Source organism: Clinocottus analis, unplaced genomic scaffold, assembly GCF_023055335.1.
Source record: "Clinocottus analis isolate CAN_PGR_092001 unplaced genomic scaffold, fCliAna1.0.p SCAF_2, whole genome shotgun sequence".
Lineage (NCBI taxonomy): Eukaryota > Metazoa > Chordata > Actinopteri > Perciformes > Cottidae > Clinocottus > Clinocottus analis.
This window is the reverse complement of record NW_027175931.1, coordinates 20,973,005-21,045,093: the sequence shown is the minus strand read 5'-3', so window position 1 is coordinate 21,045,093 and position 72,089 is coordinate 20,973,005. Positions and strand designations below refer to the sequence as shown.

Sequence of the window (72,089 nt, the reverse complement as noted above, 5' to 3'; positions counted from 1 at the left end):
CAATATTCAAACACGCAGAAAACAGAGATTTTGGCACAGAATGGAACTTGGCGGACTATCAGGGTCTGACTAGAAGAAGGAGGTACGAAAGGGCAAACGGATCGAAACAAAACAGACGGAAAAAAGCATACACTAAAATTAATATATTTCAATTAATCTATTTGTTGTAGTATACTAAACAAAGAACCCATAGTAACATATGTCCCCTTTGGTTTTAAATGTAGACCTGACTGTGACGACCCTATCTGCCACTGGCTGTTGCCGTTGCAGGTGTGCAGGTGGGCGTGGCAGAAGGGGGTCGTCAGGAGAGTGGGGACACCTGGCGCTCGTTAGGGGCCGTGAGATAAAAGGCCCTCAGGTTAAGTGGTCTCCCTTTCTCCACCATGAGGCCCCAATGGGCTGGTGTCGGGAGCTCGACGCATACTGATTTTGCGAAGTTAAAATGAATCTTTTTTTTCTGTTAAACCGCTCCATGTTTCAGTGTCGCCCTTCTTTTTGTCGTGGCCGTGCGGCTCTGTTTGTGACTAGTGGGGGCTTGTCCGGACAAATTGTTTTTGTTTGGGTTTTTTTTTTCTTTGCAAAAAATATTGTTTTTAGTCTGAGACACTGTGTCCGTTGGATACGTTATTGAGCAGCAGTGGGTACAAGGTCCTCTCGTGTGCTATTTTGTTGGCAGTGTGCCTAGATGCGTGGCTGTTGGATCACATGTTTTGGTGAGGGGTTCTTTTGGGATTCTTTTGTGTGGTGTAAGGTTAAAGCTCCAATGTGAAACTTTTTTCCTTTTCTTTTTGTTTACACCCCATGAGCTGGTGGCTTCCTGTGGGGTTGGTCTGGGTCCTAGCGGCATGTGAGTTATGTTTTATTAGTTTGTTTGATCCAGTTGGACCACCGTCGTAGGGCTAGTGTCGGGAACTCTGCTTTTACTGATCTTGGGAAGTTAAAATAAACCTTTTTCCGTTAAACTGCTTTTTGTGTTTGTGTCCCACTTTTTTGTTATAGCATTGCGACCCAGTTTGTGAACAAGCAGCGGGATCCAAGAGGCACATCTTATGGGCTCAGGAAGGGATCAAATCTGTGCACAAATATGAGAGGTCAGAAAGGTGATTTACTTTGAATTTGTGATGTGCTGTAATTTGCTTCTTTAGTTTACAGATTTCCCCAGATCCTGCATTGTGTATTGCCACCTCGGTAAGAAGTGTCCCTTATTTTCAAGAGACTTACGACAACTTCCCGAGGAAACTTGTCAGTCACAATGTGTGACTATGAATACAGTGACTCCGCTGCAGATAGTCTCTATAAATACTAAGTCACAATATGAAACAAAGAGAAATGTTAAAACGGCGTGCTGAAGCACAATGCTTATTCACGATGCTTATTCACTTGTTTTTCCACTGGTTTTCTGCATCTGACAATGTGATAGTGCATCTAAAATTTTAAGCAAGCTTTTTGTAATCACACAAAGTGAATTAAATGAAGTAATAATTGTGCCAATAGCAACAGGAAGAGAGTGGTTTACTGAGTAAAAACCTAGTCTAAACACAGGGTGCCTGCACTGTCTTCGGCTCTGCTGTTAGTGGAGGAAGAGCTATTTCTCTGCAATAACATACTGTTGTCGTACTGGGTTTCCAAACTGTTGTAACAATGAAAAGCAGAAAATGCCCATAATTGTTTATTCTGATAACTTATGCTTGAATGCCACTCTGACTAGATGAAATGGTTAAAAATCTGGTGACACCTTTGACCGCACCACTAAAGTCACATTACATGCATTGGGTCAAACTTGAGCAGTCAGATGCAGAATTTCTCATTCATTCTTCATCCGGCCAGTAACCTACCCTTTACAGGTCTTCCACTCCATAGCTTTAAAATCAAAGACAGTACTGTCTTGATGATATCGTTTAAACCAAAAATGAAAATAACAAACCATTCCTCTGTCCAAGTATGATTTGAATCGTACTCACATTGCAGTCGAAATCACCAGGTTAGTGGCCTTCAGTGATTCAGAGTGTATAGAAGAAACTCTGCTACACTGAAACTATACTCCAAAAAAAAAAATTGAAAAAAAGTCTCCAAGTCAAATGGCAGAGCACAAGCTCCCTGTTGTTACTCCATGTACTTCCTGTCGAACAACAACCTTGAAAGCAGGTATCCACAACCGGCTTTACATCACATTATTTCAATCACAAAGTTTTGGTTCATGTGGGGAAATTATATATAAATCTTCTTTAATCAACCAGTTAATGTTTACAGTGAGACAGTTTGGTGGTGCCAAAAGTATGCTTACCCAAGCTGTTTATCATTACACCAGATTTTTTCACACTTTTTTTTTCAATTTTAGTGCTTTATGTTCTTTAATTATCGCTGGGCTTTTTTTTTTACTCGGGATGGATGCTTATCCAAGAATTCCGTTGGCCGGGGACAAAAATCTCCAAGTTGAGGGACAGTTTGTCTCTGGGGACCGACAGTTACTCACATGCATACGTATTAGCTATTTAAAGCCCTCAATCCAGCTAACAGTAGGTCTTTGGTAAACAATTGTAACTCCACAGAAGACCAGCAGATTGGACAGCTGCACTGCTGTAGCTGCAGCACCATCATGCAACTGATTTGTATAAATTGTTTTGCAATAGAATCGCGAGCATTTTAGAATAAAGTTTCTCAGAATTGAGAGCCAACTGCCTGGGGGATAAATGACTTCTTAGAAACATGCTTTGTAGTCCGGGCATCCTGTAGCGTCTCGAATCTGGAGAGCAGAGGATGTAAAGGTGTCTCGGATGCAGTCACCATTTTTTCCAAAGAACCTCAAACCTGCTCTGTGATGGTCTGAATAACTCACTGGCCACATTAATGAGCCCCGCTTGCCTGCTTCCACACAAAGTAGTGGTATTGTGTGACAACACTTTCAATGAGACATTTATGGACTACAGAGAATTTACTCTCATGCCGAAGCTATTACGACGTAAATAAATATGGCGCTTGCATTTCTCGTAAACGGAATCAACAAATCACACAAATGATTTATGAATAGTGTCTCCTAAATACAATGTATGTATTCAACTAATTTACAACACCAAACACAATTTCAGGGAAATGTTCTGCCAACCGGATTACTTATTCAAGTAACAAAGAACAAATGTTTAAGTTCTCTGGCAAGTTGCAAAAATGTGGACTATCAGTAAAAATGTAATGGCAACGGATTCCATTTGTTTTCTTTCGCACAGACGGGACTCTGGGTGCGAACCCGTCGTACTGCTCTTTGTATGCCCGTCATGAGCCGCAACCAGCTCACTGTCACCGTGATGCAGATCAGAAGTGTCACGCTTCATTCACTCAGGAAGAAAACATGGCTCTGAACAATATCGAGGCAACAACAATGTTCAACGTGATTGGGGATACAATTCAGTAGTAACGTGGTTGATTCCTACGAGTTAATTATGACGGGCTGAGTGGCAAAGTCTTGTTTGGAGCAGATAATCAGCTAGAAGCTCCATTGCGCTCTGCTGACACCGAGCCTGGAGAGCAGTCGCATGGTGCCTCTATAGTCACATTACCCTTCAACAAAAGGCCAGCATCCTGACTAATGCGGCTTTTGATACAACAATAGGTCTCGCATGAAAAATGTGTTTCACCCTCAGAGCTTTTCCTTTCCAGTTTTGGTCTCTCCTGCATTTTATAAATCGGAAACAGTAAGGATCAGTGATTACTAATCATAGTCCAATGTGCATTATTGTGCCTGACCTAAAGACACATGAAGCATGTGTAAATGCCATTAAGCTAATGGAAATCATTGATTTGTGTTGATTATACATCGAACAAAGCAGTGAGGGCATGTACAATACTGAGAATCTGTGAATCTTTCATTGAAACTATTGTGGACTCGGCTCGGAGGACAGTGTCCCTCAGAGCAGGTATCATAACCATAGGAACAGGATGGCGTTGGAGAGTTAAAGGTGACGGGATGTCAGTGTCACGGGGTGGAAATGTTTATGAGCGTGTGAATAAACAGCCACGGGAGGTGTGCAACCAAAAATAAGTTTGTCAACTGCGTTCATTCCGGCGCTTCTACAGCATCTCATATCCAGGCAGGCAATTAAAGGTCCTGTCAAAGAAGCAATAAGTGGCCTCTGTATAGGAAGGACTGAGCAATTAACTGGAACGCCACTGACACAGATGGAAAGCGGAAGAGTAATTCACCCATCAGTAGAACATTTTCTGAAAATGTTTTCAGTAAAATAGTTTTTGGCAGCTGGTAGACAGAGCTCCGGCCTGCAAGGTGAAGTGTGACATTAAAGTGATAATCCATCAAAAGAATTTTATCAATCACTAGATTTAAACAATCATGTTGGCGGTTTGTTTTCAATAGTGGCTCTGGACTGCTCAGCTTCATATATACATACATTCCAACACCAATGTTGTAGAAATGTATCGATGTACTTCTGCAGCACAATCTTCATTTCTCGTTTTTACCTGCTCAGTATCCAAATTTTCAACAAAATCTGTCAAATACTGCACCATTTGCAGATTTTCTTCCACGGCCCCTCGAGACGCGTAAGCAAATGTAGTCGCAAACAACAATCAGCTAAGTGCAGGAGCAACAAACAGTTTTTTTTTCCTCCATATTTCGACAGATGGAGTAAAATATGAACATGTGGAGCACGAGTAAATAAATGAATAGTGGATCAGTTGATGATGTAGGAGTGGTTTGATCGTTTCCTTTCAGCCATGTAAACAGTGTAACCACTAGAATCCATGCAACTGGTGTAAAATTCAAATTGGCCACAGCTTCTGTTCGTAATGGAGAACAGGAGCTTTTAAAATACACACGATACTAAAGGAATATAATTCCTGTCAGTTCTAGCAGGCTGAAATAAGCTTGGCAATAACTGACCTGGCATGACAGCCAAGGGTACAGACAGCGTTCCCATTGTGTAAACATCAGCCAGTTACTGACGGCACGAAAAGGTCGTTACTCCCACATGTCAGGAACAGGATGGAGATGTGCTGTGAAAGCTTTTCTTAATTTCATAGGTCAACCTTTCTTCTGTTCACATCTCTCCATTATACATCAGATTGTACTTAACTTTGATCGTGACGACGAAGGCTGTTGAGCAATGAGACTCTTTTGTTAGAAGTTCATTAAACAAGTCAGACCAAGTGACAATTAGCACAGTGAGATTATCCACTCCTATTTTCTCATGTCGGAGAATATCAGCGAGTTTGCTGACAGCTCGCAAAAAGGGGTGACTACTGTAAATTGCACATCTGAGCACGAGACGAATCCACTTTGTTTCCAACTTCATGGTTAGAAAACAAGCCATCCCCACCTTGCTTGTAGCAATTGTGGTTAAGTGTATGATTTATTTATGGTCAGAGCTCCAGAGCAGCCTTCATCTATCTGGGAAGACACAATAAGTTGTCCTTAGGGAAAACAAAATCAAAATAGTATAACTTGGTTATCAAACATGGTATCCAATTTGGACCAAGTAAGTTGATTGTTGTTGTACACTACTCTGTGGGACATTTCAAGCCAAAGAGGGCACACGACTCTCTTTATATTATATTATTGAAATGAGATGTTTCACTTTATACATAACTCAGAGTTTTGTCATGCATGTAAATGTAAACTGGTTCCAAGTCTGTCAATCTGAAGATAAACAAACTGCCCAGTATTTTGACTCCTTGTGTTTCTTAAGACCCTGAAAAGAAACGGTGCACTGAACGAGTTACTGAGATTCTTATGAGGCAGCAAACACTAAAAAAAGAGTGACGCTGTGGTTTTATCTGAAAGAGCTTTGTGTCCGATTCACCGTTCTGAAGAGCGGTGGTCCTTTCATGAACCTAATGACATGCCTGATGTCCAACCTCTAAAATTTCATCCAAGTTGTCCAACAAGAACCGCAGCTAAATAACTAAACACGTTTTCTTGATGGAGGATCCTGGTCTAAACGTCAAACTACAGTTTTTCCAAGATGCTCCTCAGAGTAGGAGGAAAACATCATTTTTTTCATTACTCCACAAATTGGACCCCTCGAGATACAGTTACGCGTCCTTCTGGATGTTCGCGTCCTTGCTACGCTTCAAAAATAACCTGAACTTAATAAGCATAGAAAATGCTAGTTGTGTCATTTTACAGACAGGAAGGGGGTTTGCGTGACAGCTTTCTGTCCCTTTTCGCTGGCTAGTATTATTCATGCACATTGTGTGATGTAATTTAGATGAAGAGGCAGATATAACAACCATTACTGTCTCATCTGGTGACTGGTCCCAAGATTGCTGCATTATATGTGCTTCATTTGTACGCACATAATTTGGGTGCAGATTGTGTTTCTGTTTACAGACACAATACAGCGGAATCTAATTTGCCTGATATCTTAAAAGATTTAAAAAAATAAACTAACCACAGCAAAGCGCATATCTTAATGAAATCCGTAATTCAAATCTTTGAGGCCTGTATGTGACAGACATGTTTGGATGTCAAACAAGTGCATGCACAAATTACTTTAAAATCTAAAAGGAAAAGGCAGCTGTGACATCACTGGAATTATTTGCCTTCAATGGCTCAAAAGATTGAAGCCAAAATGGAGAAGTGATATTATATTTGATAAACAAGATGGTTCACTGTCTCAACAATAAGTGTTGTAAAAACATCAGTGTCAACAGTGGGTTATTCCTTGTGGACACTTCCTGTGAATATAGCGCACAGGGAGAAGGACAAGGTGTCAGAGACTCCAGCTTTTGCACCACAACTCGCATGTCCGAACATGCCAAAGGCTACAATTTGTCTTGTTCCACGGAGTGCATTTCTCTTGTGTCAGAACAGGTCGTAATTAATCTCTTGTGTGCCGAGAGGAGGCCAACTATTGCAGACAGGCTCTGTAGTGTGGTGTTCCTGCAGATGTTCACAGCAAAGGTGCGAGATGGAGCTCCAGCCTCTACACATCAGTCAGCTGCTGACGCTGGTCGTGCCATCAGTGCAATCCCCCTGACCACATTTTGCTGACACACTCTTTTACTTCTCACTTTGACACGGCGATACCATTAATCATACAGGAAATTTAGAGAATGGCCGCTCTCCATGCTTGTTTGGAAAGTGAAGAAAGGGCATAGCTTTACACAAGATGCACATATTGAGTCAATAATGAGGGAAGAGGGGGATGACCATCATATTCCTACACATACTCAGACGTGAGTTTGGAGAGGTTCCAGCAAGAATACTCAGTCTTTACAACACACTGCGGAGAAGCAGAATTGGGAAATTATTGAACACTCTACTAGGATGCTCATCATTCAGAGCTCCCAGTAGACACCCTGAAAACAGAGGAAATCCCTTGAATGTTCTCAAGGCCGCAGACATTCTCACTCACAAAGCCACAGACGTCACCCGTTTCTCTTCACCTGCATCACTGCTTTAACATAAATAGCTTTTTTTTAATTTAATTGTGGCCCAGTAGACTAACTATAAGTACTCACAAAACAGTTAAATTCAAGCAGGTGTGCACATAACCCCCTGCCCCCCCCCCCTTCCCTCACTGACATCATCACATCATTAGTGTGGCTCATTCACTCGCAAACACAAGGAAGTTGGGACTTTGTTGAACTTGCCCACTGGCTTTGTATTCGTGTCCCCTCATCCATCAAACCACCTCGCCTGTGTGACTTCTGAATGTTTACTGCTGTTCACTCTCAAATGTACCGGGGCACTTACACCAGTACCGCAAACCAATGATAATCATTTGCACATGCCTCGAAGTAATGTTTTTTAAAAAGCTGATTTTTGCCATATGTCAATGATGTCGGTTATTGTTGCAGCACTTTGGATTGGGGATGAAGCCATAAGGTCCAGTCACAGAGTGATAAGGACACGTTTACTCACCAAATTCAGCACCGTCTCAACAATATCCCGGTTGTTAACCTCTCCAACCTGGATCAGTCCGATGACAACTGCAAATTTCATTTTGATATTCCGGATCGGGACCGATGGATTGGTGATCCCAGCCGGGTACATCATTGAACCCGAGCCGGACGTCATCGTTGTCTCACCGGCGGCAGCGGAGACGGCAGCCGCAAGTTGCCTCTGACCGGGAGGAGGGTGTCGGTCCGAGAGCGACATGGAGCCCGGCATTGTCACCGGTCTCTCGCTTGTCATTTCCACCCGAACCGGGCGGCTTCAGACTCTAGTTACACGCTTTCTCCCGGCGATAAATCCAATCACTGCTTTGAAGCATTTAAAAAAAAAAAAAAGAGAGGAATGAGAGAGGAAAATACTAGCGAAAACAAAAAACACAAACAACAAATCACTCTCTGGCAGGAAAATCCACTCCCGAGAGTTCCGGTGAGAGAGCCCGGTGTGTGTGGGGCCGGTTCACTGAGCAGACTGGCCAGCGACGTGTACACAAAGCTGCGGGCATGTGAGAGTGCCGCTCTCTTAAATGCGTGTCTCCTCCGCGCCCGTGCCGCTGCCACCGCCATGTTGCCGCCCCCTGCCTGCGGCTCCGCTCACCACGCGTGCGCCGCTGAGACGACGGAGCGGCGTCCACCTGGCAGGTGTCGCCGACAGGGTTACATGCTGTCCGAGTAAACAAAGCATATCTAGTTTTTATATCATGTGTATCCTGTTGCCATCCGCAGACATGGGTCACAAGTGTGTCTGTTAGTCAATTAAGCCAGTCGGCTGGCAGTTGAAACTAAAACGAGCAACAGTCCACACAAATGCTAATTTAGCTAGTGCACCAAAAACACTTGACAGGCGCTGCATTTCATATTGTTGACATGAATATGGCGGCAAACACAGTAAAGACATCGTGGAGGAATGTCTCCCCGAGTCGGGAAACACGTCGCTCTCCCTCTGTGTGTGTGTGTTGCTATCCAAGCTCGTCCTTGCGTTGTTGCCATATCCATGGCTTGCTCGTGTGCTTTTAGTGCATGTGAGTGCATGCTCATGATGCATGGCTGCCGAGGCAGAGCACACAGCCTCGGGCTTGCCCCCCAGGTTAACTCTGTTTGCTCTGTCAGCATTTTCGCGGTAGTGTCGCCGACAGCTATGAGCCGCGGGCTCGCCGTCCACGTGGGGAGGAGGATGGTTGAGCGGAAACCGACATGACAGCCGGAAGTTACCTGCTTTTGGTGACCTTTCACCTGTTGTTGCTCATACCTGGAAGAACTAACAGTATTGTATGAATGGTAAATAAATTGAAGTTAAAGTAATACAAAATTGTCTGGATGAAAAAAGAAGATATATTGACAAATTTGAAATTGTACCTAATAACATAAATTATGACTTTACTCCATTTTGATGTCCCAGTTGTGAGCTGGTACACATACATGGAGAGATGGACATTATTAGTTATGCTGATCAGTGTGTTAGAGTTATAAATGCTACACTTGAGGTGTCACATTTTAAAATAAAAGTTTTAAGATTATACTTTTTGATGGTAAATATGGGTTATTGCTTTATCAATAGGGTATTTAAAGGTTATTTCTGCATGCACTGAGCCATTTAGGATGTTTGAGTATTATTATCCTACACTTTTTAGACACATGCATGTGTTCTAGTTTCATGCCAGTTTGAGCTTCATATGTTTACAGTTTATTCATGAGTATGTGACGGACAAAGGTTGCTGGAGATATACATGCAAAGCAATGCAACAAATCCCATTTGAAATTAATTCCCTTGGTCAAGTTTTCTCCCAATGTTCAGGAGTTGGTAGCAGGATCTGCTTGATAACACATCACATTGAATTGGTGACAGACAGACAGACAGACAGATTCACACCTTAAATTATAAAATAAATAATTACACACAGAATTTAAGCATTTACCGGCGTTAATTAATTCCATATATATATATATATATATATATATATATATATATATATATATATATATATATATATATATATATATATATATATTGCACTTATCACAGACAAAGGTCACAAAGTGCTGTACAGGAGTCGATAAAAACATAAATTAAACCAAATTGAGCATAACAGAGGCCGAAAACATTACAACAGTTAAGAAATAAAATACACATTCAAAGGTGGTGCAATTAGTGAACATTTTGTCAATTATTATGGTTAGCATCCATCACTGCTGAACATGAATATTTCCATTTCTGTAATTAAATTAATACAATGTTGTTTTTTTCAACTGCATAATTTATTTGAATGGTGCAGTAAGCAAAACACCATTTGCATGAAGATGCATTGCATCAATACGTTGTATTGTTTAAAAACAAATGGACTGGCATTTTTACTGCCTTTTGTCTTGCCTTTGTGTGGCTTCTCCAATATCTCATGTGTGGCCAATTTAATATGTCCAAAGTCATGTGGGCAAATATTTACAGAATGCAATAAGAAATAATTATGACCAAAAAAAGCCATCAGGTTCCCATGGTTATATAAAAGAGACTGACACTGACAGCTTGGCAACAATCCTGCCATCGTTCTGACTGACAGCCAGAAGCTGAGCTTGCATTTCATGACGTCACTAAGCTGATCTGTGTCAGCAGGGCTTCAAAAGAGGTAGACATAATGAGAGGCTCCATACCAGCTGTATCATGTATATTACTGTGCACCTTTAAGACTTGATTTAATTTGTGGCAGTGCAATGCAGAGCGAATAATCATTTAGCTGGCTCACTTCTATGTAAATGAGAGACCATTTCATTTTGTTTATAGTTGGAACTATTGAAGTTATTGAATCAAGTTTATTTCTTACAGTCTGGATCTTAATTACTTTTCTCATATATATATATATATATATATATATATATATATATATATATATATATATATATATATATATATATATATATATATATACACACACACACACACTTTGTAGCTATATAAACACAGTTATTATTATCCTGCAATGTTTTTTTTTACAAATCTCACTGTGGTCTTCTATTCTAAATGTTTCTTTTTTCAGAATGTTATATCTTTGGATCAGCAAATAAATAATTTAGGAGGTCGATGGAGGGTTTGATTTTGCTTTTCACAGAATAAGAGCATATTTGGGAACTTAATAAGAAGGGCAGCTCCAGACTCAATAACCTCCAGCAATCTTCATGTTAATATTGTTTGGGTAAAGTCTGCCACATAAGCTTCTTACTGTATTCTGAGATGGTTTTAGTGAACTATACTTTCATCATGTCTGAACTACCACAACCTCAAATTTCACCGTAGTAAGATAGATACGTGATCATTTTTCACATTATCTAGCAAAATGTATTTTTATAAACAGAATGGCGATAAATGTATCGTGGCATCCTTTAGTTATTAAGACTGAAACAATTACTGTATTGCCCCATTAGTCCTTTTGACATGAATACTTCCCTTTAGTTATCTTTGCGGTGGATAGCTATCTTCCCACCTTAAATATCTGTTGAAAATAACTGAAAAAACTCACTAAAAAAAGTGCACTTCATTACAATATTGCCTGAGGAGGAAATAAAAAGATTAACATTTTGCTGATCAGAAAAGGACATCTAGTGGACAGAAATGACAATTAACCAGGTTTATGTGTTCAGCCCAAGTGTTTGCCTTTCCAAACAATTTGTAAGGAAAGGCTGGACTAAACTTATTAGTCTGCATTAGATTTAACCTTTGAATCACTGTTAGGTCTGCATTAAAAATGTGTTCTCCCATGTATGTATGTCCATCCTCCATGTGGACTGCAGCCATGTATTCTCTTTAAATGTCCAGTAGAGGGCCCCATCATCCCAGATCAGGGATAACTGTATGTGCAAACCAGTAGTCCTACAAATATACATGATTATGGAGTGTAAACATGTTGGCAAAAGCATTACTGACACTTTTTAATATCAATTGTCCCTGAAAGGATTAAGACTGTCACAGCCCAGCTCAGTGACTGCAACCAAACAGGGAGACAAGCAAGCTGGCTGCTCGGAAAAGCAGTTTATTTGCCACAAACATAAATGAAACAATGCAAAGTCGACGTCCTTGACCTCTTGAAATGTCCCGTTTTGTCTTTTCGATGTGGCAAACGAGATGAAGAATCAGTGCGTAGAAACGTGATACTTTCGATGGTTTTATTACAAAATGATGTCTCCTGCACTTAACGCCACAATCCAGTACCCTTAAGCAGGTATGATCAAGTCAAACCTTAAGTCATTCTTTTCACAACCATAGGAGGTCAAAGTTCAATAAAATTACACTCATTTCAAGATGGCAATACTCGAGCAAAGTAAAACCAGCTTACAATTTTGTACCATGTGTACTACAGAAGGGTTGACACAGTGAAATAATCAATATATAGTATATTAACATATGTACTATTTATCCCTTCACATATATACAATATATACATCTTGTTTGGATGTACATTATATTCACACACATATACAGTCTACATCATAATAATTATAGCTTTAAATCTGAAATGAATAACATATACATGCTTCCCAGAAGCGTTTAAGAACTTATATGTCCTAGACATTGTAGAGTAAAGTAACAGTAATACAATATTATTAAAGATAATAATTATCATAACATACACGTTTAGCAACATCATGGTAAATAGAATACTATGGCTAAGGACATAGGCAGGATGATTAATTTCCTGCTGAGTAATTATGCTCAGCACCTATAAGATGTCTTCTTTTGTCATTGTGCAAGTCGAGCAGCTCAAAATCATGTTCAGAGCATTTCTACTCTCGGAAAAACAGAGACGTTTTAAACTGTGCTTTAGTTCCGGGGACCTGTCGATGCTTTGTGTCTGCCTGTTAGCCATGACTCAAAGGCTCAATCTTGATCTCGAGGCTGAGGAGACACAATTGGCAAACTGTTTCAGATTTTGGTCTCTGGGCCGTCTGTGATTAGGGGCTGAAAGGAGTTGCGTATCCGGGCAGCTTCTGCGGCACAAAGGTGACCAAAGGCTTTGTTGTACCAGTCTGGAGTCCTTCCCCTGAAGGCAAAACAGGATATTCAATACACTATAGCCTGCAGGCATGTACAAGGAGCTTCCAATACTCATCTTAAAAATGCTTTTGATCACACATAAAATTGTTGTGATGTGTTATACAGAACAAGAAAAAAAAATGCAAAGTGTACAAATGTTTCACAAGATGTTTGTGGGACTTACTTCAAGTCAACTCTGCAGATGTGAGTTAGTCTGGACTTTCCTGAGCCGCAGGGCTCCAGCAGGAAGTTGGACTCCAGGACTATCGCTCGAACCCCACCAACAGGAGGACAATCCTCATGCTCTATTGACACAGAAACCAGGGAGCAGGCGCCTTTGGGCAAGTCGGTCCTCCACGTTCTTGAATAAACAGAAAGAGATTGAGTATGTCGCCTCATAAAAAAGATGTTTTGGTTACTTCCGAACAAGGGATGACACGTTGCTTTGTGTTTTCTTTGTATCACCACTCACCTGAGTACTACAAAGTCCCTGCTGGGATGAGGGGGCATGCGATTGAGGACATACTGAAACACCTCTGTCTGCTTGTCCAGTGTCTCACACACTTTCCACTGCAGCAAGTCCACATCCCACAGGTGGCGCTCTCGTAGCACACGGTTCAAAACCACAGACGGTGGGGCTTCCACCTCCACGGACACTCGCCAGCGTCTCAAAGGATTCCCATCTCCCACCTGGATGGACCAAAAAAACATCACGTTAACTTGTGGATGTAAAACCAAGACCTATTTTAGAGAATTCAAGCCTTTGTTTTTTTTGTATTTCATCAAGAAATATTGTGACTATTTTGATATACTATCACATATGAAAGAATCACAAACTAATGCGACGATCATAGCAGGAACACCAACCTTCTTGTAGTAGAGCTCTGTGTTATCAGAGCTGCTGCAGGACACCCAGTATTTGGACTTCTCCCGGGCCTCTTTGAGCTGGCTCTGAAGTCTCCCCTCCATGTGAGTTTGGTACGTTCCATCGCCATCCTCCAGATGCTTGCACAGCTCATCAATTGTGGGTGCATGCAAGTCAGCCTCCACGTATGAATTACGCGACTGAGTAACCATCTCATGAGGGATCTAATGGGGGTGCAAATGTGTGATGTAAAATTCACAGCAACTTCACACAGAAGGGAGGCATGGGGATATTGCATCCAGGCATGAAATTCTTGCACCATCTCAACAGGTTCTCGTACCTCAAAGAGACGGTTGCACTCTATGATCATATGAGCCAGGCCCTGTGTTGCTGCTAAGTTTTCATTCAGATCCTTCTGGTCTGGTCTGCCAGTGGCATACTTCTTCTGCATGGCCCTGAGGATGGTGGGGAGAGAACTTATTAGGCCAGCAGAGTTCCTGGGTCAATGTCTCCACAAAACGCAGTCTATAAACCCTTCCTCCACTCCACAGGAAACCCCTTTGATCCCTTTAGCAACAATTTCAACATGCTAAATTAGAGAGCTGTGTTTTGTTTGTCCACAGCATGATCTCGTAAAACACTGAGGTTTATACCACGTCTTTTCAAAAGTGGCCCAGAAAGAGAGTAATCTATTGCACCCCTGAGGGCTGAGAGAACTCTGTAACCCATTTTATGTCCATCTTTATGGAGTATTAGTGGAAGATAATCATGCAGGAGTTAATAGAAAGCATGCATGTCTTGCTCATTAGTTAGTGTCGGGCAATGTTGCTGCTCCAAAATCACAGACACTGAGCTAACTAGCACAAGAAGACATGAGAGAGGAAAAAAATACCTTGGCGAGAGATTGTCTTTCTTCAGTATGTTGAGGTGGAAGAGGGAGGGGGCCAGACACACAGCGATGTTCATGGGTGTCATCTGGTTCTCCTCCACAGAGGAAGTGACATCGCTGAGGAAACAGAGCAACGTCTGCAGAACCTCTCGGTTTTCATCTGACATCAGCATGATGGCTGCCTGGACAGCTTGCAACCTTTGGTCCTTTGGCACATCTGCACATACGAGTATATTTATTCTATTAATTCCACAGAAAAAGCAATCATGAACTGTGAAAGATCATATACTAGATTCAAAATCGCAGCCACATGCTCTCTATGTTAGTTCAGGTGCAATGTCACAGTGCCATCCCAGTTGAAACGAAAAACCAGTGAGACAATTGAATTAAAACGCCATGGGACAGAAGACGAGCAGAGAGCCATGTCCTTACATTGGTAGATATGGAGGAAGGTCTCCCCCAGCTTGCTGGTGAGCAGAGGCTCAGGTAGATCCCTGAAGAACTGCTTCACCATGTCAGCCACATCATAGGCAGACTGATCCTCATAGTTCACATTGTCTGGCGAATTCTCATTCATCTGCCTGAGAGCTTGAATTCGAGACTTCACCCCTGATTTACGAAAGAGACCCACCTGGAGGCAAAACAGAAGTGTTACATAATTAACGCGACAGCTGGCAGAACCAAGTACACCTGCACTGTGCGGCAGTTAAGCTCCCTGTGTCGTTATTACACAACGATTGTTTCTGCCTGCCGCCGGTGTGAGTCCCTTTTTTATCAAAACTTGACAGCACATTTTAAACACGAGATAAGCCCACCCATTAGTTACATCACATGTAAAACATGCAAGTCAAATGCGACCTGAGAGTCTGCGTACGGTGGCTGACCTGGTCAAGACACTGGCTCCTCAGGTAGCGCAGGGCCTGCTGCAGGCCGAGGGGCAGCGGCTGGCCAGAGCGCTGCACGTGCACTATCAGAGGGACTCCGAACACATTCTTATCCTTGTAGTCTGGTACCTTCATTCTCTTCATAAACTTTGGCACCGACCTACAGGAGGCATCGACATCTGTGACATCGTTGCTCGACAGGAATTCATTAAGGCCTGCTCATGCCATACTGGACAAACACAAAGCTTTTCACTGCAGTAGAAAATATGTAAATAATCATGAATCGCACCCCACGTGCACCGAGAACGTTAGAAATAGACTCACCAGGTCCAGCCATGCTTGTTGGACAGTGAGTACTTCTCCATGGTTGCAGTAAGCCGCAGCAGAGAAAACTTCTGCAACAAACTCAGCTGGCCCGCCGACTGGTTGGTGATCTGCAGCGATGCCACTGAGTGACTAAGGCGATTGGATATCTGAAAGCTGGGCCATCGTAACCTAATGCCATGAAAGATGAATGAGCATGGAAAATAAGAGAAATCTCATTTTTCTTTTGGTTCACAGAAAACTAAAAACTAGAGTTCAGCACTTTCAATACGATTCCACGAGGCTTACCGATTGGGTCTTGTGAGTGAAGCGCCTACTCCAGAGTCCCTCCTTTCCCTGAGGATTGTGGATTCTGTCTCCGCAAGTGACACTCTGTCTCTGTCCCCATAATGAGGTGTGGACTGGCTTTCTGTGACAGAGTTTCCCTCAAAGTCCAATGTGATCTGACTCGAGGACTGAAGGCCTGCTGTATGTTCTCTTTCGCCGTCCACCTGCGCCAACCCTTCGCTGACGGGCAACACATTCTTCGACCAGCGGTCCACTATCTGCTGTAGGCCATTGACGTGCAGCAAGATATCGTCCAGGTGAGGGAACAGGTCCTCCTTCTCCAGGTCTATCAGGTCCCCGGTGCTGGCGTACAGGTGCGAGCCTGGGACGTTATCGTACACACTGATGCGGCTGCCTCGGGAGCAGCACTGGGTCACAGGCCTGGATTCCTTCCGACATGAAATCAGCGGCGAGTCCAAGTGCATGCTGCCTGTGTGCCAGTTGATGGAAGCCCCATTGGTTGGGGACAGGCTCTCTATGGACAGTGCTTTGGGGAAGGTTCCTGGCTTGTGGTCTTTGGGAATGTGGACCACCAGGTCTTCATAAGAGCAGAATTCATTCCTGCGGTTTTGTTCTGCGACTTCATTCCCTCGGGTGCCTGAGAAGATGTCTATGTCCTCTAAATACATGCCGCTGCGCTTGTAGTCAGCCCGGTGGGGTTTACGCTCTTTCAGGCTCGGCGTGCTAACAGCGCTGCCACTGGAATGGCTGCTCCCCTCACTACCGGACTGGGACGGCAGAGCTTTGTTGGACGGTATTTCTGGAGCCCCGGCGTCTCCGTTTAGGATCTCAACACACTGCAGCGTCTTCAGTGCCTGAGCCTCCTGCTGAAGCACCGGAGAGCTGATGACCAAGGTCTTGCGGGCCCGTCCCAGAGTTCCCCGGGAGCGCAGCGTCTCCATGCGCTTCAGGAAGTCTTTGGCACGGATGCGGCTCGTCTTGCTGTGATTATCAGGTAGTGAGCTGTAGTGAGCAATTTCTTTGTGGATGTGAGGCATTGTGAGAGAAGTAGAGTCTGGCATGGCCGCAGAATCCGAGCCGGTGCGGTTGGAGCAGTCCGAGTCCTCCGTGCTGAGGCCCCTGTGGCCGCTGCCGCCGCTGCTCCCGCTGTGCAGAGACGAGATCTCCGGCTCCGAGAGGTCCGTCAGAACGCTCTCGCTGCTGGTGGTGGCTCTCAGAGGCGCGCCGTCCCCGGAGGGCTGACCCTCTCCGTGGTGTCCCAGCAGACAGTCAATGTCCTGTAACCTGGACCAACGCCGGCTGCTCCACTCAAAAGTCCATTTGTCACTGATCGCAAACAGGTCTTCTTCATCAGAGTCTTCACTCTGGGGAAAAACAAATTGTTACATTAATCCCTCTGGCTTACGTGATATCATTTTGGAGTTTTGTAGTAATGCATGTTATATCATAGTATATAGGTCTCCATTAAATCATATAAATACAATTAAATGAAAAAAGATCATGCATGCACAATGATAGAGATTCACATAAAATGACCTCACGGTTGTTGCATATTTTTCCAATTATCTCACAAAAGATAGTTTTTACATTTTTACTTCTTGTGTTGAGAGTAAAAAAAAATCATTCACAACAACAGCAGGCTTGTGAGGGAAGGCCAATATAGCATCACTAATCATCTCTTCTATCCCGCAAGGAACAGTTAAACAGGAAATGCGGGAAATAGCTAAAAAATGAATAACAATATACAATCGGCCAACAGTGATATAACACCAGACAGACAAATGATTCCTTTGACTTGAAAATTGTTCCATAAATAGACCACGCCAGGGGGAAAAAGTCATTCCTCTAAGCCAGCAGGCTACATTCCAAAGTGGGGACAGATAACAAGCAATCCCACTCAATAGACATGAATACAACAATGGTACAATCTCAAATATCATGAATCTAGGTTAAAAGGGAGTAAACCTAGATTCCTGCATTATATTTGCATTCGTGCAAGGAGTATGTGTGCATAACTAAAGGCAATCTTTGTCAGAAAATACCAGTTCTTACAAAGGCTTTGACATGTTCTGAGGGTTAAAAGCAAAACAAATCCTCAGGGGAGCGTACACGGTGTTGTATTTCAGAGTCATCTCAGCACAAATAGTAAGCATGACACCCACTCTCTTGGCTGAATTCTTTTTCCTACCTTCTGAATCATTGTTTTTATCAACATGTATTTTTGCATATAGCTTATAGTGCCGCACTTACAAAAATCCACCCTCAAAGTAAAAGACTACAAGAGCATTAAAAGCATGCAGTGTCAACACTTACTTTCTTCTTCGGAAGGTTCACGTCAAGTTTCATAGAGGCACACTTGTTCAAGGTGTTGAGGCGCCTGAAAGAAATGATAATTAACCTAAATCATCCGGCACCGTTTGAAAACAACCTGATGGAGAGCTTCACGTGGTTGAAAGAGGAATACAAAGCATGTGAGGACTAAAATTAAATAAATCAGAGAATTACAACAAAACAACTTAAAATGGGAATAAAAAATAAGGAAGACATAACCATAAACAGATAAGACAGGTGGGGAATGGCCCGAGGATGAAAGCTGTTCTGAACAAACACCAGAATAGCTTCCTAATGACCACTTCAGGACTAAATCCCATTCTGTTTGCCATCTCAGTGTTAACCAGATCAGCATCGGGTCTGGAAGAACAACCAGACCCAGAGGAAAATTCAGTTTGTCCGTTCCACAATATCCTAAACCTAATGAACACCGGTAATGGGAGGTTGCTCTGTTATCTTTCTCTCAGCATTGGATTTAAGTGATTGTGGCTTGAACAGTGCTTTGGAGTAGTTTAAAGACGGGCAAATTCAAGATAAACCAATGGACAGCCTAGTTTTCGGAAGATCTTAATCTAAAGATGTACCCGTCTTCGATGCCGTTTGGCATTTGACCTGTTACCTAATCTTTTGATCCATTCCTGATTTTGAAGGGTGCTTTTTTATTTTACTTTCGTCAAACAAGACAGACACAAACAAGACATGCAGTTTGAATTCTGAACTCAGTTGTCAGGGGAAGCAGTGTCATGTTTTCAGTTTATGGAATAAACCTGCAGCCTACGCCTTGGCGCGTGTACTCGGTGGTTGGAGGTTTTGCGGGTGTGCAAACTGGGATATATAAAGGAACAGAACTAAAAACTGTCAATGAACCACCCAAAGTATGGGGGGAAAAGATGACGGCATGACAAAATACACTCCAGCTCACTGTGACTTGGCCTGAGACAACCAGTAACTCTTGTGGTATGAGAATAGCAAGCTTTTACCAGCGCCAGATATTGCAAACAGATTGATGGTATTGTTCTGTGACAGTAAATTGCCTCAGAAGGAGGCTGTGACTACCCCCAGTGCTGTAGACAACAGGGCTTAGCCACACACATAGTTACTGTAGGTAGTGGGACCCATGGGAAGGCAGGATTTCCAAGTTGGGGGCCCTTGAATCTGCAGCTTCAAGAGCTTTGAATGCGGTTGCTAAAATAGGAGGCTGCTTTGCCGGGAATCAGAGAGAGCACTCACATACATGAGATATCTTCCAGTTTCCGTTCAAAGACACCCACAGTATGTTGGGTGGCATTTATTTTCGCGCACACTAGACTGAAGTGGCGTAACTGACAACAAAGCCGTCCTTATGTTTCCATAGAGATGCCGGGAAGACGCGGGCAAAATCACATTGGAGGTGGAACTGTTTCCAATTGTCTTCTATTTATCCCGTGGCTAGTTTGGAATTTAGATGAGTTGCTTTAGGCTTGTTTAGAGTCACAGTATATTGAGCCGTGCGAGGCGACGCTCCCGCTCCTCCCGCCTCCCTCTCGGGATGGTTGTCGTGGTTACTGTGGTAAGTGAAGTGCCGTTTTCATCTCGGCTTAAAAAAAGTACACGAGCTGTCTTGCCCTACAAGGGGGCGGTGCAGAACCACCAGTTGTTCAATTAGTGCACTTTTATATTCCTAATACTGTCTGGCAAAGTGTGAAAAAACACCTGTTTTTAATATTTTCTCTAATGCCGTTATGTCAGAGAGAAAGCTTTCACAGAAGAAGATTTAATGCTCCTGCAATTCCTGTTAATGGGTGTTTTATTAAATCAGGATGTCAGTCTTATATTTCTGGTGTCTGGATTTAATATGCTAATTAAACGTAACAGCAACATGTGGGGAATCTTTAATTCCTCACAAGACTCTTAATAGCCAAGATGTGAAAATATCCTAACACGATGAGGTGTGTTTTTACTCTCCAAACCACCAAGGGATTCTCACAAAGTTCCACTTCCTCGGGGCGAGGAAATGATTCGTGGCATTGACTCACAGATATCAAACATGTCAATTAAACATGTGGTTACCTGCACAGAGGTTCCACAAGATCTTTGTCCAGAAAGTCATGGTCTCTTTTCACAGGAGTGATGTCAATGGGGAACTGGGAATCTGACGAAGAAGAAGAAGAAGAAGAAGAAGAAGAAGAAGAAGAAGAAGAAGACATTACAGAAGCTGTCATCCATGGTTTGAATGAATGGAAATCAAGATCTGGAAACTGCATTCTTTCCAGAAGTGCATTGGAGGCTGGGAGACCATCAGACTGTTGTATGTGATGCTAATGAGCAGAGACAGAATTTGCCCAAATAACAGCACCCAGGCTTGTGCAGGCATTACGTCTTTCTCTGGGTATGGGCCTCCTCTTACATAACTTAAGAGACCAAATCCAGACCCTCTGAATCTAACATTCCACCGCGTTCATGTGAAGTCGTTAACTTTTTATGAAAAGCAGAAGCAGCAGTGGGCGCTCAACAAGGCTCGGCCTGTTCTTTAAGGGGGCAGACGTTCAGATGCACTGGAGGCTTCGGAACATGATTACATCCTAATAACAGATTTCATCATTAATGTTCTTTCGAAAAACATGATCCCATGTTATCTGCTCTGCACTCCGTCAGCCATTATCAGCGCACATTGCTCGAGCTCCGTTACAACAATCTTCAAACTGTCGGCAAACAAATATATTGCTCCGAAGCACATGAAAAGTCTGGCCTTGACACAAAGATCTGAGGGAGGAGAGCTACTTTGAGCTCAGATAAAACCCCATTTCTTCCCATGACTTCAGTCTTTAGAACATGTTTATGTTGTAACCGTAGCTTGGCCGAGATTAGACTTTAAAAGCAGCTGATATTCCGCTTGTTTTGTGGTGTCTGGGGATCAGACTGGAGCCCCAGCGCCGAGGCATCCTGAGGACAGTAGTGTAAATGAATACATGCTTGTTATGCAGCCAATGAATACATGGTTTTGTGCAAAGTGTTGGGGACTGAGGGTGAATAACAGGATGACTGTGGATCACAATTCACTCGTTATCTTACATTGAAGCTGTGACAATGTTTCGTTTCACAACAGATGAAAAAAAAAAGAAATAAAAAAGGCATTTTGGGTTTATCAGAGAGCCCTTTTATTGCTGTGCGACTTCATTAATCTCTATCTTTTAGCCAAACAACATCCCCCCCTTTATGATGAATGGGTGTAGGAGTAGACTGAGTGCTTTTTATTACCTTCAAAGAGTTGCGCATACTGAGGAAATCCTGCTGCCCGCAGCCAGTCGCATGCCTCTTTCGCCTCAATTTCTGAAAACACAAGAAAGTATGCGTGTTAAAACAGGGATAAAAGATTGAAACTCAACCGCAGTAAGTCCATTACAATTTTGACAAAACCACTGGTGCGTCAACAAATGCAGTAAAAAAAACAAAACACCTGGAACCCAACAAACACTACGGACTTTAGGGATGATGGACCTGTCTGCTTAATCTGGGATAGCATGGATGTGATGACAGGTGACTGGATGAAGGTATCCCACCTCACTCACATGACTCCACATGGGACCTTATATAATCATAGCCAGTCTTCAATACTTCTAAGAAAACATGTGTGATGTCACAAGACACTGAAGACTTTAAATCAAGGTAAAAGAAAAGAAAAAAAAACTGCCCAAATATTACATAGAGCCAGAGCTTAAAGCATGCATAAATAACCAAATTAAAAGAATGATACCAATCTACCAATCAGGTTAATAATTATCTTTATCACAGCCACCCGTGACTCCTGACAGTCTATAAAAAGCGATCACATCGTCTCTTTGATAAACACGTAAGCAGCCCAGCCGGCAGGATGACAAGTTGCTGACCGACAGAGCCGTCTGCAGGCCTCAGAGCCGCTGATGACAAGCAAAGGAAACGGACCGTTGGCACCTTTCCATTAATGCTAATAGAGTCGGGTGCCATTTACAGCCTCAGTGCGACGTGCTGCCCGACGCACCGGTGCTACAGTAAACAATCTGCTTTGCGATAAGAGAGGCTATATGTAATTGTGTTGAATAAATGGCTAAATAAAACCAAGAGAATGAAGAACAAAATGAATTCTTCCACCAAAAATTCTCACCTTATAATTATTAAACTAATCAATTGACAGAACATTATCAGGAACAATTTTCAGAATTGATTCATTGTTTTTTTTGGTTTTACCAAAAATCGGCAAAAATCAATTCTGTTCCGGTAACAAATGTGAATATGTTCTGGTTTCCTTTTATGATATTTGTCGAGGTTTTAAAAACAATTTCCTGACATTGAGCAATTCATTGAAAAAAATAGCTGATCAATAAAACGATCAATACAAATAAGCGTCGGTTGTAGCTCTAAAAAATAAACATTGAAAATAAACACACGATTCGGGTATTCTGTAGCAAACTACACAAGCAGTTACTTCCATCATTGACTGTGCAGTCATTGCACAAGTATTGTCACAATATGGAAAATGTCATAAATACTTGAACAACTGTTCACAGCCAAGACTTTAAATCCAACATGAAAACATTCTTCTTTAAAAGCCAGACAGCTCATTTATTTCCCGCTGCCACTTATTCTCACACGCATACCTGTGATTTCGCCAGCTTTCCACGATGCTAAAAATTCCAAGAGCGTTTAAACATCACGTCCGAAAAAGTTACACGCAAGCTGCACCTACGAGCGACGGCGGTGCTCTCCCATCACACATCTGAGGTCTCGGTTCCACTCCCTGTCTGTGCCTGTCACACTACGGCTGAAACATGAACCGCGGCCATTCATCACACAATACTGTGTAATTACAGCGACTGCAACCTTGCAATGAAGATACCGCTATCGCCTGTTTGTTTTGTTTTTGTCCAAAAAAAAAAATACTGTTTCACCAGGACTCACCTGTGTGCTGCTTCACGTCGGTGTCGCAGAGAGAAATCAATGAAAAGTGACTTTGGTCTTCAGGCTGACCAACAACTGAATAAATATTAACAGTTCCCTGTGTCCTTGGATGACAAAAAAAAAAAAGAAAAGCTCTGCTGTTTACCCTTGTAACCAGCAGTTGAGTCAACATGTGGAGCCTCTGCTGCTGCCCTGTTCCCACCTGTATCACCAGGAGCTGAAGGCTCTGCATGCAGCTAGGCTTCCCTCCCAGGTGGATAATATCAGGCCTGTATTATTGTGAGGGCGCTGCAAGGTCCTCTTGTGTCCCACAGCCGCAGGTTGGACCACTGGGAGCAAGTAACACGAGCTGGGAATTCCTCTCTGTTCGGCATTCTGTAACACGATACCGAGACATTCTGTCCTCTCATCCTCTCTCTAAGGAAATCTCCTGTGGATAAAAGGCTCGGCGGGCATCGCGCCAAAGAATGAGAACTTGTGTTTGCCCTCCACAACCAACAGCTTTTAAAACTGTGTACAGTATACAGTTACAGTTGCACAAAGAGATGAAACCCTGCTCGGCGGTGGCACAATGGCCCAGAATGTCAGAAGCTGTGTACGACTGAAGCATCTATGGCAAGGGGCGACTCTTTCCTTTAGAGTTCGCTCCGCGCGACGTTCACTATCAAGAACTCTGTGTTATGCAATTGGTCGCTGAGATATGGAATGTTGCAAAGTGCCGCGGGGAAAGATACGGCACACTTGGACGGCGACCGGGCTGAGCAGGCGCAAGCGCTGACAAAATGATGACAGCTTTAAAAAGTTAGTTCACATTCCACCCTCACAAAATATTTACAACCAACTCCATGGTTATAAACTCGCAGGCACCTCATGACATGCTTTGTTTTGTCCTGAGCTGCATCTGTCTGACAGCAAAGCTCCGTGATGAACAGTAATCCCTTCCTTTGGTGCACTTTTCAAAGACAAAAAAAGATAGTGTATGCCCGTTTATGATGAATTACAACAAGCCATCGTTGTCATCATCATCGAAGCACAGGCTTTAAGATGCCAATCAACTAACTCCACGGTTTATTTCCGGGAAACAAATTGTTGTGTACTTACGGGATATTTTCATCATACAGCCAGAGTGGTTGATATATCCGTCAAGTCTTAAAAGTGTCTCCCAACATGTCGGAGCATCTTCATTCCCACGCTGAGCCACATTCCAGCTCTCTCTCTGAGCACAGCTTGCAGTTTGAACTCAGATCCACGGCTCCTTCTTTCCCCTTTCTCTTTCCATCTACCCCCAACCACCATGTGCCTGCCCCAACACTAAATCTCTCCTTCAACCCACCCCTTTCTGTGGCAGGCTCCCTAACGTTCACCCCTCTCTTCCCTCCCCCTCCAGCTCCTTGTGCCCGACCCTCCTACCCAGCTCTGCCCACGACAACTCTTTTATACCCCACTCAGCACATTGTTGGCAAAGATCTAAGCTTCGTTCTGAATTGGGGGACTTTTTTTTTTGTATTTCAAGGCCCCGTTTCTCAAACGTGATGAATTTACCATTTCCTGACATCTATTCTTTCATTTTTATTTTGGCCAGATTGCACGATGTCGGGTTTTACAATCTTTCAAAATGTCATCCAAGAAGTGTCATCGCGAACGTGGGAATTGTTTCATTTAAAACAAACAAAAAGGGAAGCGTGGTTTCGCAGAGTCCAGATGTTTTTCCAGCAGGTCAACGAAATGGAAAAAAAAAACAAAAAAAAACACAGGCAGCCGAACCGGGGGAAAACCATGACATAAACTGTCAGCAATCAGCAGCGGTGAATCATGCCGAGGCACTCGGTTCACAAGACTTTGCGCTCGCATCATCAGAGTGATATATTCGTCTGCTTAACCTCGCTCTCAGCCTCTCCGTCTGAGGAAAAATCAATGAAAGAGAGGAGTTGTGTAATCTGTGTCATCTGAGACAGTGACGGGGCTGCTGCTGTGTCACTTGACACAAAACAATGAAGAATTGATTACAAGAATATGTGGAAAGATATTCTTAAATGTAACGAATAAACAAAACTTGCAAAGAAATAATGAGGTTTTGCGAATATATATGATATATCGTACATTATTTCTTTGTTAAAAACATCAAAAAGCCACCATCCATCCAAGCTATAATGTAAATATAAAAGAGAGTAAAAGACGCTTATAAGTAAACTTTAACAGAATTTTTTTAACAGTGCCAATTTTATAGGATATCATAAAAAATGAGATCACAATAATCTATGATGTATAAGGAAAAGCTATTAGTTTAGTTTGTGGATAAAATGAGCAGCACTGTAAGTGACTTGGATTTGCTGTGGCGCTATGATTACATAAAGACATTACAACCGTCCATAATTTCCTACAGAATAATTACTATTCCACATGCAGACGCCGCTACTGCGCCTGCTGCTTTGTGACGTTTCTGCCATTTCCTCTTGTAAAACACAACTCATCTGACCCGCTGGGGCCGGGGCCGGGTACGAAGCTGCGAGCGCAGACAGAATGACGCAGGCGGTCCACTTTAGTCACCTTAACAAACCCTTCAACAATAAATACACTCGGCACATATCCTGGCTTTAAAAGCACTCTAAAACAAACTGCTTGAATTTATAAGCACCAACAGTGGAGAAGAGGAGACTGTCCATTCCTACACACACACACACACACACACACAGGCAGACACACAGAGCACGGCGACAGAGACAACTGGATGAATCAGCCAGACGGATACGTCAGTCAAAAAACACACAGTCTAGAGCCGAGCACTGAGATTGTTGAGATTGTCTGTATCAGAAACACCTGGAGAGAGACAGAGCCAGCCAGCATGATGGAAGAAGAGGAAAAAAAAGAAGAAGAAGAAGAAAAAAAAGATTCCACTGGTGGGTTGGCTGGCGGAGAGGTGTCGTCACGCCGGGAGGCATGGAGCAAAGGCCTCTCTTTCCCTTTATGACGCTAATTGCATACAGACACCCACTCACAGTGAGCAGTCAGCCTTACTGTAAAAGTAAGACTAGACAGAGGGCCAGGGGAAACACGCTGCCCAAAAAAAAACAACCCACAACATCTGATGTCTCATGCCCAAAATAGCCCAACATTTCCTCCTGTCTGTCTCACCGTTGTTCAGTGGGCATCTGGGAACAAACAGGAAGCCCGAATAACAATTGCCAAAAGACGGAGCCGCAACATGGCAGTCGTTAGCCGAGGCACAGGAGATCGGTTCTGTATTTGAGGGAGTTCGGGTCCTCTCGGGAGAGAGCGCTGGCACTGCACAAGCTGGATTAATATTGAAGTGGCCCCGTGTAATTCACCAAATGTTGTGGGAATAAAGCTTGTCCATTTTAAAAGAGCAGGTTTTAATGAACAAAGCTCGCCGTGTCCCTCGGACTCCAGCGTCCTCGGCACAATGTGCCGCAATCCTCAGCGTGACAGGAGGTGCCGCTCGTGAATATCTCGGCACGTCTTCCGTTCTCGGCTTTCTCGTCAAGGTGTTGAGACAAAGGACAATGGGCAAATCTCAGAGATTATCTGTCGGCAAACGGTGACTAACAACACAGTGCCTTTGTGGATGTGACTTTATTCTCGACGCAGTGATTGGCACATGAGCTGACTGGCTCCGCAGGCCGGGAGTAATTACAAAGCGCCGGTGTTGAATCACCCACATGGACTTCCAGCCCCCTCGTTTGATCCCGCGGGGTGCACAGGGGACTTGTCATCCTGCAGTCGGGGTGCAGGTTTATTAACGTGATCAGCTCTAGGCTGCGTTGCTAAGACACCAAAGCAAAATGTCGTCAAGTACAAATGAGCTAGCAAATCTTGGGCCCGGCATTTGCCCTGTGGTCCACTGTGACCCGTGGAGAGATCCTTTCAGTGGGCCGCGGGTCTCCAGTAACAAGCGCACGTACAAAGCAGACATCGAGGCCTCCTGCAGGACGGGGACTTGAGGACACGCAGTGCCGGCCCAGAAGAAGCCAGTGCCAAGGAGGCATTAGCATTCTGGAGCTGCGTAGGCCAGGGTTTCATAGACATCCACCATTCATTTAAGAGCCTCTGTATACAATATAGATCCGCCATTTATCGCATATCATCATTATTTGCTCGTTGGTTCTTTGTCTTATCTGTTGAAAGCCAGATCCCAGATACACACCGTTTCAGGTTTGTTTGCAATCTGGTTTAAGAAGATTTTTTTGATGACTTCACTGGTGTAAGACTGTCTGGTCTGGCCACCTTTCTCTCTCTCACACACACTCACACACGCACACATGCACACACACACACACACACACACACACAGAGAGGATGAACTTATTGATTCTGAGAGTAAATAACAGGACAATGTGAGCTAGGGAGCTGCTGTTATTGACCATTGCCAAAGCCTGCTGGGTCAAAAGTCATCTGAGCTGTGTTTTTCTCTTGAGGTCCTGTATTGAATTCAAACAAGGGCAGCACAGCTGTAGTAACACTCTCCTTCACCTCTGAAGGACACCCAGAGAGAGGCTTCTTTCATCTTCAGCGGTAACAACTTATCAACTCTCTCTGTCTCTCTCTCTTTGTTTTCTCGAGTCTGGAAACACCAGCTTCTGCAGCATTTACATGTCACTTACTGAACACTGACGACATTTAAATACCTGCACGTTCATCTGCATTATTCCTGTGCGGTGTTGGTGACCAGTAGTCTCGTAATAAACGACCAGGCTGATTAATTTCTGTCTTCTGTGGGAACTCAACAACTCAAGATGGATATCTGCTTGAAGAAGGGCTATAGTTAGAACCATGTGGGATCAGCATTACGCTGTAAACATCACTTCAAGTAGCAGACATCCTAATGGTTGGAAATCACCAAACAATAGGTGGAGGGGAGGGATTATAAGAGAGGCACGGCGCTCATCCTCCCACAAATAGTCTTTGAGCGAAAGATTATATTTAAGTGATCCCGGACCCGGACTTCAAAATGATAGCCCACTGGATCGGGTTGCGTGTCACAGTCAGAAGACAAATAATAGGTTCTGCTGGGGCCTCTGAACAAGCCAAGGCTTCAAAGTTCAAACTGTTAGCTCTGCTGTGTGTTCATCCAACTCAATACAACGTCTCAAATTCACTCAGTTTGGTAGAAAATGTTCTAACAACCACATGTTGATTCCCCAGCGCCGCTCAGCAAACGACTCAGAGCGATGGGAGTGTCGAGTGAACCGCAGCCTCGCAGACAGGTGTTCTCCTTCCTCCCCTTTGGTCACACTTCAAGACACTTTGGCACAAGTGCCCTTCACTAGAAAGGGGACCTCTGACCCCTGATCCTCGAGGAAGGAGGAGACATCTCGGCAATTTCCAGATCCACCTCCGCTTTACTGCCAGCAACTCTGAGCGGAGCAGAAATTAGCAAAACCTTCTGTGAAATACATACTGCAGTGGCTTCCAAGGCCCGATGCATTAGCTAAACGCTTCCAGACACTGGACTGCAGCCATGTTCCCACGCATGTTTTAAGTGTTTTGACAACCATCTTGGAGGCCTTTTGTGAAGGATCCGCTTTCTTTGGTGATAAAAACATAAACTTTGGCGATTTCCCTTTTCATTTCATCCGGGCATACCTCCCTAAAACCCTTTAGACTTGTTCTTCAACCCGGTGGTGATCTTGCAGAGTAATCATTGTGCGTCTATCTCCTTCCCTCCCAGGAAGACTTGCCCTTTAAGCCAGTTTCTTTACAGTTGGCTCCTACAGTGTCCCATGTGGCCAAGCACAACATATATCACAACTTCTTAGGAGGTGCGTATGTGTGTGTGCGTCCCAATTTGAAGTCCATACATGTCTTGTCTTATGTAAAGCACAGTAGGCTGCATGCCTTGCCATGTCATGCTGTTTTCCCACTCGTAATATATGGTTGTGTGGCTGTAGTTCTTCCCTCCCTTTGATAGCCTATATAAACACTGTAATTTGGTTTTCCGAGAGCGCCGTATAACACAACTCAAGGGAGATGACTATAAATCACTGACAAACACTAAGCCAGCTGACGTGAAATCTCAACTCCAACATGGAAAGAGACTGACTGGAAAGTTATCAACACATGTTCTGTACGACCTGGCGCCCACACAAATCAAATGGCTCACGATGAAAGACCTTTTGAGTTTAGCAGATGCTAATACAGTACAAAGATACTGTGAACTAACAAATGAGGTTTCATGTGCGACCACAGCTCTTTAAAGTACAGGATATGGGTAAGAAAAACACTACAGAAGAAACTCCTCTGAAGTGGAATCCTGCGGAGCTGCATTAGGTTCACCTCCCTGCTCATTTGGACTGGATCCCAGAGGGGACGACGCGGGGTTCCCTCCTTCCCTGGGAATGGCCTCAGAGAGTCAGAGGGGAAAAAGGGGGCCAATGTCAGAACAAGGGTCCCTACCGTGAGAAAGCCCTCTCGGGACCTCCACAATAAAAGCACGGAGCCATCCCTGGGGACGCTGGTCCTAATTAACGACATCAAAGCGATCCGGCCACAAGACCGCCTCGGGAGCCCCGCGGCGCTCATGCGACAGACTTGTGAGTCGCAGCAGAGATGATGATACTGTCAGCGCGTGTCGTTTTGCACGACGAGGTGCGGCGTATCAAGAATGCTGCCCATTGAAAGAGCTAAGTGATTGTTCTGCTTTATCAGAGCGTTCACGCAGTCTGTCCTTCACACACGCAGAGCAGTAATAGAAAATTCGCCATGCGTGGCCATGAATGACAGGCTGTGTTCAGACAGTAACTCCCTGACTAAAAGGCCTATAAAGTGAAGAGACAGCGGCTGAATGTCTGTGGCCTGCATGCACGCTGCCTTTGCGCCTCTGTCACTTTTTCCAGCTAATGACGTGTGATGCACATTTCTACCACACGGGGGCGGCCGAGTTCTGGACTCTGGCAGGTTTTACATGCAGAGTGGGGGGGGGGGGGAATATGCTCGGCTGTATGATGGATACAGACTGGCCAATATATGTGAGGCACATCCACCACGACTCAAGAATGTAAGGCGCTTTCAAGTGAAGAATGAAAAAGTAATCTAATAAATCCATATCATTTTTGAGGCATGTTACTCATCAGCTTACAGTTATCTCTACTGTCCATTTATATTCATGTCAACCTCACTTTTGTGAGATACGCACTCGTGGACGTTTGGATCGGTTTGACAAACACAAGGTCATAAAATGTAAAGTGATTCAAGTATGCTTCATTTAATCAGGATAAAGTATGTGCTGCAGCGGGTACAGAGGGTAAAAACACACTCCATGTACTTTTCGCTGGACATAGGTTAATGAGGTGTTTTTTTCACCATGAATTAGCATTTTCTAATCTGTGGAATGTAAGGGACCCGGGAAAAAAGGAGAAGTTTTCCACCACGGCTCTGTTAATATGTGACTTTCCGTTCCTGTTACAGTGCGGCTGAGGCATTTCTCAAATCTCCTCTTAGTGAATGATTAGCCCTGCACATGCGGCAGCTGTCAGCTAAACTCCGCCGATTCATAAACAGGAGATTTACAGGAAGGACATGAGCTCAGCCTGCCACCTAGAGGCAACAAGTGAGAGTCCACATACTTTATCAATGTGACCTTTACATGGCAGAAGTTGGTGGGATACAGGCAGTTTGTTCCCAACCGTTAAAAGAAATCATTGAATCATTGACTTCTTTATCAGCAGGCCGGGCAACGGCTGTGAGCAGCTTCTTCCATGCACTGCATTGTGGGAGAATAGTGTGCATCAACATAATACATATTTAGTACCTTTTCAACAGAATCATGAAATAATTTAAGCACAAAACAGGAGTACGAGCCGTAGATTGAATTGAGTTGAAGTGGGATGATGATATAGAGCTGGAGGTGATGAGCGGCTAATCACATTGTCAAAATTACTTTTACGCTCCCGGTCAGGATTATTTACTGCCCCCTGAAGGTAGCAAACAAAGAATCTGCATAGAAATCACATCTACAGCGGAGAGGTTCATGAATAAGGCTGCAGCTTCACTTCTCATCAAACCTCCATTTGAATGAGGAAGCAGTTATATTTGTTTCACTCACAGATGATCAAACGCAGCACGTTCTGAAGCAGACCGCTGCTGAATAATGCAGTGCTCTTGAGAGAGCCGGCTTGAGTGTGAGAGGACAGAGCCCGACTAGATTTCTCACCTTGAAGTGCCTTTTTTACCGTTACAACTTCTCAAAGGACAGAACAATCCAACCTCTTTTCAAAGCTGGTTTATAACAATGATCCATCTGCTCTACAGAAGACGAACAGAAGGCCGACGGTAGAGCTTGTCCTCTTAACAAGCTGAAGTGTTCCTCTCCTCTCCATGCTAAGTGTTTGAAATCTGTTGAGTGTATACGTGTCGCACGCTATTATCCTGCTCGGGAACGTTTTTCTTCTCGCTCAGTACGTTTTCTCTATAAGCGCATTTAAACATTGAAGTGGATTTATACTTAGTCACGATATAAAGCCGTGAGTGCATACGTGCTGTAGAACTGAGCCAACAGACTGTGCGTGCACAGGATGAGCACTGCCGGCAGCAGCAGAACCAATGTGGCCGATAACCTGAAAGACAAAAGCCTTTCAGCCCACACAGCCAAACAAAAGGCAAGCTTTGTAACTCCAGGACACAGACAGATTTACGATAAGCACGCAGCTGTCACGCAATAACGCGGGTCATTTGACGAGAGATGCTCGACGTCCTCCTCTGTGGCGAAATGCACGGTTGGCCTTTCCAGGGCAGAGAGATCGGAGCCTGCTGACTCGCACCGAGGTCCAGAAGCCACGAAGGAAGGGTCCCACTGGACAGAGCTTCTTGTCCGAAACACACTGAGAAAAAGAACCAAACGGCCGCAGTCAGCGGGGAAGCTTTTAGTCACGGCGTAGCATTCGGCTGCTCACGGTTTCCACCAGAGCCTCAATTAAGTTTACAGGACTTTTCCGCGGCTAAACAGGAACACTTGCAATCTGTGAATGGTCTGGTTTTCTCTAAAGTACTGCTCGGTGCAAAAAGAAAAACGGCTCAAAACCATCCTCTAATTCAATACACATGTGAGTCTTAAACCATATATGGACATATTATGATGGGATGATTCGTTCATATGCTGGGATTAGCTGGATTCCCATTTTGTTCATGAAACACATTTCAATACATCCCTTCATTTCCTGATATTCCCACAATGTATTCCATACTTAAAGTAACACAAACTAAAGTATCACAGTAAAGAACAAAAATGCCCAGTGGATATAGTGATTAGTTAGAGTGAAAGATTTGGATAAGAAATGTTCCTCCTCGACATTAATGCCTCGTTGAATCTGTGTTCAACAGTATGAATAAAGAACTGTACATTTAGGGTATGTGTGACACATGCAGCATGTTAAATGCATGAGTAGCAACGCCAAATGAGAACGTGCTGGGCCGAGGAACGAGCAATCGCAGCAGAAACGCAGTTTCCAGAGTGATGGACTTTGGAATACTCCCTCAAAATATATATTTTCAAGGAAGGAGACACATTCCTCCAAAAAAGGAAAACAGGCCCTTTCCTTTGCACAACCAGCCCACACTGCTGCACTCAGACACGTTTCTTCCCACCTTACTTGCTGATGAGGCGCACAGGTCAGAGAGGAAGATCTCGTGCTGGTTCTCCGTCAGGAGCTATTCCGAGTGGACCCAATGAGAACCCCCCCCCCCCCCACACACACACACACACACACACACACACACACACGCGCGACTGTGGCGGCTTAGAAAAGCCATCAAATCGGAAACACGACTAAGACACCACAGGCGTCCATGGAATTCGGGGTGAAACAATACATGAGTCTTCTGCCTGTCACCACGGCACCCCTCTCACTTTCAACCTGCTATGTCAACAGGGCTGGCCAGCTGGAATGCAGGAGCCAACTGCAACATATGGAGATCCATCCCGAGGCGCCGCCGCCGGGTTTCTCGAAACGCTACCTTGTGTTGTGCCTTTCAGACATGTACGCATCACACAAGGGGTTACGTGAGGTTTGAGAGGAAACAGGGTTCAGCGAGGGCGAAAGCGTTGCTCTCCTGAGGAAACTGAAGAAAAACTGACACGCAGCATGATAATTGCTCAGATTAAAGATTACTTTAATTACCAAAATTAGGCCAGACAATTGCTTGAGATTGCGTAATTATAGCACTTAAAACAGACACGAAAATGGTCGGAAAAATCTTTTCTTTCTTTTATGCTCGGACACCTTGGAGATAATTGTATTAGCCGCCATTCTTGAGGAACATTAATCAAATTTGAACAAACTGCGAAATAATTATGTGAGATTAATTCACTGGAAAGTTAAGATTTACCGGAATATTAAATACTAATTAATGATATCCAGGATGAACTGTTCAAAGCTTAATGTCTGGTCCCTTTAAAAGCAGATTAAAACCGTACGACGCAAACTGTCTAACGAATCAAAAGTGAATATTCACCCACGTGAGATCGAGGCCCACAATAGTCAAAAGTATGCAAAGCTCCCACCTGACAATAAACACACAAGTATGTCTGTTCAAATGCCCTGATCCTAAAACCCCACTTCAAGCATGTGCATCATTTTCTGTCCTTGACACAGATCCCCTAAATTGTTGGTTTGCTGTCCTGCCAGACATCTGTAATCTGAAAACACATGCCAGGTTACATGACTGCACACGCCTGCGAACATCAGATCACGGAGATTTCCTCCAGGAAAAAAAAACAAAAAAACCAGCGTACGTACACACACAGCTCCGGGACATCCTCACGCCTCCATCCAACAGCGTGGCTCTGTGTCTCCTCCATACCGTCATGAGGCCTCATGCGCTGCCTGCGTCCTCTGCACAGGAAACCTTGCCCACACAAGAGGCTGCATTCTCTGACTCATGCTCTTGTTCTGGTGACAGAGAGGAGAACCACTATGCTGCGTCTTGGCCATCTCATGCCTGAGGATGACGGAGCTGTTATGAAATGCAGTCGCCCTTTGATCCGGCGTCGGCCCGCTCACGTCTGCAGGAAGGAGCACGAGTGGTAAGTGCTTTGTCCTCTCTATTGTAATGCTGCCCTGCCCCCGCTCCGCCTTCCACAGGACTGGGGACACTACATCTCCAGGTAAAAGCGAAGGTGAGAGGTTACAGCCCTTGGAGGAAGATGAATGGGGCTATAGGCAGCGCTATTGCTCTCCTGGCTGCATGCAGCAGTCCACAACTGAGCTGAGGGCTTGTAAAACTGTCAGGCCAGGCCTTCATTGATATCTCTTGTTGACATGTGGGCTAACCTCGTGTTACGTAATTGCTCCTTTAGCTTATCACCTGTAAGTGCTTGTTACAGTCAGTCAATATACAAATTATTCACCACCACTGCACCCTTAAAACTACTTAATGGCTGGAGTTCAAGTTTGTCTTTGTGTGCAGACGCACACACAAACACAAACGCACTTCGTTGCCACTGTAAGATAATGTTTCATTTAATTCCATTTCCATCTGAAACATTGATGTTCATCAGCTGATCCCGAGCAAACACAACAATGCCCTTCATTCGGTTCATTTGGCACTGTATTGTCCTGCATTCGCACTGTCATATTTATACACATGCATCATATCTCGCTCTCCATGTTTTGGCTACCGGCTTGCTTCTCTATTACGCCTAACATTCCTGGAGGTATGACGAAGAAGGATTCATTTAGACAGAAGACTTCACAGCTTTTCTGTGCAGCCGTGTCTCAAAAAGCAAGCTGACTTCCAACTGAAAGAGCAACAGTGCCGCCTGTCACTTTCTATCCCGACAGCTCTCTCCTACCTCCAGCGATCTTCTTGAGGAGTTGCTGCCTGGCAATGATCCTGCCCAGCCTGTACCCGGAGCGTCTGCGGTGATGGTCCATTCTCAGGTAGAAGTCCTGAGTCTCCGGGGTCATACTCCCAAGACACTCGCTGCTTGTGGACTCCGGGAGCTCCCGAAACATAACTGAAACACTGTACCCCAAACAAGCCCCTGAGCGCAGGCTGATGAGACACTCACCCACACACTCTCCCACCAACAGAAAACTTCACATACAGGCGCAAGAAGCTTAAAGTGAGATGAGGAGAACCGCAGAGCAGCGCCGAGGGGGAGGAGTGCCAACACTTCAGTCTGTGTCTGCAGCTCATGTGACGACATGGTGGCCAATGGCGAGCAGGCTGTGGGAGCACTGCCCACCTTGCTGCGCTGAATCCAATGTCTGTGTGAGCGCTTGTCGACTTCCCCCTGCTCTGGAGGGAAATATAAATACCATCGGAATGCCTATGAACTGAGTAAGGAGAGCAGGAGTGGAAGAAAGATGGGTGTGGGAGGGCTTACAAAAATAGTGTTTTTTGGACCCGCCCTGCATTCGAACAACTCTTCCGCTGTTGCTGGTCACACAGGTGCCAAGTTTACTGGACGAGAGTGAGTTTGTGCCATTTTAGAGAAGACTACTGAGGAGAGAGAAGGAGAGGGTGAAGTTGTTCTCTCGGTTGGAGAATGTGAATGTCTGCTCCCCCACCCCCACCAAATAACCCCTAGTTCCAGCCACAGGAAGACCTCTCAGCAGGCCTCCTCCAAGTGTCACCTCCTCAGAGGGACAAGACGTTTTAGCTTGAATACATGCGAGTGATCCCTTTTACTCAGCAGATCAGGCCAGACATCATCTGTTCAGTTTTGATAGCTGTTCAGCGACAGGATTAAACGCCTCCTGTGACACGATGTCTCTATTCCCTCTCCCTACTGTGTATTTAGCGTAGATCAACGTTCACGGGAGAAGTCCTTCGCTTTTCCATTTTCTACCAGCAAGAAGTGGTTTATGACGTGTGCGCACGTCAAACAAACGGTGGCTTTGAATGAAGTCAAGAATAAAGAACAAAAGGAAGAAAAAAACATTGAAGCTGGAAAAATCCATACTACGCTAAATATTCATGATATTTCCGGATCCCTGGATCCTCATTTCTAAAGTATACCGTTTTTTTCAGTTACTGTACATCCATGTATTTTTACATTTTCAATAGGAAATGATGTATGGACATCAAATTGCAATTGAAGAAAAGAACAAAACAAGATTTAGGAACTTCAAAAGAAATCATAACACAATGTAATTTATCAAAATATGTATCTATATTGAGATTAAGACATGCAAACTGAAATAAAATGATGATTTGAAAGCAATTTGACTTATATAACTGATTAATTTGTATTTTATGCAGCTCCTTAGCTTATTTGTGCATTACATTGTGGGACAATACTATCCATCAAGGACAATGGATGGATCAATGGATCATTGATTTCGTCATTTTTCTCGAGTGCGAACATACTCAAAACCTGCTTTTCTTATGTGAAATCTATTTGGGATGCAACGTTTAGTGGTCAAACAAAACAAAAAAAGACTCAATTTGACATTTATCTAGTGACAACTGAAATATTTGCAAATGATTTATAATAATTCAATAAAAACTAAAAGCTTCTCTGATTTGAAAGTCCACACGTATCAGCCAGCCAGTCTACACCATGGAACAACAATCTCCTCACACCTGAAGTAAAGTCCACATCCGCACAAGCCGACCCACCCAGCACCCATCAGGGCCCCTGCCACCCTCCAGGTGCCTGCCCTGGCCTCTGCATACAGGCTGTCCTGTGTAGCATAAGCATGGCGCCATACATGTGAAACGAGCGCAAGTGGGCAAGCGACCAAGTCAAACACAGGCCTCTGTCTGTTTCGCTCCCTGGCTGGCAAAATCCACCCTGGCTTAAAGCTCACAAAGACCACAATTCAGCCGCACACTTCAGAGCCCGCTGCGCGTTTTCATAAGCGGCTCCTGGCTTTAACGGCCCTCTCCACACCCTCAGGTGGAACTATTTAAATAAAAGATTGTTACTTTTTTTTAAAGGTACTAGGTGATGGTGTGACAGTATTCAGATGATTTCATCAGGCGGGGACTGGGTTTTTTTTTTACACACACACACACAAACACTTGTGTTCATTCATACTGTAAAAAGAATCGCTTCAGGTGTCGGAGGTGGAGAAAATGAGTGGCGGCGTGTTGGCAGCAGCGCCGCCTCCCCGAACCCATTTCTTGTGTTTTCCTCTTCCCGCTTCGTCTAGACGAAGAAATTCACTAAGTGCATCATATGTATCGCGTTACGGAACCAATCACCCGCTGCTATGCAGCATCACAATGAATGAGATTAATGGTGTTTTCGTTTCTGTCTACACTCAAATACCTCGTCGGGGATTGCGAAAGAGCCGCAAGATCGGCAGCATTCCCTTTGAATGTCCCTGTGTTAAACTTTGTGCTGCATGCTACGAAGAAATGGCTGCGGTGTGTCCTTAGTGGGAGTGTTGTGTGTCAGGCAGCGTGACTCCAGCCCTTATCAAACGTGTTCCAACACGCCTCTGTCTAGGTTTCACAGCTCAACTACTATACGGCATGGCGGCCGGAATCCAGACTCACATTACAGGCACACAAACATATGCCGAGGCTCCGTTAGATGACCGTTTGACAGCTTGGATTATACTGTTTATCCAAATAAAGGCAGTTATTGTTGCAGTGTGCTGACAAAGTATAAGCCATGTTAAAAGGCAATTGTTGTGCAGGCATTAAATGCATGTCCAGCCTTCATTCTGTCTGTCTCCGCTCCAGCTCTCCAGGTTGGGCCAGATGTAATTACAAAAGGGAAACTTTAAAGTCTGAATCATGGACTTGAAGGCCACAAATGACGAGTATGCGGAGGAAGTGGAGTGGGGCTTCGACACTCCTCTGAAGTGGTTTGATTCAGCAGCAGACACTGGTAATCTGCGCCGGGCACTTCTGGCTCTGCTATGGCTATGTTTCCTGTGGTTTAAGGCTTAAAAATAGCCCCAGTGTGACTGAAGATTTCCAACTCACGATCCACCAAATGACGGAATTCTGAGCCCAGTTCTGGGAATTAAATCACGCTTTAATAGCGCGCGATCGGTTGAGCTGCTGTGCAGGTAACCTGAGGCGTTTGGGAAGCCCTTATCCGGGGGCAACGTCGCAGGTGCTCATCGGGAAACCGTTTACCCTGCAACTGTGACTCAACTCTGTGATTAGAATTATTTAGACCTTAATCTCATGTGAGCGAGAACTCCTCTGGCAGCTGTGTGTAACTACTAGGTTTCCCCCCAAAACATAGGTGTGTCCTAGTATATTTTCGCCTGCATATTATTAACCAATAAGTAATAGTAAAGTATGTTAACTATGACCCAAAATAAAATAAACACATCATATGTAGGAGGGTATACTTCTTGCATTATCTTTGGGGGTTAATACATTTCATTTCTATTTAAATATAGTGACTGTCATTATTTCCAATTATGTGAGAGATGGTTCTAGCCAAGCACTTTGACAAGCATGGCTGATTATAACTCCTAAATATGAATTACAAGGCATTATGAAACACAATGACTGGCTGCCTGCTTGTAGATGACCTCAACAATTAAGCTTGATCAGTATTTGTCTGTTTCTCTGAGAGTTAAGGCCTATTAATCACACAGGATTTGCTCAGTGCAGAGTGACCTTCAACAAAGCAGCAGGACACAGAAGCAAACAACAACGTGTCGCTCACAGGCTCCACACGTCTTATCTGATGGAGTGACGTACTTAATATGCACATATCAGGTTGAGGGTTCTCCTCTTTGGTGTGGAAAAGGATGTTACGCTTCTCTCGCTAAAACTATTGTTGTGAATACTTGGCTGTAATAAACCATCATCTAGGAATTGACACATTACTTTCCTTGTTGAATGGCCATATCATCTATGAGAAGTGAGAAATTAGCTATCAGGGGTGTATACAGTATATACATATGCATGCAGTATATATATGTATGTGTTCACATAACTTTCAATCTGTCAAGCGCACTAGATCTGTGTGTGTCCTCTCGTTGGCTGTGGTTATAAGCGATGCCCCAGGGCTGCAGACTGCCAGCCACATGGCACTCCTATCACTGAGATACATGCTGTACGGTACATGGAGACAAATGCAAGATTTATGTGCCAAATATCCAAACGCAGGATTCAGCTGCTGCATCAGTCTAATGCCTCAGCAGGCTGCAAAGCTGAGCCGAGCACGTATCCAACTTCCTGAGCACAATACAACAACCATGTGTGAAGAATTAACAGCCGCTTTGAATCCTGTCCAACAAAGCAAATGCAGTTGGTCGTGTCTCTATTTGTGTGAAAATGAGCCCTCCAGCTCCTGATGAAGACAGAGCTGTTTTGTAATTCATGTGACTTCCCCAAACGAGGAGCTGATGTGGTCAATTCCCAGCACCTAGTGGTAGACCTGGGTTACTGCACACATTATGTTCACTCTTCACAGAGACTCTTTGACAGAACCATTGTAGCAGGCATTAACCTCTCCATCTTCAGTTGGGCTTTCAAATGTATCCCAGCATAGCTTTAAAGCTGAATTTTAGAAAATATCCACACTGTAGAACATGTCACATACATTGGTTTTCTACCCTGAGAGTCTTTAAAGCAATATCTCGCTGAAAATATCTGATTCTAGAAGACTAACGCATACTTTAACATTATGCAGCAAATCTAATGGCTGTTTGAAGAGACTTCACTTGAAACTTTAATAACAATACAGACAGATGATCAATATGTAGAGAGCCTTTCATGAGCCACAATGCTAGAACACTGCCTGGGTTCATGGATGGATAGATAGATATAGGATGGTAGATATGTACGTATATAGATACACATAGTGCTCTGTGAACAGCTTTAGACTAACATTCAACTGGAAAATGCTCCCATATCGTCCCATCTCACTCAGCTTTCATAAGCTTCCCATTTCACAGGGCAAACATTGCTCATCAGCGCCACTGCGCGGCGTCACCAGGCCCGCGGTCCTGAATGGATCAAATGAACATGTGTAATGGCAGCAGGAATGCACGTGTGCAAACCCGGCGGCACGGTTTGTGATACCGTCTCGGTGGTAGAATCACATACTCTCCATTGCGATGCTTTGGATACAAATTGTTAAGAATTATAGCTCAAAGGACATAAGCATACAATGTATTATTCCCTTATAGCTTCAATACAAGTTGAGAAATCCATCTCTGAAAGTCGTCGTCCCCTCACACATAAAAGACAATGCTTGGACCACTATAATAAGATATATAGGAGTTAAAAGCCACTCGGTGGGGTTTTGGTTCATTGGGCTTAGTTAACTTCACTCCTCAAAAGATCTTACAGTGACACATTTTAATCCAGAAAACGTATGATCATGCACTTGAATATGGATCTATATTTCGGGATGAATATGTTCGTTTTATCGACCCGCTAATTAGAGAGAGAGAAAAAAAAAGCTCAGCCAACGCGAAGACAAATGAATTAACAGCACTTTCAAACATGCAAGCAAATGAAAGTATTTCTCTCCACGAACGCGTCTCCTGTTGCGCCACTTGCGATCTCTCCGGTGCTCTCCGACATGAGCCGGTGAGAGGAGCTGAGCTCTTGAACGCACCGCTCCACTCCTCCAGCGGACCGAGCGACCCGGGGGTCCGCGGCGCGCGGCGGGCTACTGACCTGCCAGCCTCCGCTCGCGGACATTCCTCCAGAGGAGATCCCAGGCTTTGGACGTGGAGCTCCGCAGCTGCTCGCTGAATGAACGCCGGAGCTTCAGTCTCGCGGAGTTTCTTCTAGATGTCATCGCAAATCCTCCACTTACAAGACATTACAAGAAAATCCTCTTCGTACCCGCAAACACACCAGCTGCGTTCAGGTCTCCGAGAGAAAGGCACCTTTCCTTTCCAACCCCGGGGATAAACTTTGTTTCTACTGCAGGAGCAGAGCAGACTTTGGTGCCGGGTCTCCAGGCGCAGTTGTCAACATTTTAGTGACAGAGATTACATTTTTTTTCCCCTCTCACTTAGAAACGGAAACCAATGAAACGAGTAAAAGTAGCAAAGTGATTTTAAAGCGGCAAGACAGACTTTCACACTTCACCCCCAGATGTGTGTGTGTGCGTCTGTGTGTGTGCGTGTGTTTGTGTGCGCGCGTGTGTGTGTGTGTGTGTGAAGGGGATCGCGCACAGCGAGCGCTACACGACCGTGACACCTTCACATGCTGCAGGAAATAAGGGGATCGCCAGCTGCAGCACATATATGATCCACCCTATGGTAAGTGGTCTATGACTGGAAGGGAGGGATGGAGAGCTTGTTGGACCGATGTGATCACACAGCTGGCCAAAGAAATCATCAGTTTCTAATTGCTATTTTTGCATGATATGTAAATATTGAGTATATTGATGAGATAAGTAGGCTGTTGCATTTTTACACTTTGTGGAATATTAAATGTCACCCTTGATGACTCATCAAAAATCAACTTTTTAGTGAGGTTACACCTTGGCATAGTTTAAGTTCAACAAAAATATCACCACAAGGAGGCCTCTATAAATGTTGTGTGAAGGTGATGTTAATACTGATGGTTCCTGTCTGATGGTTGAGCTCAAAGAACACGAACACTACAAATGTCCATAAATGTTTCCTTGAAACTTCATTAAGCATTTCCAGAATATTTTTCCAACTAAAAATAGTTTGTTGTGCATAAACTGTCCACCTGATAATAGCAACAACAAACAATACATGCAATGTAGATGACAATAAAATACTACACAATAATGCTGTGATGTAAGAAACAATAGGTACAATGCCCAATGTTAATGTCCTTCCCAATCTTCTTCCAACAATTCAAAAGTAGGACTCGAAAGAAGAAAATTGGAAATCTACGCGGAGCACCTGAAGGCATCACACGCTGCAAACGCTCAACACCCCACCACATACACACATGTAGCTCTCAAATGACACACTACACAACTTAGCAATCACTTTCTTAAAGTCCGGTCACAAGCTTCATTATTGTGCCCAAAACAATAAGATGTCAAAGGAAAAATGACATTGCAACATTATAGAAATGTTCCCTCATGGGGAATACTCCCAATATTACCGCAGCAATCATAGAACTTGAACATGTAATACTTTTAAACTATTGTGAAAGTCTTTCTTGGGTACCTGTACTTTTGTATGGATGCTTCTAAAAGAATTGATTGACTGAGACTTATTTATTCACTATTATTAGGATTTTGACCGAAATCTCCCATCAGCAGGATATCGTCTATTATTGTAAAGCTTAGCGAGAGTTCAGTGAGTTCTCCCCAGGTAGGTTGGAGAAGGTCAACCCTTTAACAGAAACATGTGTTCAGTTTCAGCACCATTTACTTTTGTTGTCACAATATCTTGCGCCGCAGACACGGAACAAACACTACAACTTCAGCTCATGTCAGAAGAATAGCCGTGATAAGTTATATATACTGCTGCAAGATTAGACACCAGCTTCAGTCATAATGTTACCATAATTACTTTAGGAATTTCTTCCTATTTTTGCGTGCCCAAGAAGGCAGCGCATGACCTCAGAGCGGTGATATCATATCGGCTGTATTCATTTCTTGTTCGCCAGCTTGGATTATTGCTACAACGGGTTTAAAACCATTACACACACGGAGGGACTGGCTGAAGATTGACAGTTTCTTAAATGAACAAGTCTCCGCTGACCTCACTTTGGCCTCTCTGTGTGAAGCTGAGCTAACATTACTTCATTTCAATGAGGAGATAAACCCCCATTTGCCACCGAGTGGGACAAGAGATTTACAGATTATTACAAGGTCACAAAATGGGACAGCTGAGCGCCGAAAGAGTGGCGAATATTAATGATTCCATTTCTTCTGAAACTGAAATGATGTGCAGCCAGAAGGAATAACAGTGTCTCAGTGAGGGACTCTGATTTGACTGGATCAGACATGAAAACATGAACATCTACATATTCAGTTAAGAGACTGCTCAATGCTGAAGAGAGAATAACAGAAACATCAAAGATTGTGCCTGCCTACGAAGCGAAACATCAAAAGTTTCTGCTCATTTGCGGCGCGGTTACTCCATAATTCTCAGACTGTGACAGCGTTTCATCTGCATTAGGATCTAACTGAGTTTGTCAGCGTTACTTTAAGGTTTAACAAGTCACAGGAGTGAAACACGCATGCTCCTTTGGTTCAGTGTGGGTCAGAGGGACGAACCTGTTCACCGGTGATCATCAGCACGTCGCTATTTTCAGCCCCAGCTTGTTGAGAATCCAAGACCAAAAAAAAAAAAAGAAGCACACTTGTCAGAAGAACCTGTTTCATTTGATCCTGAGACGGTTTAGGAGGGGTCAGAGTTCGGCCGAGTCAAGCGTCCTGTTTTACGCTGGTCACGTGACCGGGGAAGCTTTAGAGAAAAAGGCTGAACACAGTAACTAACAAACTTATTTTATGCAGAACTAGTAATAAAACAAAAGTTGCAAGCAATAACTTACAATTATAAATGAAACCATGAAAACAATCTTTCAAACATCATCTGTCCATCATTTTACAAATCCCTTGGTTGACATGGGTTGCAAACAGGATAATAAATGAGTGTAATAAGTTGAAACCAAGGTATCAATCTCCTGACAAGGCAGGAATGGACAGACATATCGTCCCCGTCAGCCCCTGCGAGTAAAAGTGATGGAGGAAGCGCAGAGACAAGGCTCTGACCTCTCTTCACATGAATCACCAGAGAGGTATACACAACCCACCGCTGCGCCTCTCGTCTCTTAGCGCAATAACACAAAAAACTAACTTGTACGATAAAGATGAGCGTTAGCGCCGCGAGGATCATTGTGGCGAGATGATGACTTAGCCTCTGGAGCGGCCCTCGGCACTGGAAGTAATAGCAGATGCAACACCGGGAGAGGAAACATCAATCAGCTTGGGAATGTTTTCCCTTCGCTGACTCACCCACTTTGTTTGTTTTGGCCGGGCAGCTGAGAGAAAGCACCCGTTTACCCTGAAACACTGGCACATCTTCTGGGGCCAGTTTTTGGTCCACTGCCCCTCGCCACCTCTCCTCCCCCCCCCACATACAGAGGAACACACACATATTTATTTGTACTCAACTTATCTAAAATTCCAGCACTTGCGTGTGTCTGTGCCGTGTCCGGGCCCGGTGACTGATGTGGAATGCTGCCCCATAGCTGCAGTGGGAAAATCCCAGATGTGAGGAAACTGGTTTCTCCTTCCATGATTGGGCCATGTTGTTGGCCAGGAGGTCTTAGACCAGCACCCCCCCGCCCCCCTCCCCGCCCTCCCTCAGAATAGTCTGGGAGATGGCTCTTCCCAGCCTAATGGAAACAAGGCCCGGGAAGTGAGGAGTGGGGAGATCTCCCCTCCATCTCCACCCCGGCCCCCGAGGGCTCGTCCCAGGCATGTGCTATAAATTTCCTCACAATATATTCCCAAGTCTAGTTCATTTTTCCAGAGGAGCCACACATTTGGTGTATAACTGGGTTTAGATTATGGGTTTGGGGAAGGAGGAGCTGACTTTGGTCCCAATCCATTAAAGTGGCCACTAATCCTGTTTTCTTACAGGACCGCGTGTTGGAACGTTCCTTCCTTTAGTGCAGGTTGTCCTTGACGGAATCATTGACTCCCAAACGGATGATCAATTACATGAAACCTGTTTCCAAAATAGAGGTTAAACAGTAAAAAAAAAACGGTAGATTTTCACATGCATAACATTCATCAAAATGTTCCCACGTCGGTAGTTTGTTCCGTGACCTGATGTCTAGAAGTGAGAGCTCGCAGGGGTCAAAGTTTGCATAAAGAGGCATGAGGAATGTAAAGCTGGCATGACAAGCGTACGTGGCTATTGTTTCATTGAATGACAAAGCATGTAATGCTGTCAGGTCTGGATCTGTTAAGGCTGTGTTGCCCACAAAAATGCATGGGAAAACATTTACACCACTGTCCAGCACCTGGTTTCTATTAGAGCAATGAGGATCTAATCACAGAGGTACATTTTTCTCTCAATCACTCTCTCTGCCTCCATTTCACTCTTTCTTTTCTCACAGGGGTGGCAGACGGAAAACAAGCTCATGTTTTATTGATTTTAAGTCGTTTTCAAGCTGGTTTTAAGTCTCTTTTTTCCACCAGGGACTAATTTCTATCGCCTTTCAGTTGATGTGAAATTCACACTCGGGGAATTTTGCTCCAAGGCACAGCAATCACTGATAAATACAGCTGACAGAATAACTCTTCATAAATTACAGCTTACTGTAGCATGACATTGGCCTTTCAAACAGGAAGTCAATGTTTATATTTCAAGATGACCGTCGTCCCTCGAGAGAAACTGGAGTTAAGAGTCTGACAAGGACTAAAGAAGAAAATGACAGCTGCTTAGAATTAAAACTGTGGTAGGGCTTGTAGTTTCCCCTCCAATGACAAATGTCTGATGTATAGTCAGTTTTACAGTTTTAGCCCAAAGGTCTTAATCTGATACACACAATTCTCCAAATAATAACAAAGTGGAACATTTCCATTTTATAGAATCTAAACTGTTGTCAACATCTGTGTATTAAGTCAAAGTGTTCTCAAATCACCGGTTTACGTTCTTATAATGTTATTTTTTTAGGAAGTTTTATGCCTCTACCTGGTTGGTAACCTCAGAAAAGTGAATACAATGTGAGAGTGCTTTAAACTTGTGCTTTAAACCTGCATTACTTCTAATGACCAACAGGGGGCAGCTCCTCTGGTTGAAAAAACAAGTCAGATTGTATGGAAGTCTATGAGAAAATCCACCTCAGCAAACTTAGTAAACATGACTTTATAGTCTCAATCTCTAGTTTCAAGTCTTCTTCAATACAGCAGGATGTTCATTTGGTAAATTATGGTCCCATTTAGAGTAAAATAGACAATAAAGTAGTGCACGCATTCAGGCTTGGCTGCCTTGTAATTGAGAAGACATTACCACGACGCTGTCTGGTCAATGAGTCGTCCGTATTTTCATTTTACAACTTCAACCCTTTCACAGTGTGTTTTCAGTTCATTAAAGTAAATTGTGTTAATATCGCCTAAAAATGTCTTGTTCAAAAAATGGTTGTAAGTACAACCAAAAAGAACCCTTCACTTCACTTCTGGTTGCAAAAAAAACAAGATTGAGATGGCCAAAAACAAAGTTGGCGATGGCCAAAATGCAGAATTCATAGCTTCAAAACGACAGTCTACATACAAACAAATGACACCAAGGCGACTGTCCACTTCTTAGAAACAGCCTCTGCTCCACTCTAATCAAAAACCAACTCTCTCTAAAAACATCAGCAAATGAATAATCAGTACAAAGAATACGTCTGCTGGACTCATCAGCCATGATAAGCTGGTAGTACAGTGCAGGTATTGTTTTCAAACTAAGATAACAACAGGTCCTGCTGGGCGCTTAACTTTTAACACTGCCGAGCAGAGAATACAGGAAGTCTGCTCTGCCTCTGCCTGCTATTGCTCTTTGATTACTGAGCCAAATTGTTTAATCAGGTCTGAAACTACAAGAAAGCTGGAGTGCTACACTGCCCCAGGACAGAGCCTCTTTTAACGGCACGCTGCCTTTTTTGTTATCTGGGTGCAGGTGGAAGTGGACAGCTCTGTAAATCTCCGGTGGCATGGTTACTCCCGGCCTTGCTTCAGTGCAGAAGGACACAGTGTTTGGTGTGAGCCGGGCCATGCGCTCGGCCAACCCGAGCATGCGGAGGCGAGGGCTGCAGGCCCAGTGGAAGCGCAGACTTTTTGCCTCCCTGCAACATCTGGAATCTCTGTGGTTTATGTGGGAAATTTGGGAGGCCAATGTGGTTTCTGTATCGAAACCGACCCTACAGAAATGTTCTTGGCATGGATACTGTGTGTGTGTGTGTGAGTGTGTGTGTGTGTGTGTGTGTGTGTGTGTGGAGAGGGGTGGGGGCGTGCGCATGTGTGCATGCGTGCATGTGTGTGTGTGTGTGTGCATGCAGCAGCACTGAGGAGCAGCCGATTCAATAAAGCGTTGAATAAGAAAGCAGTTATTGTTTGGATTTGTTTACTGCAGAGTTGAGAGCGTTCATAGGAAAGGTGCGCACACAAATACACACAAATGTAGATATTAGGACTCCAGAAAGTTGACTGTTTTGTCATTAAATCCCAGGGCATGATCTTGAGGTGGTGTGGACTGTCCTGCCTCATTACTTCCTAAATCTGGTTTCTGCCTTTCTTCTTTGTTGGCAGCTCAGTGCTGGACCAACCTGCTAGCTTTTGTGTTGAGGTCATTCTGTGCACACGCACGCACACACACACACACACATGCACGCACTAACACACACACAGACACACACACACACACACACACACACACACACACACACACACGCACACACACACACACGTAGTGCCTGTCCTCCTGTGACTGGCCTGCATCCTGACACGGCTGCCCACGTCTCTTTCCACTTAGTTTACAAAACCCAGGCCTAAATTCCTCACGACAAACACACACACACACACACACACTCACACACACACACACACACACACACACACACACACACACACACACACACACACACACACACAGAAAAACACTCTCACTGTGGTCGTTTTGAGGAAGTTGTTCCCTAAAAGGATTTATTGCTTCTTTTCTAATTGGCAGTGTGGTAATAATTGTGAGTCAGAACAATAAATCTGTTTCCTTTCACCGCGGAACAATTAAACTGCCGGATAATACAGTTTCTCTTCAGACAGGTCGACGAACACAACGACAGAATCAAACTAGATGACTTATGCTTGGCCCAAACATGATGGTGATAGTTAAGCACGATGATCTCATACAGTAAAAGGGCCTCGAAGACGTTATTAAATGATATAATGGGCTATTGTACGTGTGATAGCTACAATAATTGCAATAAAAACGTTGAAAGATTTCAGCGTGGGCTAACCAAATAGTTTCTCTAATGTTTTCACAACCTTGACAAATTACTGTATATACAAAGAAAAGTCTAGAAATACTACCAGCCCCCCCCCCCCCCCCTCACCTCCCATCTACTCTCTCCCTGTCAAACAGCCGAGTTGGCCTCTGCACTCAGGAAACCACAAGTCATTTTCCATCTCTCCATGTGTGGAATTTTTCATGCACTCGTCATGCCAGCACCCTTTATAGTCTGAGCTGGATCTACAAATGACGACTTGCTTATATATTTAGCGCATGATGTCACTGATCTGGCACCTGTTACCAAACGGACAGACGGGGAGCACAACTCACGGCGCAATCTGAGGGAAACTGTTTTTTTCGTGCAGCTATTTGCAGGCTTTAAATCAAGGCCTTTCACAATGTCCAGGTCTTTCTCGAAGTAATCAAATAGCCATTTTCAAACATTATGGTGGAAAGAAATGTGTGATGCTAACTTTTCTGATCAATACTGAAGCCATTTATAATATACACATATTCCTAGGGGGCGACAGAAAGAGAGCCATTCATTGACACGTCTCCTTTCCAACCAAGTTTAAAAACTTCTTTGTCTCACATCATGGCTGTTCTCGTGTTCCCTTCACTAAGAAGACGAGGAAGAAGAATCACATCTGTGCTCACAGACACAGAAACAGAAACCGTCAATCCAATTGATGAGTGTGAGGCTGTATAAGACCATGAGTATGTGGACACAACTTTAAATTCACATCTGAATGTTACAGCGGTAAAGAACACTTTAGATAACAGAGTTTCCACTTACGTGGCATCAAATCAAAAGAAATGTTTAACACAAATTAAAAACACATCTTTTCCGACTCTATCTTGACTGTAGAAAGTAGCACTTTAGTGACACTTAAAGGGGACTTACTTATAGCACCTTATTGTTTGGCCTTCTTGAATAAATTGGAATTTCTTGATTTTTGTTGTTCTGAGTTTGTACTCATGGTTGAATGCACTTATTGTAAGCCGCTTTGGATAAAAGCATCAGCTGAATGAAATATAATGTAATGTAATGGAAATGTTTTCCCCCAGTTTGGTGTGAAAGAACATGGACCGCACAGAATATTAGTGATCCTAAGTTTAGATGAATGGCGTATGGTACAATTCATCGAAAAGGATATATTTGTTAAAAAAAAAAAACATGATTTCCCCTGTTGGCTTAAGCGTGCACATTTTCTGTCGCAACAAAGAAAAGTCATAATAAAAACAGTGCTGAGGTCAGAATCCAGTAGAGACCAGTGACTATCAACATGGTTCATAATCCTGTTACAACTCAAAACATCCAAAGTCTTAAATATGATTTTGGTTTGTTTTGTGATGTGCGTTAGTATGGTCTGAAACAGGCCTCCAAAGATAGAGAAAGAGAGACACTGCAGCTGCCTGAGGTCACAGTCAGCCTCCATCAGCTGGCAGTGACCCGGGGTGAGACTGCAGGCCTGGACTCTGGGAACAGCTGAGTCAAAAGCATCAGACACCCCTGCTGTAACGCATTAGTCGCTATTAACATTATACAATACACACGTTTGTTTCATCTCTTGCAGGACTGGTGATTTATATGGCAGTGTATACTCACTGAGGTCCCACGGAGGAGTCATGGCACAACTACAAGGCTGGTAGATTAAGGGGAAAAAAATATGTGATGATGTCTCACATAAATAAATAACATGGTCAAATTCTCATCAAATCTCATAATTTACAGCGAAGGATTTTTTTTTGTACATGTTTTGAGTTGCTGGATGGAGCAAAACTAAACACGGCAATCCACTGTGGATAAACATACACTATAATGACCCACAGCAACACCAGACACACTTACTGAGACGTTAAAGACAATTAAAGGAAAAGTACTTCTTACAATTCATTTGACCTCTTATATGCAAAGTGCACGATGCGCCAAAACCCCACCGCTATTCCTATTATCAATAGAAATTCTGGCAAAACAAAACCAAATTAAATATATCAATCTCACCAATAACATCTGTATTTTACTAGAAATATTTTTTTGCCAAGGGGATATTCAATTTACACATTTCTCTGGTTTTACATCACACATGTTCAAGTTTATTTCATCCTCCTCTTTCCCAGCCTGGAGCACTTGCCAAAGACACTTCTCTCACTGGGAAAACACTTTGCAGCTTGATTAGACAATCAATAAAAGCAGCAAGGCTGCATTTGGGAATCCATCATTTGACACAGCCACCGAAGGAATCACGGCAAGATTAAAACACTGAACACATCCCCGTTCCCTCTTTTCACTGGGAATCGTTCACACCAATGTGTGAGAGAGACAGGGCTTAACGTTACTTCCCTTACAAATAGAAAGAAGTCTCCAAGGGATTCACAGAGTTTCCTCTTTGTTTTTCTTATAATCAGTAGCAGGAGATTTCCACATTGAAAGTAGATTAGCATATTTATTCAGAGAGAGGATCTGTGTAAATGCACACAGTCTGTCTGTTTGAAAGCTCAGAGTGGGCAACTTCGTCCTGACAGTTCTGGGCCAGGGCGTGCTGTTTAAGCCTCATTTTCCCTCAGACTGGTGTTTGGGAAGGTGATGTTTATCATAACAAAGCACGTGACCATTTATTTATGCAAGTTAAAAGTCACAGAGTTCTGTGTAACTGCTTCTCCTTGGACCCTGTCCATCTTTCTGTTTGTCTAACCTCTCGGCTGTAATCTTTATTTTCCTGTTAAACACAAATATATTTACAAAATATATAAATTAGCTGTGAACGAAATCATAACCGTAGCCATTACAAAATATCTTCCGACTAAAAATGTGCCAGACAGATGAATGCAGCCTGATGTGCACTGTAGCTGTGGCCGAATGTGGAGCTCTCCGTGTCACTGCGGATTCATGAATTCTTTGATTAAAGACAGCAGGATGACCATAGCTGCCTCCTCTCGCCAGAGGAAGACATTCATTTCCACACTGCAATTAAAGAGACGGGAGGGAATATATTTCCATACAAATTACGCTATGCGAGAGGGAATAAGGCACTTTTGGCCCATCATCTACTCCAGACTTGAAAAATGCTCGATACACACGCTGAGTAATGCCTTCAAAAAATAAACATTTGAGAGGGAGGATTAAGCTTTTCTTCCTCCCTCCATAGACCAAATCTTCTCTGAGTATATCCATATGCGGTTTCAGGATGGAGCTCTGGGTTTTGTTTTTTTTGCCTAAGGATAAACAAAACAACAAGTCAAGTGAGCTAAAAGGCCTTGTGTCTTGTTTCCATAAATTCCTCACATAGTATTAAAAAAATGAAAACAACTAAGAAGAGTTTTAAAATCCCCCAAAACTATTTTTAAAGACTCTTTTCCTTTTATCATTCCTAAATGGTGGTGTGGTTACTATGACACAAACTGGCCATTGTGCAGCATAATTCAAGGCTGTTATAACAGAGCTGAGTGAAATGCAAAGTTCATTAAAAAAAAACCTAATGTGTCCTGCAGAGTCCTCAAATTTTGTCTGTCAAGTCTGACCGACCACTTTTGCTTTTGATCAACAAAATATAAGTGTTATACAATATAGGAAATGTTTAATAAGGGTTACATGTTTGCATGTATGTATACATGTTTTAAGATGCTAAAAAGATCCCTTGTCTTAAAGGTACATTTACCCTTCACTAAGCCCATCCCCCAATGCTACTCCGTCAAGTTGTCAGAGCTACCATGGAGCCCACACGGTCCCTTACTGCACGTCTTGCATCAACTGTATGCATTTGAAGGACATATCCAAGCTGCCAAACTGATTCAACAGTTAAAGAGATAAAGATAGAAACTGTAGCCCACAGTGTAAAACCACCTCATCACCTGGCCATCGAGAAAGAAAACAATGAAATTAAGGAACGACCTTGTCAGATAGGTCTTTATTCACTGTTGCAATTATTAAAAAGTAAAAGCATCATGTTTATACATGTACTTTCAGGAGAATAGAAGGGCTAATGCTAGTTAATGATAGACTAACATACTCTCCACAGATCTTTATTGCCAAAAGGTCAATTGGGAGCTTGTAAGATACAAGGTTCCTTTTAAATATATATATATATATATATTCAAGATTTTAAATGGATACTCATGGCAGAGGTTGTTCTTTATTAGCTTGCTATTAACCAGAAATACGGATTGCTTTATTTACGGGCAGCTGTCGTTGGAAATGGTGTGCACTTGCAAACACACTGAATGTGCAGACCATGTGCATATGAGAGCAGTAAAAAGACGCTGCACATTCATAGCGCAGAATACAAACGATTTTCTCACTACGGCTTTGCTATTTTGGATCTGGACCCAAAGAATGTGCTTTCCTCTCCTGGACAATGTCATTTTAATAATGCGGACAGCATTGTTATGGACGATACTGAGAACCATCTGGCCACCTCGTATCCGTGTCATAAAAGAGTTCTCCTCAGCCCAGCTGTAAAATACAAACAGGGAATATCGCACCTAATGTGTCTGGCTTTCTGCCAGCTTTGTCCTTTTTACAACATTCATCACTCATTCAGTTATTTTATTATTAGATTGCAGTTAAAGCCATATGTTGATTTCATTAACTTCATGATTAAATATATAAAGTTGACAGTGACACCATCTCTCGTCTGGTTTATTTCAGCCAAGACAGCCGGCTGAAAGAGAAAGCATGTGCTTCAATACGCAGCTAGCTATAAAAATCATAGGTTGGGAAAATAGAATGATGAATGTATTTGAGGAGAATCTCATAGCCGTGTTGACAAACTTGTTGATGTTATTCATGGTGGTCTCACAATGGTTTCCAAGAATTACAGTTAGGAACGACCAGTGATCGGTCACAGCGCATATCTCATACACACCAGCAGACCACACAACTGCTGCATAAAAGTGACATGGAATTTTTCCAGACTATAATGTCCACTTGCGCTTAACCATCTTGCACAACAGAGGTCATGTGAGAGTGCAACCTGAGCCCAAAATGGCATCTATCCAAATCCTGCAGCTGCCCCCCAAGGGCCACATCACACAGGCCAAATATTTCCCCTCAGCAAAACATAAAACAATGATCTGGCACGCAGCCTAATTTTAACTGCATCCCGCCGGAGTGACCAATATATAGAGGGCCTTTAAAACAAGAGACATTCTCGAGACACCGGCTGGGAGGAAGGGAGCTGACACCTGTGGCTGTCAGTCTTATTAACATTGTCTGAAGCCTGAGCAATGCCACCGTGCCCACAGCCGGGAGACAGAGCAGGATCCACTTGCAGGGAGACTTTCATGACGTGCCCGACCACAGCGTAGCATGCAGCGTGTCAATCGCAGTACAGTGTTGACTGCCGACCCATACTGAACAGATTCCATTAAAAGATCAAGCTTAAAAACTGATTCAGACATGAAGTTGAGTTAAGAACAGAACCAATTCTGTCCTCAGCATGTGTAAAAGGAAATTTCACATTGCAACAGAGTCTAAATTCTACATTTCGGCAACAAGGTTCCTTTTCTTGCTGGAATGGGAACCAAAGTATACTCGAGGATCAGTGCCAAGACTGGACTTTCCTTTACAATTCCAGTGAATGTATTTACAATTAAATTAAAGGGAATACAGTATAAGCATGCAGGCAGTGTGTCTCTGCCATACAGATGAATATTTATTTAGATTTCTAATATCCATACGGTCACTACTGTCATCACATTTACGGATGATCGTTTCTACTTGCAAAACCTGGGTCACTGGGTGCTATCCCAGCATGCACTGAGCACATAGGCATGGTTGTCAGTGCGTCTCAGGCTCATGACGAACAGAGACAAGATATTTAACGCTCAGGGATCATAACTGACTAATCTTAAGATTAGTGGTATCTTCTGAGCGAGCAATGCAAGCACAATGCATCAAAAAACTGCTGGAAAAACATGAATATAGTCTTACCTGCCCCTGCTGCGTTGGTCGTCTTATTAAACATCTACAAGACAAAGAAAATAAAAAGCTATTAGAAACTGTAGCGCAGTAAGATCATTTTGAGAGTACACATCACGAGGAGGTGGATAGCTGAAACCATGGAAGAGGGATTAGAGCAACAGCAATGAAATTCTGATTTTGGCTTTGGCTATTTGAATGTGGCTCAACTGTGAAAAATCATGTTACATTATTTGGCTGTGGAAACCATTAGAGACGCACACCCAGTTCCCTGAATTCAGGAATCGAGGATGTCACCCTGCATTCTTCTGAAGTGCAATCACTGCCGTGATGAAAGTCAATGAAGAGAATCCGCAGCAGCGATGGTGGCATGATTTAGCACTCGTTAACTCAGAGGCACCAGCTTAAGTCCGAAATGAAAAGGAAACACCATGAGATTCAAACTTTGAAGATTGTTGCACTTTTTGTGTTTGGGAAAGTGGTATTAGGAAATGGATGATATATACGACCTGTTCCTGCTAAAATAAACAAAGCGTCACTCTTTCGAAGTCCAAATATGGTCTCTTCCGTTCACTGGTTGCAAAAAAACAAGATGCCGATGGCCAAAATGCCCAAAAAAAACTTAAGGCTATAAAAAAGTCCACAAACCAATGGGTGATGTCCTGGAAACAATCTATGCTTAAAACACTGAGTGACAGAGGTCCTTGATTTTAATGGTTAATTTGGCAGGAGTTGAAATGACGGCCAGAGGCCAGAGCACTGAAAGAGTCTTTCCAATCTGGACCGGTCAGGACTGCTTGCCCTCCTGTTGCCAAGCTCTCCCCTCCATTTCCCCTCAGTGCCCCACTGGTCTGATTTACGCTCTTGTTTGCTTTCACTGTTCCACTGTCTACCCTGGCAGAGACAAAACGCTGCAAAAGCTCCCAACCTGCAGGTCTGCCATATACTGTTGACTCTCCATCACGACGGTCCCTTGGCAATCAGCCCACCTGGTGCCGATTCAAACGTCCATCAATGCATCTGCAAAGGTTTCATAGGTGGACTCAACATAATAAGTTAGTCGTGGACTGCATGTTTCATGAGGGCCGTGGACCCCTACTGTTGTCATGGCTGGAGAAACGCTTGCAGTGTTAAGAAGCACTTGGCTAGATGAGCGACCTATATGGCGGCCATTTTGCTGTGACAAAAAACAACACCAACCTAATTGGCTGGATTAAAAAGGACAGGTGGTTTTGTGTCTTTTGTTACATGAGGTTGGAGGAAAGCAGACACCCGGGAGTCCAGTTTTGATCTATTCAGATGGAGAGGAAGATTTAAAGCAAAGAAAGTCACAGCCAAGACATTTCTGGCAGGTTATATTAAATAACCAAGGGTGTGCATGTGGTTCCAGGGTGAGCATGCTCAACCACTCCAGTAGGTGCTGTTATGTCTCTGACTCTTACTTAACAGAGAAACAAGAAAAACAAGACATAAATGTATGTCTCAGACCCTTAAAGATGTATTTTTTACCATTGATTCAATAAGGAAGCGGTAAAGGGGCAGCCACTCATTATTGACCGTGAGATTTGGCACAGTCTGACAGAATCTAAACACTTCTCAAACTGAGTTCAAAGGCAGGGTTTAATGTACAGACACATGAACGGCCATCCTCTCTGTTCTTTCAAAACCTACACGTGTCTTTGGAAAGAAGGAAATGCAACGGACCTGATGAGTGAGTCTCCACGGATCAGCTTTAGACCCAGTTTCAGAAATAAACTTGCAAAAATTAGCACTCCAAAAAATGAATGCTGGGCCCCAGTGGACAAGTGCTGATCTGACAAGGCTTCAAAGACTCCAACATAACTCCTCTTTTTTTTTTCAACAGCCCAGAGAAAGTATTTCCTCCTGGCATATCTCGAGCGCTGACCCACTTTAAACACATCGGCGTAGCTCAGTCCATTGGCAGTCAGATGGTGGACACATGTCGAATGCTGCAGGTCAGGAAAAGTGACATCCTCCACGCAGGAGCAGCAGGAGTCCCTTTCAGAGCTGTTGTCTTTGCTCTCGCCAACAACCATGTTGACATGGAGTGGCAGGTCTGCGTGGGTGAATGATGGTTGCTGTCCCAGCACAAATGACACCTTGAGTGAGAGTCAACAGGGCAGTCTCAGGGCCTGTCAGTCCCATTGACAGCGTGTCGCCTGTTCTGTCAATACCAATTCAAGTAAGAATCCTCAGGCCAAATACATCTCTAGCGACCACTACGAGAACACATTAAAGAGCTGGCCTTAACGTTATGTTGAGCAGCAAGGTAAAGAGAACTAGCAACATTTATACAACAAGAGCTAAGCTGTTTTCACTTGTCTTGATTATTTCCCTAGTTAATGGTTTATTCCATGACATATTAGAAAATACAGGAAAAAATGGCCGTTACATTTCTCCAGAGCCCAAGATCATGTTTTCACATTGCTTGTCTTGTTTGACCAATAGTTACTAAAAGGATCTTTGAACTGTTTATGAAAGAGTCTCTTTACTATCGATGCCTTGATATGACCAAAGCACTTCTCTGTGGTTATTCTAAATTCCAGATTTTTCCCTTTGCTATTGAAACATATTTATTAGGACAATGGCTGTTATGAAGTCTGTTGACTAAAGGTGCATACCATCCCCATATATACATTGTGTAAGTAATGATGTGAAGAATGACCAACCGTATATAAATATACATATCTCCCTCCATCATACAAAATCTTTGTCAACATCCAACACATTCCAGCTAAGATTAGCTCTGCCTGCATGATGTGCACCAGATTGAGGGAGATGTGAGGTGCATTCCAGTTTTTAGAGATCATTCAGAGGCGGGGGAGTCAGAGGTTGTCGGGTAAGTGCCAAAAACCTTTACCAGATACATCCATAAAGCATCTCTCAGTAAATCCATACCTGCCGTTCAGGCAGAGTGTACTGGCTCACACATTCGGCCTGTTTATTCTTAGACTCCGAGACTGTGATTCAATCTGTATCGCATTCTCGCTTCCTGCTGTCAGAGGTTTTATACGGACTCCAGAGCTCTTATGTAAGACTCAGAGGAACTCTCTACATGTGCAAAGGCGCTGATATTTCATCTCATCGGTTTTTGGAAACTTGACAGGGTCACACTATTGCACAAACATAAAGGAATAGTTTGACAATTTTGCGAATATGTTCATTTGTGTGCTGGTGTTGAGTTGCTGGTATGGGGATCTGGTTACATCTGGACAGAGCCAGGCTTGCTGTTTCTCCCTGTTTCTTCTATGCAAGAAATATAACCTCTGCCCGAAAGCAAACTAAATATTTCCCGAAACGGCAAACCTTTCAATTTAAACTATTCTTAAACTGATAAGAAACTATCATCCTTCCCTAATTTTTAGACTTCAGAGCACCCAGTCTCCCATGCAGTAAATACTCTCAATATCAACATTATTTAAGCAATTTTGATTTGTAAAAATATTTTTTTTTATAACTTCTAATGAATATGTATCACATATAATCAACAAACGCCCGAAAACATCTCACCACTGAATAACATGTGATCTCATTATACTCACGGTTACACCGTAGTCAAAACACTCTTGTCTCTAACATATTTGTACATTCACAGCTGTCCTCCAGACACATTTGAGCCCATGCTGCTATCATTTTACCTTCTGGGTTCCATACAAAAAGATAGATGACAACACATCTGAGAAGTAAGTATCACTTTATTTCAAGTACCCAGTACTCACAGACAAAATAATGTCTTTTCACTTTTAAAGTTCAACTCTGTCTCACCCCAAGAACCTTCTGTGTGATTTCAACCTTCTGTAGTCTACAAAATGTGGTCTTAAAAAAAAACAAACACACGTTAGCGTGGTGAAAAATGATATCGCTCAATTAAATTGGAAAGTGTAAGAAAGTTTTTTTGCCATCCCATCACAGGAGAGCCATCAAGACAGCACAAAGCTGCGAGCTGAAAGGCTTTGGATTTAAACCCGCCCTGCATTCTGCAAATCTCTCAGTTGTCTGTTTCTTTTAGGGTCGCTGAATAGTGACAATTATATACTTTGTCCAGCAGAAGTGAGTCCTGCTTTTTTTTAAGAATGTCTAAGCTGACCTTATTCCTAGTGAAAACATAAAATATTTACCGATGTAGAGGGAAGAGCAGCTGAACAGATGGAATGTCTGAATTTCAGCTAACCGAAGATGGATTCATCTTTAGCAATCTGTGATGTTTCTTCTGATCGTGACATAGTGGTCAGATATGTGACGTAAAATATAGGTTTCACAGAGTGTGACTTTTTTAAATTTAGGAAAGAAAGCTGATGAAATATGTTGTAAAAGTGAAACATATTCTCTTGATGAAGCAGTCGTTGGTTGTTTTACCCTCAGCATCTTTTCAAAAACATAAACGTCTAAATCAAAACTTTAAAAAAAACAAAAAACAAAGACCAAAAGCCTCGACTGAATTTCATTAGATTCTTTTCAGTTTCATCTAGGGACAGACAAGATCTTTGAATTGGCTGGTAGAAATACTGAGTGCAGTGCAGGAAGTAACTAGGTCACTGCAGCCCCCCCTAAAAAAAAGCCAGATTTGAGCTAAAGAAAATAAAACATGTGAAGCCAGCTGTGGAGTTCGATTCAAAGGAATGTAGCAGCTCACAGCTTTAAAGATAAGAAGATAAGTTGACAACAAAACTGTATATAGCAAGTCTGCAGGTACTGGACACTCTGCCTGAACTACATGATGTCTCACAGACTCACAGAAACCGTGGGACCCCTGCAAGGAAGCTGCTATTCTCAGAGAAACTCACCCTCTTCTTGGTTGCTGCTCTTGTTCCCATCGGGGCGCCGCGAGGAGCAGAGGACCTGTCCTGGCTCGGACATTCCCCTCTGCCTGGTCGTTGGAAAACTTGGTGGTTCAGGGCTTGGTTCAACGTGGACTTTGAAACAGCACCACACTGCAACAACATCACAACAACAAAAATTCAAAGACCGGGTCCGTCTCCGTCTGGCCGAGCAGACTGGGACAGGATGGTCTCAACGGTGGCCAGGGGAAAAGAAAACAAGAGGCTGAGGTCAACTGCTGGGGAAGTGAAATCTCCACTCTCAATTCAGCCTGACAGAGACGCACAAAAGAGCCTGTATGTGCGGATCTTCTTTTGAGAGGACAGAGATTATGTCCTCGTCAAATATCCCAGTAAAGATGTCTTGTCCTGCCCCGTCGCCTGTCATTAGTTAAAGCAAGTAATAGTGAATGCCTGGGATGGTTATGCAGATGCCTAGGAGGCATGTGAGCCTCTCTCAACCATTCCTAATGGACCAAATCATACAAACTGCCTCCAGTACAATAGCTCCTCTGTGCAGTACATACATATGGACGCCGAAAGAGCACTTTTGTTCCCAAATGCTAACTCTGGTGGGATATTTCATGAAACATGCCACCATGAGAAGAGTCCTTTTTTAGGGACAGAGCTGCTCGGTCCCAGTCGCAAACCTCAAAAGCACAATGGCTGTCTGTTCCCGCCGCACCATTCTGACCCGGCTAAAGCCTTTACACTCCAGTATCACATCTGAGAGCTGCAGACCTACATCATAAAACTGACTAAAGTCAGAAAGACACTATAAAATGGCCTGACAAAGCGCGTAGTGTTGCAGACAGACTATATCCCCATATGTCCCAAGTCCCAGACACAGTTACGACTCACAAGAGATTGGCCTACTGAATCTCCTCCCTCACATACTGGGTTTATGGATTTGAGAGAGCTTGTTTGAATCTAAACCCGAACACTTTTAAAACTCAGCAGGACATAAAGTTCCGATGAACACCTGTTTCTTGCAGGTCCGCGTAATCCATCAGGATTTTCTCCTAACAGAGCAAAGTGAATCGATTCGCCGGAGTTTACAAGCATGACCAAGTATGCAGCGTCTGATTCACAGGAATGTGTACAGTACCAAGCGTGACAGTCCGCGCATACCATAGGTCCCACATGCTGCTTTTTAACGCAGTTCATTTCTGCGTTTATATCAAATCAAGTCCAAAACTCGTAGTCAAACCCTCAGGAGGTAGGGCGTTCACTTGAGTGACAGCAGTCATGATGCAGGGCTGTGTGAACACACTCTCACCTGTTTCTTGCGGGCGGTGCAGGGTGTGTCGGAGGGGGAGGAGTTTGCACTCAGCGCCTCCTCTATGTCAAGATTAAGCTGGTCGAGTTTCCTCATGAGATGGCTCATTGACTCGGACCAGGGAGACGTGACCTGCGGGGACTCCTGTTGGTATTCAGAGATGCACTGATTTAAGCCAAGACAAGCGACTGCTGCACAAAAAAAAGCATTGAGTCAATTGCAGCAATTAACAAGGTTTGGTCTGCAGAATTTGTGTATTTAAGCATAATTACTTGATGAATATTTAGAATTGCATTATATATTTTTTTTATTTATTTTGAAGCATTTTAAAACAACTTTTTGCATATTAAAATCAATACCATTTGTATGTTGTGTCTCATTTTATCTGCGTTTCTGTTCCAAAATGGCAGGATTTTTGCGTGATGGAAAGTTGAATTTGCAGCAATAATTAAAAGAAAAAAAAATTGCCTTATTTAGTGACACAAACGACATGCACACACACGTTTCTACAGAAGCTACACTTAAGCACATTTCTAGTTTTCAGTCATCTGAGGTTAACGTCAAGTAGAGCTGGTGACACATCATCTAAATCGATTTGTATCTTAATTTTACGCTTCAGCTAAACTTCTTCAAAATCAGAAACTAATTTTTGAATGTGACTTTCAATCCCGCAGTAGCAGTAATTGAAATCCGGGGTAAAATCAGGTTCATTAGGTAGTTCAGTAATTGCCTGTCATCCTTCCCAGACTTATTTAACACATGAGAGCTTTCAGTAAGGTGAAAGCGTCTGTCGATGTCCCACTCTGCCCCGAAGTGAAAAAGAGTTACAGGCAAACCCCCAAAAAGTATCTTGTAAATTGCAGATGCTGCATCAGTGGACTTCACTGCTGCCACACGTGGAAATGTGATCTCCTCTGCTGTGTCTCGGGGTGAAAGAGCAAAGGAGGAAGGCTCCAGACATGTGTGCCATACAGAGCATGATGGAATTCCCTGCACTGGCTTTCACTACTCCCCAGACGTACTGTGTATATAAATAGACCATCCTCACACCGACAGGAGCTGTGTCTGAGGTCCAGCCTCATAAATCGGGAAGATGCACCTCAGTCACCAAAGCCTAAATTAACAATGTTAATCCTGGTGAGGGCGCCACGCTGCGGCGTGATGCTTACTCTTCTACAGCATCAGTCTGGACCATTTTCAAGAATCCCAGAACTGTTGCGGAGTGGATTTTCTAGAGTTTATCTCTTGAATTTCTGAATGACAGTAATTCCTAAGAGGCCCCTTCTGGGATATGGTTGCATCAGGAAGTCGGACTGTATGTCAGCAACGATGGTCAGATGAGGAGGAGGCCTATTTTCTCATAGTTTTACTTTTAGTCCAAAGTAAAATCGACAACATTTCTGATCCTAAACAATAACTATCCTGAAAATGTGAATGTAAATGATCTAAATATAGATGACGTAACAGATAGACACATCTGTGTGTTTATCTTGTGCTCTTTAATGTTTGATTGGTTCCACCTTAATACAACAAATAAAAAAACTCCTTTTTTGGAATTAAAACAAATTACTGTGACTAAACCTTGATTACTGCCAGTCGCCTCTAAACAAGTCATTACTCCATTTATAGCATCAAGCCTCTTAAGGCACAATCATTCCATTGAAAGGGACTCATCAATACATATTCTGATGGGAAACCCCCAACATATCTTGAAGGTCATACTAAAACAAGTTTGACACTTGATTTAGTACTTTCATTGAATCACGGTGTAAAATAGTCAAATGACACCATGCCAACCATGTGACCTATTTTGAGAGTGTTTGCAATCCATACACCGTTGACTTCCCATAACTGTAAATATTATCATCATCAAAAATGCATGTTTGGTTACATACATCTCTGGAAATACATCTTAATTTGGCACAGATGGGTATTATGCCTTTCTAGTTGTGAACTTGGATTCTGAAAATCCTTCCTCACGAAGCAGCACCACAACACAATGGCAAACTTATATTCTGTTGTGTGTTCTCCCTCAACTGTGAGGAATTAAGTGACCAGACACCAGACGGTCCATTTCCCCCACTGACCACCCAGTGTCAGCTGACTGACCCCACACTGGGAGAGAGTGCCTTTTACCACTCAATCTCTCAGAAATGATCTAAATCTGGCCAATCCCCTGCTGACCCCTGAGGCCTCAGGGGTCACTGAGAGGAAAAAGAAATGCTACCCTTCTCTGATATGTCTGCCTTCCAAGCTGACCAGGGAATAGAACAGGTTTGACTTGGGATCAGGATGTTTAGACAGCTCAATCCTCTGTGTCTGCTCAACAAGTGCAGGGCCTTCACACACGTTTTATACAGACCGGTCAATAACAAATCCACTCTCGCTCTACAGCTACCCTTGTTGTAATACGTAAGACAAAAATACTGCAGTAAGCCTCATAATATGATTCTAGTTTAAAGATATGAACACTGATTCCCGAAAAGTCCTTCTACGGTGAGGAATTGCCCCTGAGTGCTTACATTGCAGCCTGTTCAGATTCTCAATTCTGAACCAATTTGAAGAATTGTTAGTCACTTAGACATGAAAACATGGAAAAATATGTTTCAGGTTGAAAAATACTGAAGTGACTCTTTAAGCATCAAATGAAAGGGAACATGTAGCATATGCATATTCAATTGTTATCACATGTGAGTTCAGAGCGAATCTTGATGTCTGTCCCTCCGACTAAAAACCAGACAGAGACCGCTTCGACTATGAGTCTATGGATGTTATGTTTTTACTTGAATTAATCTGGAATCAAGCTGTTATGATGGCAAGCACCGATCCTGCTGGAATGCCCATGAACAAGAAATTAGCCTCTGCCTTCGATGTATGTTTCTGTGTGAAAAGATGATTGGAACTCTCAAAAAGCTGGACCTCGGTAGTCTTCGAAGACATGTGTGTGAAAAATGCTTGATATGCCAAGTCAAATGTCTGAACATGTATTTTGCATGGAGAAAATAAAGAGCAGATCTTGGGCGCTGGACTTCTAACTAACCCCTGCAGTCAGATGCACAGAAATGCAAGAAACAGATGCCCCATTCTGGCACACGCTCAAGCCAAATCTGGAACACATTCACACTGCCTCTGTTCAGTGACATCCCCACAAGGTGCTGGTTAGGAATGTCGGCACTTCTACTTAGAATGAGACAAATTCCAGAGAGGGCTTGACGCTCAAGTGAGACACTACCCTTGATTCATCTCTCGGTGCCTTTCCCCTCGCTCCGGCCCCGGCAATTGTGAGAAGTCCTCACACCATGGCAACTGAGCTGGTATGAGTCAATCCTTTAGATAAATGCGTTAACGTTATCTTCTGGGGACAACTAAATGTGAGCCCACTATAACTTTATCAGCGCAAATTGGCCACATTGTGGACCCCAACACAGCGCCTTTGACATGGAAATGAGGAGTTAAGTGTGTGAGCTCTGGGCTCGGTGCCTAGTCTGCGCCACCCACTGAGTGCCAGAGATCACCATGGAGGTATCCAAATGTAGCGGGCGGTCATGCGAAAGGGCATTGGCTACCTGGCTCCTCGGAGGAATACATTACAGTCTTAATATCCTCCGATGCAACGCAGCAACTGAACACAGCCACAACCGTATCTGTGGGGAGGGGAGGAGAGGTGAAGAAAGTGTATTTCTAGGGCCGTTTACTCAAGAGTTGAGCTTAATGATGCAAGCAGGGGGAGCCAGGAGATGATAGGGTGAAAACACTGTGCATACAGTGCCCTCACATGGTCAATGTTAACAACTGCATCAATGTGCCTTTCCCCTAACTTTACCTCTCTTTAATATTTGGTCACAAACTGTAAACAAACACACTTAAACTACAAAACTAAAACATTTAGTTCAACAATTGTGACATTCTGCATTTAAATAATTTGCCCAGATGTTTTATTCGCTCATACGTTGGACTTATGCGTGCGTACATTAGGAATATTGGTTCTAATCGCTGTTACCATTGTGTCTTTTTGTAAAGTTTGACACTGTAGAGTTGGAATAAGGATGCAGTTCAAGTGTTATGTTATGCAACTCCCATTCAAGATGAGTATTGGTACTTGACTCTTTTTCTTTCTAAGCATTGTTTTCCTGATCATTTTTAAACACAAATGACTCAAATGTCAGTTCATTCTGCTCTCTGAAGGGGACCAGCTATGAATGCAGATATAAACAACTTCTTTTCAGGTAACAGAAACATGATCTTTATTTCCAAGTGATTATGATAGTTATTACACTATTTGCTACACACTGGTCCTTTAAGGTCTTTCATAAAATGATTGGCCTAATTTTTGTGGTTCTGTGGTTGGATAATCTATCTACTAGTATGTACTTGTGTGTATGTGTGTGTGTGTGTGTGTGTGTGTGTGTGTGTGTGTGTGTGTGTGTGTGTGTGTGTGTGTGTGTGTGTATAACGTGATATGTAGTTGTGAAAAATAGCTTGTTTTCACTCTTATACTTTCTGTTTTTTCTTTCCAGCGTGTTCTATGAAACTGTAGACTTCCCTGTAGCGATGCTCAGATCGCAGTCCACCATTATGATAACAGAGCTTGTGGTGGGAGGACATGAGGAGCGTTGACCTGCTGTCCTTTGATACCATTGTCAACAGGCTGCCTGGATTCCATGCATTCCTCCACTCTTCTCCAAAACAGCTCATTCAGAGCGGAGTGTCATTGGGCACATAACGCTGGCATTACCTCAACATCTCACCAGACCAACAACAGAGCAGCTAATCTCCACCAGCCGTTTACTCCGCCCTGTTTACATGTGCACTACTATCTGCAGACTATTCAGAAAAGGATGACAGTTATGCATTATTGGATATGTTCCCACCAGTTGTAACTTTGAACATATTTTTGTCCATATGAGGCTTTAAAAGGCCAATAAAAATCAGGGATGAGGGTTTAGAACTTTCGAGGATGTTTCCAATAAAGGTAAGCGGTTGTGTTAAAAAGAGACTGAAATGTCCCTCGATTTGTTAAACATTAAGAGAGCCGTTCAGTAAAGGAAGTTCAGTGCAATGGGATCTGTCAAAACACTGCTGCCTGCTGAGGAAGTGGAGAGAAAGCAGAGGCCGTCTGCATTCCTTCTGGATCTGCCTTTCACCGGTACAAATGTGAAGTCAGTGTACTCCTACACACTCACAGTATGACAACTATGCATCATCTCCCAGCACAATGATATCAGCTTAATTTAAAGCTTGTTTCTTTTAGAAAGAAGGTTTTTTATACGATTTATATACTCAGTTCCTTTGACTGATTTATTTTATTTGACTTGAACTTTGGATAATTCCTTCCCGAACCGTGCCTGCATTATATTACTTGTGCCTATTTCTATTTGACTGTCTAAAATGTTTGATTTATTTTCCCTTTCATAGCTCATGTGGATTTATTACATGTGAAACACCATATGTATATTAAGCAGAGATGAATTCACAATTATGTGCGCAGGGTATCCAGACATGTTCATGACAGGTTTTGAAGTATTTCACGTGTGAATATATAAACTGACATGTGCTTTTTGTAAGGTGCAAAAATGTCATAAAACAATTCATGACATGTGAAACCACATGTGGTGTTTGGACAATTTCCATGCATATTTGTAAAGGGTTCCTAGTGCTTTTAAATGAATAGCAGCATACCTCCTGGCTGCTGGGCTCCAACTCTGCTTCATAACAACAGTTTAGAGCCGTGTGGTTGATTTCTGCTCGGGCGCTCACAGCCGCTCTCCTCTTCTGTTTGTCCTTGCCTGCGCTCCTCTGCCTGCAATTGACAACAATCTCTCTACTCGGAGGCAACTCTGGGAACACGTCATCTTCGTCACCATCAACTCCATCTCCATCGCCATCATTGTGATCGTCCTCCTCCTCCAGCGATGACTCTCCGTCGTCAGAACTCTCGTTGACAAAAGCGTGGCCGTTCGCCCCCGAGGGACAGCTGTAATGTGAGAAAGTGATGGAGCTCGGTTTGTGCTTCACGATCCGTGGGAGATCCAGGACTCTGCGGCTGGAATCAGGGACAGTGAGGGTCGGAGTGGAGTCCAGATTGATGATGGGACATGGGTCCCCTGGAGGCACAAAGACATGGCCATTTGAGTATGGCTTTAACATCTTCAAGTGTGTTTTTACACATCCCGAGTTCTGACCAGCATGACTCTGAAACGCCTGGTCTTCTGCAACCGGAACAGGAAGTGAACAGCAGTTGTCATTTGTCCGAGGTAATGTGGACACAATACCCGCTTCGTGGAGCTGAGCTGACACCAGTGGGCCAGGGTCCAGCGGCGCTTCACTGAGAATGACTGACTGTTCAGACTCCTGCAAGCACCAAGCTCCATCACATTTAATGTTGTTATGACTGACACAAATAAAACCCTCCTTTAGCCCGGGTTCGTCTTCATCCGACTCCAACAGCGAGCGTCGGGCTTCAGGGAGACAATAAGCCCCTCTGTGGTCTGCTGAGCCGTTAGCCGACAGAGCTGAGCTTTCTGAGCTCGACTTCTGTGTCGAGAAGGCAATGTTCTGTAATCCTGAACCTGTCCGAGACTGATGTCCCTCCAAATTCACCACAGGTGGAATCTCCATTATTGTTGTTTTCTACAGTTTCTCATAATTCAAAACATAAATCCACAGGTACTTGTGTTTGATGTAGCGGATGGCCATTTTAATCCCAGTCAAAAGCACCGCAGCAGATGACCTGAAATAAACACAAATGAAAATACATGAATGGCATGTAACACATCTGACAAGCGAGTGAGATGAAGATGATTTCCAAAGACAACACAGGCACAACAAGATTAATTATACATACGTCTTAGATGTCTCTGTGTGCTGTAATTATCGAAGACTTGCGTTTGAGTTTTATGTAAAGCTTCTACATCCAGCCCCGAACAGCTCTGACTATTCAGTGAGCAGTGTGCTGTGAAATTCAACATCTGGCTCAGCCTGGGCTGTTCAAGTCTGGATCTGTTTCACACACAATCGTGGTGACATCACTGCACAGAGGAATCCGACTGCTCTTCCCCAGTCGGTGATTTACTACGAGCTACAGCATTCATCAGGGCAGAAGGTGTCCCTTGTTGACTTTGGTTAACATCCCACTCACCCCTTCATTAAGCCCTCCGTTCAAACACACCTCCGACAGGTTTGAGACATCCGAAAGAGATGAAAAGAAAAAGAAACAATTGCAATATTCTGCTTATCTTCTGGTTCAATCACAAATACTTTCCTCTGAGAACACATTCGGGTGGGATAACAGTGTAACTGAAGCTAGACTTTTGAAAATAAACAACCTGAACAAGATCTGCTGAGTCCAATTTGCTCATGTTTCAACAGCAAACAGACATACGCTAGATATTTCTATAGAAAACAATCAGCTTTTTCAGTGTGTTTGCTTGAACTGCTGCACACAGCGACAGAGCGTTTCTTGATTTCCATGAATTTACACACATGTCTCTGCTGTTACTGTGAGAAAGCTGCAGTTGGCAGCGCTTCTACCATGGCCTTGAGACACTTGAAACAATCCAAACACACACACAGACACACACGCACACACACAAACACACACACACACACACACACACACACTTTTGATAAAGCAACCTTGGACAAAATCTGACTGGAGATATGTTTTATAAATATGACTGGATGAAGGAAACACAGTATGAATACAGCATAATAATAATTAAATGAAATGGCGTATTGTGCCCCCTGTAGAGCTGTGTTCTCGTAGTGAATGTGAAGAGAGCCCACAAGAGATTAGGGTTCCTTCCAAGAAACCCCTCTTTTAAAACACACCATGCAAAGAGAGTCTCATTATTCTCAAATGAATTCAGAGCAGATTCAAATAGACTGAAGGAGTCACAGAGTGAAAATGAACTGGAAATGTTGACTGGCAAGCCAAGATCCCAACTTATTTAGAGGAGTGAGAAAAAAGAAAAAAAATCATCCAGGATCATTTTCAACAGAAACGTCCCGAACAAGTCCTCTCACGCAGAAACAATCTATAGCGGAACTTTCTTAACTCAGGAAAGGAGGATTAGCAAAGAGAGGAGTAGAAAGTTATAATTTGTTTCTCCATCATAAGCAGATGCCATTTAGAGTCACAGGTAAAAAAAAAAAAACAAACAAAAGACTCACCTGCGGGGTGGAAATAAGGTTGTCTGTGTTGCCCAAACAGTGTCACCGAGAGCATGTGGCCAAAAAACAAACAGTGGCAGTGAGGCTCGCTCCTGTTCGAGCAGAGAGGGTTGGACTGCCCCTTGCAGAGCCACACTTGTGTCCCCATAGGCCTATTCATCTAAAAAGGCAAGCTTGTCATCACAACCGCCACCCCCTCCTCGTGTGTTTCCCCTGGGGAGGGCAAGCAGTGACTAAACCATTCAGATTATGCGTACGAGCAGAGAGTGTGTGTACTCGTTGGGAGATGGAAAGAGGAGGAGAAAGGAGGCAGAGAGGGTGGGTGGGTGGGTGGAGGAGGGAGCAGTGGTTGGCACTGTAACAAGGTGAACTGGGTTTCCAGCCCTCACAAACAGGCCGCGAGGAATGGCCGGCTTCACCGGGCCGAACTCCGCCGGAGCAAGATGCTCTGCAGCCCTAACCTATCGCTTCACAACACCGGGCCGAGGAATGCTTTCAAGTCAACGGGGAAAGCTGCAAAGCACCATGATTTACGGGAGAACATTATACAAAGATTAAGGTGATATCTCCATAAGAGGATTCGATGCTTAAATGAAACCTAAAGCATGTTTCTTCAAGTTTGTGTTCTGCACAATATATAGAAAATCTGTACTGAGGAGCCAAATTGCGGCGTCACATTATAAATCATGCAGTGTCAGGGATGCCAGGGAAAAGTACTCCCTGTAGACATTCTGTTGGTGTCTCAAATAAATGTGAACAGTCAGGGAATATACAGAAATTGCAAAACAATCCTGTAATATGTACATGCTCTCTACTTTGTGTTCTGCTTGTCGTTCACGATTAGTCGAACAGAAGCTCCGCACAGTTGACATGAATGAGAAATTATCTTGCAAATGTGAGCCGAGGCCTTCCTCAGTAAACAACGATCCTCTTGTGATTTACAGTGAGGTATGAATGCATGTAGGAAGAGCCAAGTGCACCACACACAGGGATGGGTGGGTGAAAGTGAGTGAAAGTGAGCACCGAGAGTAAACATGAAAGGGGCAGGTCTGAGCATTTGCATGTTCATTGGCTGAGGACCTGTTGTTTAAGGAACCCCTCTGGGCTCCCTGATAGGACTGAAGTGCTGAAGAAAAGGTTTCTGGGTTCACATTCTGTAAGTCCTTGACTTCCTAGCATGGGGGGGTGATTCATTCATTCATTTGTTTATTCAATTATTCATTCAGTCTCCTCACCGGGAGAGAGGCGGTGAAACCACGGCCACAAATCATCACTTGGCCTCAGTTTGACCTCTGGCCAGGAGGGAGAAAATGAGCGCTGACTAACTTCTCTCATTCAAAAAATACTTTGCAATCTGCCAGTGGCTGTCATTCTCTCTCGGCAATGCTTCGAAGTGTCCTGTTTTCCCCTTTTTTTGGTTTTCTAATAATATATCCTCACTTTACCCATCAATGACACCTCATCTTTCTTTAGACTGTACTGACTTGTGTACTTTTATATTAATAATATGCAGGAAAAAAGTACTTTTCTAACTAAATTTCAGATAGAAGTGCTAAAAGACAGAGAGAGAAATATCCTGTCGTGTATTTGAAGCTGCTCAAGGAGCCGGACTCCACATAGCAGCTATGCAACAGCAATACATCCACCGTTTGACAGGTAAGATAATGTATGTGTGCAAACCTTTGTTAGTTTCCTGATCTTTTGTTCAGAGTGAGTGACATTCCTGATGTCCTTGTTTGATATCTGTGTTTACATTTCCCCGACTGTCTGAAAGGTTGCATTGAAAGGTTACAGGAGGCGAGCAGAAGGTGTGGCCTATGGCAACTAATCTCTTAAAAGAAAGGTCACTGAAAACCAAAAATGCATTTAATTACTAAAACACAGTTAAAAAACAAAACAAAAGACAACACATCTTAAAATGCTTTTCTTGCCGAGACTGCGTACATTCACACATGTACAACATGTCTTTCGAGTAACTTGCGGAAAATGTGCATGGGAACAGAGAGAAAATCTGTGCCTTGTGGCGGCTGTAAAAAAAAGAAAAAAGAAGAACATTTGAAAAACAACAACTTCAACAACTGGCGTCTCTTTCTCTGCTCGGTGTAGCTGCGCTGTGCAGGTAAACAGTTCAAGGCCGGCGGGAGTGAGAACAGTTGGGCTCAAACGCAGCTGGATGTTCTCATGCGCTAACCCCGGAGCCTCCTTTCTGCCCTCACCTCTGGTGGAAATGAAAACAGCCTTGTTTGTGTCACTGCAAATAAAAAACACAGACTTAACGCCCGTGGAGGATGGAGGGCAGAATCAGCACCTGCAGCAAGAGGGAGGAAATAAAAGAGAACACAGTCTTTGTAGGTTTAGTCACTTTACACTGGCCAAGCTCCAAGCTCTGTCACTTCATTCAAGTGCGTTCAACTGTCACCACCATGATTCTGTTTGCTAGTTTCACACTTTTCTTTACACTCGTGTTAAGTCAAGAGTCTTGTCCACAATCTCACTTTTACGTCAAAGATAATTAGCTGTTTGTTTGGGGCCATGTGGCTTTTAACACGACTAAGAGCGTATGGCCAAGCCAGTGACACTGTAAATCGGAACTTGGGCTGAACATCAGCACGCTAACATGCTAACATGCTAACAATGACAACACCTGACATGCATGTTCAACATCATACAGTGAAGAAGAGTGAAGACTGTACTCTCAAAGTGCGGCTGATGTTGATGGGAATGTCACATGTTTTGCAGTTATTAAGTCATAAATCCAAAATATTGGACAAAGTAAAATGGCCCTGATATTTATATCAGATTTAAGGAAAGAGGGTGACATATGTTATGCAGATAATAAAGGTTTTGATGGGGAATTGTGATATTGGGCTTTTATGAATACATGTTTAGATTTTCGTTCTGATCGAGCGGTTGAATGAAAATGTCATCTCCTCGATGTAGCTTTTTCCGACTGCGGTAGAGCCGCGCTGGCCCAAATGAACACAAGACGAGGGCTCCTGCTGCAGATTACCGCTATGACAACTATGTCAAGACAGGAGGGGGTTGTGAACCAGCTGCCAAAGCAAACTGTATGAGATGGCAGGCATACCGAGGCCTGGACGCAGCTCCTCAGCAGGCGGAGAAGCTCAATGCCAACCCCTCCAGAAAGAAGCAAATGTGAGTGGAAGAGGATATTACTGTTTGTCTTTGGCTGATTTACCGAGCGATAAGAATGATAATTTCCCAGTCTGCTCACCGCTCACTTCAGCTGGAAGAGTTTGGAGCAGATCGGAGTTGACAGAGTTCATGCCCTATTGTATTCACTAAAACTGCAACACCTGAGGGTACAAAATACTTTCTCAAGCCAGACTAGACATGGACCCTTTTTATTACGACATGTTTGTCTATTAACACATTTGTTTCGACTTGGGAATTCTTCTGGTCTGATTGAGTTTTAGATGTTGTAAAATATGACAGTGTGAGAAGTAACATCCTGACTCAAGCTTGTGCAAGATATTTAACCCCTACGCAGCCGTCTGATACACTGTCAAACCACTCATCAAAAACATCACTTACATTTGACTAAATAGGAACTTCTCACAAAGATCTTTCTTGGTGTGCATAGACGTTTGAAAGGTTTATGTTTTACTC

At 43.4% G+C, this 72,089-nt stretch overlaps 2 protein-coding genes across 20 annotated transcripts in view; both read right to left on the bottom strand.

The window, feature by feature from the left end:
- The window catches only part of nbeab (neurobeachin b), a 185,803-nt gene extending 177,351 nt beyond the window's left edge, over positions 1-8,452 (bottom strand). For 7 of the 14 annotated variants that reach the window (XR_011077910.1, XR_011077912.1, XR_011077911.1 and 4 more), the window contains exon 1: positions 7,874-8,443. Coding sequence is in view for 6 of the 14 variants with exons in the window: in XM_068584567.1 (XP_068440668.1) it covers positions 7,874-8,146 (273 nt within the window). In the remaining 8 variants the exon portion in view is untranslated. Of the gene's footprint in view, positions 1-7,873 lie in introns of all 14 variants that reach the window. The other 7 variants (XR_011077907.1, XR_011077908.1, XR_011077914.1 and 4 more) reach the window with 3 other exon arrangements.
- A 3,481-nt stretch (positions 8,453-11,933) lies between these two features.
- stard13b (StAR related lipid transfer domain containing 13b) lies at positions 11,934-68,620 on the bottom strand. Of its 6 annotated transcripts, none has more exons than XM_068584916.1 (18): positions 68,460-68,620; positions 65,967-67,017; positions 60,288-60,431; positions 58,976-59,122; positions 54,183-54,216; positions 21,741-21,812; positions 20,553-20,634; positions 18,486-18,549; positions 16,173-17,536; positions 15,885-16,055; positions 15,561-15,720; positions 15,109-15,307; positions 14,680-14,893; positions 14,128-14,242; positions 13,790-14,011; positions 13,395-13,612; positions 13,107-13,283; positions 11,934-12,929 (listed from the first exon to the last, which is right to left on the bottom strand). In XM_068584916.1, exons 2-18 carry the CDS (start codon positions 66,903-66,905, stop codon positions 12,812-12,814), a joined length of 4,440 nt encoding a protein of 1,479 aa, XP_068441017.1. In that variant the 5' UTR covers positions 66,906-67,017; positions 68,460-68,620; the 3' UTR covers positions 11,934-12,811. The 6 variants fall into 6 exon arrangements, with proteins under 6 accessions (XP_068441017.1, XP_068441018.1, XP_068441020.1 ...); XM_068584917.1 differs by lacking the exon at positions 68,460-68,620 and adding an exon at positions 67,426-67,471; XM_068584919.1 differs by lacking the exons at positions 54,183-54,216; positions 58,976-59,122; positions 60,288-60,431; positions 65,967-67,017; positions 68,460-68,620 and adding an exon at positions 40,983-41,387.
- Between the last annotated feature and the right edge of the window lie 3,469 nt (positions 68,621-72,089).

Bases quoted from the DNA above. Each gene is read 5' to 3' on its own strand.
- stard13b (XM_068584916.1), bottom strand. From the start codon at position 66,905: ATGGAGATTCCACCTGTGGTGAATTTGGAGGGACATCAGTCTCGGACA. The intron at 14,243-14,679 runs GTATTTTTTTCC...CACCATCCTCAG, and splicing joins AAAGACAATCTCTCGCCAAG to GGCCATGCAGAAGAAGTATG. The intron at 14,012-14,127 runs GTACGAGAACCT...CACCCCCATTAG, and splicing joins AGTGCAACCGTCTCTTTGAG to ATCCCTCATGAGATGGTTAC.